A 72,089-nucleotide genomic window follows, 5' to 3' on the forward strand; every position below is an offset into this window, starting at 1 on the left:
ATGAGTGAATGAATGAATGAATGAATGAACAAAATTAGCTAGATGTAGTGAGGCCTGTTCCACCAAACCACAGCTGAAGGGTTTTGGAGAAAGCCTCATTCTGCAAGGAGGTCTAGATCTTTATTAGGCCTAGCCATTGGCGGGGCTTGAACCTCAGAGCCCACCACTCCTAGCACCTCTTCCCCTCTCTTCTGCTCTGCTTCAAATGGACCCAGATATGAATTAAGTCAGAGAAATTCCCAAGTCTCCTTTCTATCCACATCCAGGTCAACATTGCTGGAAAGTGTTTTGCCTACTGAGGACTTGTCCTTCCCAATATGATTCTTGGTATGTGCTCACATTGACTTCGTATTGAGGGCACTGCATTTTATTCAATGCGACAGCATAGCACAGTGGGTACACGCGTAGGCTGCAGAGTCTGACTACAGCTGTTCAAATCCAGCTTGAACCACTTCTCAGTTGCATGGCATCAAATGTGTTGTTCGACCTTGTGAAGGCTCAGCTTCCTTGTCTGGAAAATAAAAACACAGTAACAATGCAACCTCATAGGATTTTAGGAAAATCAGAGATAGTTCAGGGAATGTTCCTCGCATAATGAATGTTCACTGTGTATGATTTCTTAGGTTGTTTGAATCATGATCATTGCTGGGACTCCAGGCCTCAGCAGGTCGACATCCAGCCCTGTGAGCCCTGAGCAGAGGACCCCGCCATACCATGTGGGATTTCTGGCCTACCGAACACTGAGCTAATAAATGGGTGCTGTTTTGCGTTGCTACGTTTGTGGTGACTTGAGGGAGTTCTAGCAATCTGGAGTTGGAGATAGTCGAGGCCTTGGATGGGGGAGGCAGGGATGGGTCAGGGGAGGTGCACACATTTTTTTGCTTTTGGTTACAATGATTGCAAAGACAGCCCCAGAGATAGAGATAAGGGTGGAGACCACTGAAGGAGGCCAGCTCTCAGGGGGAGAGGCATAAGGTTAGAGGTGTAGCAAACACCCCACGGGGAGATTCTCTAATCAACACAAGCTCAGGGGGAACCCCAGAATGATTGTATTAATTAGGCTACCCCTCATGATTGGCAATTAAGTCTTGGAGAAGGAGCAGAACTAACATTTACTGTGTTCATCCTGCTTGACAAAGGGTTGTGTGTGTATTTACGTGCACATGTGTGTACACATGTTGGGGGAAGTGGTTGAAAGGGAGAGGGATGTATTAACCTTCTGTACTTACGGAAAATAAACGAATAATAGAAATTCTAACCTCATGTCTATATTGGTTTCTCATCTTGCTTCCTAGAAATTATTTATCTTTGGACTTAACTTTTCCGTCTGCAACATGGAATAGGTGAATGTTAGTTTCCAAGAGGTAGATCAAACATCATGGGTCAAGAACACAATGTGAAGAAAACCTCCAGCAGACCCAAGACACAGAGCCAGAGAGGTTCAAGGGTTCCAACTGCATTGATTTCCACCTCCTCATTTTCCCCAGAGGTGGGGCTGTTACTGACTCCACTTCAATTCTGTAAAATTCCCATTCAAGCCTCAATTATCCAAATATACAGAATTCACAGAATCAAAATCCACTCACATCTGGCCAGCTGCATTTGCTTATGTAGAATGATCATGGCTGTTAAAACATGACTTTGCGAAGACACCTCTGTTTGCTGCATTACCTGTTTTCATCACTAACTGAAGAATGGGAGGTGGGTTTGACCAAAGTTATGGGGATGAGCAAAACGGGCAGTGGGGAAGGGATACTAGAGCAAAGTCTGAAGTTAAATATTTTTTCAGAGGCTGATGAAGATGAGGAATAAAGAGTGTTCAGTGAGAGGCTGGGTGCAGTGGCTCATGCCTGTAATCCCAGCACTTTGGGAGGCAGAGGCAGGCGGATCACCAGAGGTCAATAGTTTGAGACCAGTCTGGCCAACATGGTGAAACCCTGTCTCTACTAAAATTACAAAAATTAGTAGGGTTACCTGCTAATCCCAGATAATCCCAGGATTACAGGATTACCTGTAATCCCAGCTACTCAGGAGGCTGAGGCAGGAGAATCGCTTGAACCTGGGAGGCAGAGGTTGCAGTGAGCTGAGATTGCACCACTGCACTCCAGCCTGGGTGACAGAGTGAGACTCCATCTCAAAATAAAAATAAGTAAATAAATAAAAAGAAGAGTGTTCAATGAAATGGGGACAGACAGTGAGTAGGACCATACTGTAGACATTTTAAACACCCAAGAAAGGTACTTTGCTGGCTGGAATTAGCAGTGGGGTGCCACAAAAGTTACTGTTCAGGAAACAGATCAGAGCAGAATGTTCAGTGGAGGAATTAGAATTGGTGTCCCTCCAGTGAGGCAGCCCTCCATAGGGGCTCCACCCCAGCAAATATCAAAGAGGAGCTTGCCTGTCTCATTCTTACTTCCAGAACAATGTCAACACTTTCTGCATACTGCCCTAGGCCCAGCCCTGGGCCAGAACAGAAGATGAAGAAGGAAACAGGGACAGGCCTCTGTCCTCACAATTGCCACACTTTAGTAGATTTTGGAGCTGTGCCCATTTGCAGTTCTAGCTAAAGACTTGAGCCTTGTAGCCCACAGTATCCTGGGTGCCCCTGACAGCCATGCCTGTGAAGTTATGTGAGTTAATTCGTGAAAACTTTTTGAATCAGGATTTGGTACCTAGTAACCTCTAAAACCTGGTATTAACATTGTTATTGTCCTTATCATTATGATTTCCTACCAACACACTCTACGCCTATCTCTGAGATTTGTGTGAACCATCAACTAGCTCCCGAGGCCATCTAGCCAGCCAGCCCAGTGGTCTAATCACTCTGAAGAAGGGGCCGCTGGAGATCACAATGCACTTCAGAGCATGTAAGGTTCTGAGAAGCCCTGATACACAGAACACTGTCTCAGCCACTGTGGTCCACACCTGCTTGACTTGACTATATATATGGTGACTTTTGGTCTTGAACAGAAATAGAGGTTCACATGTCTGAAAATTTTATTTCTCCTTATTCAATGAGCCTTTTCCTGAACTCTGCGTGCATTAAAAAAAAATCTCTCATTTGTCCTTTTATGGGAGACCAGGGGAACAGGATGGCTCATTTCATTAGCAAAAGCAACAATTATAGGGACCCTCTGGACAGCTTTTTGGATCTTGTAAACACTTTTGTACATGCTCGCAACAATCACATGAGGTTGACGTTGATAGTCCCACTTGCTATTGGTGGAATTGTGGCTCAGAGAGGCTGTGTGCCCTACTTAAAGTCACACAGCTAGAAAGTGACTAGAAGGTGCCTACATTTATGTTGTCTAAATTCACAACCCAAGCTGTTTCAAATATTTCAAAGTGCTTCTAAAATTAGAAATTCCAGGTGACTTACAAATTGTGAGTTGGGGTATTTATATATGTGGAGGTGAAAACAAATCCCTGTCGATGTGACGTGGAATTGAAATCAACCATAACTTGGCTCAGAGATGGGGCTCTGTGCAGGTGGTAATCCAAGCTGTCCTCGAAGGTGAGAGCTGTTACTACCATTCCCGATGTTAACAGTGGCCTGAGCTTATACACTAGAAGAGTCTCCATCAGAAAGAGAAGAAGATGCTGGAAGCTTCAGCAGATGGGCTGTTTGCCTCTCACTGAAAAGAACAGCATCTTATCAGGGTCTGCTGGGGTTTTACAAAGCCCAGATAGAGACAAGAGTTGCCGCACAACCCATAGGAGAAAAATTAAGCAAACTAAAACCTTTCTTGGAGAGCAGAGCTTCCATATAAAGATTGCCACTTGGTTGCTTGCTGGCATCTCTCCGCGATGGCAGATTTTCACCCGAAACCACCAGAGCCCGCCCCACCCCTTATCTCTGCGCTGGCCCTGGTGGAGACTCCAAAGGACAAAAGGCACACCGTCATGGTGCTTCCCGCCCACGGCCCCCTAAAAATAACTTCTCATTCTTTGAGTCTTGGGAAGAAGAAGAAAAACACCTGGTTTGTGTGAGACATTCAGGTTGCGTTGTTCTTTGTGGTTGTGTTGTTGTTTTTTTCCTTGCTGAAAGGAGAAAGTTAACATTTGTTCCTCAAAACAAGTCTCTTCTCCATCTGGAATCAATGGGGGGGGGCCCTCAGCGGATCACCCCTGAGGACTGGCTGATGTTTATAAGATCTTAATCCTGGGGGGAACGGGCTGGCTTAGGAGGCTGGTAATAGGATAAGAAACCTCTCCTCTCCAGGGCACCAGCTGGAACCCAGCCCAGGCTCTTAATGACGGGAAGTCTCCAGCTAGCGGATTGGGAGGCTCACTGTGAAATGAGCTGGCGGGCTGAGGCCAAGGTGGCTCCAGCTCCACCTCCCCCACCCCATTCCCTTTCAGGTTCAATGTCAAGGATTTCCACATTATGTCGAGGAGGTCCTGGGCCTCAGGGTTGAGCCAGCCATTACAGGGCTGGTGTGGTGGAAGGGCAGGAAAAATGGGAATGAGTTTCTTTACCGTTACAAGGGAACACATGTTGTTTGAGCACCTACTGTGTGCGCCTGGCATTGTGCTAGAACAAAGAACGTATTATTTCATTTCACCTTCACAGCAGCTCTGTAGCTGCTAATGTTGTCCTCACCGAGACAGATGAGGAAGCTGAGGAAAAGAGAGGTTGAGTAATGTGCTCAAGTTGCACAGGTAATAGGCCTTTGATTCCGATTCAAGGACCTGTAGTCTTTCCACTGCTGACAGATAATACTGAGCTCCCTCCAATGTGGAATGGTCCAGCCTGGAAGCTTCCTACCCATGGTGGACACACACACACACACACACACACACACACACACAGCCTTCATCAATAGCAGCACTCAAATCATGCCATAAAAATTTCTCACAAGTCACAGAATCGTTTTATGTTTATAGCTTATAGCAAAGATTAGCAATTTTTCTTTTCTGTAAAGAGACAGAAGCTTGTAAGTAGTTTCTTAGTTTCTGCTTTGCTGGCCACTTGATCTCTGTCTTGACTACATAGCTTCGTCACTGGCAGGAAAGCAGCTCTAGATAATACATGAGCCTGGCTATGTTCCAGAAACCTTTACTTAAAAACACATGTGATGATGGGTTGGACTTGGCCCATAGGCCATCATTTGCCAATGCCTGACTTAGAAGAATTATTCCTGCATTTAAATAAATCAGGAAAAGGCTTCTTGGAGGAGGTGCCGTTTAAGGTAGGCCTCAACGAACAGGTGGAATTTGGAATATGAAACTGAGGAAAGGGGTAGATATTATGAAAAAGAGACCAGAGTGAAAGAAGGCATGAGGCAGGAGAGTCCAGAGTGAATCTAGAGATGTAGAATGACTCAGTGTGGGAAGAGAACCACATGGGGCAAAAAGCAGAGGAGACACCACTCAAGAGGAAGGACCAGGCTGGCTGAAGAAGTGCCTGAATGCCTGCTGGGGAAACACAACCCGATGGTCTATGATCCCCACCACTCTTGCAAACATTCCAAATCCTTTGTCTGAAAAAATGTTAGAACATGAGTCTCTGATGGTTTAAATTTGGTGTAAAAATGGGGAAAAAAATAATGTTATGGAAGCACAGGGAAGTATGTGCTTGTGGAACCAGATGGAATGTAAAGCTGAGGACGGAGGTCCAGTGGAGAGAAATGCATAGGGCAGAAGGCTGAAAAATATGCAGAGTTGAGGATCAACTGACCTTGGTGAAAAACTTACCACTAGCTGTGTGGTTACTTAGCCTCTCTGAACTTGAGCTTTTTCCTGGAACATTGGGCCAATGATGTGTACCATACAATGATCTGCACATATGATGCAGATGACAGGAGATGGCACATATGACACATGTAGCCCATGTTGGGGACATATGAGAATTTTATTAGACAGGGTCCTCTAGAGGGACAGAACTAATAGGATATATGTATATACAAAAGAGAGTTTATTAAAGAGAATTGACTCACAGGATCACAAGGTGAAGTCCCACTACAGGTCATCTGCAAGTTGAGGATCAAGGAAGCCAGTAGTAGCTCAATTCAAGTCCCCAAACCTCAAAAGTAGGGAAGCCGACAGTGCAGACTTCAGTCTGTGGCCAACGCCAAAGACCCAAGAGGAGTCCCTGGCAAACCACTGGTCTAGGTCCAAGAGTCCAAAAGCTGAAGAACTTGCAATCTGATGTTGGGGGACAGGAAATATCCATCATAGGAGAAAGATGAAGGCTGGAAGACTCAGGAGGTGATCTAAGTCATCTTCTCCCATTTCTCCTGCCTGTTTTTACTTTATTCTTATTATTTATTTATTTATTTATTTTTTTGAGATGGAGTCTTGCTCTGTCACCCAAGCTGTATTGCAATGGCACTATCTCGGCTCACTGCAAGCTCCATCTCCAGGGTTCAAGCAATTCTCCCACCTCAGCCTCCTGAGTAGCTGGGATTACAGGCATCCACCATTATGCCTGGCTAACTTTTGTATTTTTGTAGAGATGAGGTTTCACCATGTTAGCCAAGCTGGTCTTGAACTCCTGACCTCCCAAAGTCCTGGGATTACAGGCATGAGCCACTGCGCCCAACCATGCCTGCTTTTACTAGCCACACTAGCATCCGACTGGATGGTGCCACCCATGCTGTGGGTGGGTTTTCCTGAGGGTGCGTCTTCTTCTCCCAGGCCACTGACTCAAATGTTCACCTCTTTTGGCAACACCCAGAAACACACAGATATGCCCAGAAATAATACTTTGCATACTTCAATCCAATCAAGTTGACACTTAATATTAACCATCACAAAGACTATTTAAAAGGGCAGGAAGACTTTTTCTTGCCAGTCTGATAAGTGTGCTTCTTGTACAACAGGTGCTTTGGAATAGCTCTCCTGATTCAAGGCCAGAACATTCTACTTTCAACTGGGGTATTTGGAGGTGGTGAGAGTTGGCATGAGGGCCTTTTTTTTTTCTTTTTTTCTCTTTTTTTTTTTTTTTTTTTTTTTTGAGACGGAGTCCCTCTGTCGGCCAGGCTGGAGTGTAGTGGCTGGATCTCTGCTCACTGCAAGCTACACCTCCCAGGTTCACGCCATTCTCCTGCCTCAGCCTCCCAAGTAGCTGGGACTACAGGCACCTGCCACCACTTCCGGCTAATTTTTTGTATTTTTAGTAGACACGGGATTTCACCATGTTAGCCAGGATGGTCTCGATCTCCTGACCTCGAGATCTGCCCGCCTCGGCCTCCCAAAGTGCTGGGATTACAGGAGTGAGCCACTGCGCCTGGCTGGCATGAGGGCCTTTTGATTTTACCTGGGAAACCAGCAGGAAAAGTGGCTGTGTGTGTCCACATCACTTACTTGCTACACACTAGCCCTGTCTTGAACATCTCAGGCTCTGCTCTTCCTCTCTGCCTTTGCATGAACTTTTCCCAGTGTAAGGAGAAACTTTTCCTTTCTTCCTCTCTTTGCAATCTTCCAAGGCCCAGGACAAAGTCTGCCTTCCTGGTGAAAAGTCTACTGGGCCTCACTCTGTCTACGTGTAACCTTTGATAAACTCCAAGTCTCTTAAGAGCAGGTTTTGTTACCTTTGTGACAATAGCCACCAACTTCATACTTCAAGTATATTTGGTAAAAATAATTGCACAGATCAGAGAACAAACAAAAGTGAAGAAAAAGTATCCACTTTTTCTTCATTGCCTTGTATGTAGTGCATCTTGCTAGGGGTTTTATGATATTGCCTACTATTTACAACACCCAGCTTAGTAGGGATCATTTTCCTCATCGACAAGGCAGGAAGCTGAAGCTCAAGGTGACAGAGCATCACGAATTGTGCCCTTACATTTGCCTTCTTTGGAACGGTAAGTCTTTAAGCAGACCGCCTTCTTTTACAGCACTTGGGTATAAAAACACACAAATACACATGCTCATTGGCACTGTTCCTGGTACAGAGCTGTGCCCAGTTGGAGGGGCCATTTTGAGCAGTGTCCTTGGAGTTCATTGTGTCAACCCTGACACATCAGGCTCCTTAAATGCACATAAGGGCTAAGAGACCTGGCAGAAGTGAATTTCTCTTGCACTTGAGAATTCATATTCCCTGACAATAAAGGATCTAGAAATGGAGACATCTTCCAAATGCACATGTTTGAGTGTGATGGGAACAATAGTGTCATCCTTGAACCAAGGGGCAGGCACGGTGTTTGCTGGGAGTGTGTGGTTTTTATCCTGCATTCAAATCATCATGCAGCAGCTCTTCGCACAAGGAGTAAGACGTCGTTCACTGTGTATTCCGTTCAGCTGTGCAATGAAGAGGAGAAAGGGAGGTGCTGGGCTTGGTGGCAGCAGCTGTGTGGGGAGCCACTAAGTCTCTGTGATGAGATATTGCAATAGGCAGAATCAAGGCACCCTAAAGATGCCCCACGTTAGTCCCCAGGACCCATGAATATGTCCCCTTATGTGGATAAAGGGACTGTGCAGATGTAATAAAGTTAAAAACCTTGAAATGGGAAGATGATCCTAGTACACCTGGGAGGACACTAAATATAGTCACAAGGGTCCTTGACATCCACGAACCATTCCTGGCTGAGTTCAGAGTCAGAGGGAGAGAGGACCATGAGGAAGGGTCAGAGAGGAGTGATGTTGCTGACTTTGAAGAAAGAGGAAGGGGCCCGTGAGCCAAGGGATGTGGGAGGCATCTGTGACTTTAAAAAGGGAACACATTTTTCCACCTAGAGCTTCCAGAAAGGAATGCAACCTGCTGGCATCTTGATGTGAGTCCAGCGAGACCCATGTCTGATGTCTGTCCTACAGAGCTGAAAGAAAATAAATTTGTATTGCTTTAAGCCACCCAGTTGGTGATAATTTATTACAAGAGAAGACTCATACAAACATTTCTTCTGAGGCTTATCCTGCAAACAAACCAACACACACATAAACCAACACACACATAAAACAGTACAAGGCCTACGTTAGCCGTGGTCACCTAGTGCCATATGGGATGTGGCCCACAATGCCCTTGACCTAGACGGAAACTTTCCAGAAGGGGGAGTGAAAAGGGGCCATCCAGGGGAAGAGATGTGAGCTGACCCTTTGTGGTTGGGTCTAGGGAACCCCTATCCCTATTATGCCACAGGTTTAACCTGCCAGCACTGGATTGCAAAAGGCAGTACGGGATAAGGAAACACTCATGGAACTTATAGTCAGACAAGCCTGAGGTAAAGTTCTGCTTTATCCACTCACTACCTGCATGGTCTCCTACAATCTTGCTCAGCTTAATTTGGGAATAACAGTATATAACTTCTGGTTGGTTTGAGAATTTCACAAGATAAGTAATCTATATATCTATGACCTAACCGTTGCCACTAGAACCTAGTAGATGTTCAATAAATTATATTATTTTTATTATTTTACCATTTCCCCTTAGATCATGGCTTCATTTTTTTGCAAGTATGGAAAACAAGCCATTTAAGTACCTCTTATAAGTTTCGAGTGACAATTAGCAAGGCTTTCAAACCACAATATTTCCTTTTATGAATTTTTAAAATATTTATTAAAATAACAGATGAATATAATTTTAAAACCAAATGATAATACAAAGATTAGGACATGAAATGAGAGTTTCCTCTTTAACCCAACCCATCTTCCAGATTCCTGCTTTGCAGAGGCAAGAGTATTAGCTAGTTTTTATAATACTTCCAATTTTCTAAACAATATCCTCACAAGACTGACATTTATTGATTTTGTTTTTAAAATATTATTTACTTCATGCTATGAGAGATGCTGATCTAACTCTCTTAAAATGCACACACACACACACACACACACCCCTCCCATGTAGTTTTAATTTAAATTTTTGATAAGTCAGAAGTGTTTGGGTAAGTTAAATATTGAATCACATAGTATACTGAGCCTCATAATACACTACAATTACACATTCTTGATGATGAAGCTATTTCCCCTGGAGTAAATCACTATTTATTATTCTTATTTGGTGTTTAATTTTATAGATAGTTATTACTTATCCAGTTTTTACCTTTAAAACTACTATAAGACAACTCACAATACAGACAAACACTGGTAATTTACTACTACTGTTTTTTTTTTTTTTTTTTTCCCTGAAATACCCATTCTTGATTCCTCTGCCCTGCTCCAATTGGACTGACTGTTTCCTAGGGTGGCTGCTTAAATTTAAGCTTGGACTTCTTTTTACTCTCATCTTTGATTTCTTTTTTCCCCTTTTCTTTGTTTCCTTCCCCTCTCATTAATTCTGTGTCTTCTTTATTACTGGCCTAATACCTTATTATATCAGAGAATATATTCTAGAATCTTCCTAAGAAGGCAATACATACTTTGATTGCTTATGATTTTTAAAATATCTTTATTTTATCTTTACCTTGATTAGAGTTTTGATGGGGTATAATTTAAGGTTGAAAGTCATTCTCTCTCACAATAAGGAAAGCATTGTTTGCTTTCTAATTTCCAGTGTCAGTCATTAGAAATCCAGTGGCCTACAGTTTTCTTATCATTTGAATATTTACTTTTGTTCTGTAAGTGTATATGATGTTGTGTTTATTCCGAAGCCCCATGCTGATGTGCCTTGATGTGGATGGTTTCATATTAACTCTGCTGGTCACTTGGGGAAGATGAAATATGTTTCAAATGAAAACCTGTGTGTTTCATTTCTAAGAAATTTTCTTGCATTATGTCTTGAAATTTTTTCTCCTTTTTTTTCCCCCTCTGTTCTCTTTTCCTGGAACCGATATGGGTCAAACATTTGGTTTGTTAGATTTATCCATTGATTTTTATTACCCCATTTTCTATATTCTTGACTTTTTTGTTCATTTTCCAAGGAGATTTTCCTAACTTCATCTCTTAATTCTCCTATTATAATTTTTTTCTGTTTTACTTGTTAGAAACCAAGAGTTATTTATTGAACTCTGAATATTCTTTTATTGCACTCTAACATTTCTTGAATGTAATATTCTTTCTTATTTCCCTAAGGATAGGGAAATAATTATAATTATTTGCAGTTTTCTTCTGGCCAGTACAGTCTCTATCTCCCTTAATTTTGTTTGTTTGTTTGTTTTAGTGACTATTTTATGCTCGGAGCTTTATTAAATGTCTGAAGATACTTGGTGTCAATTCCTATTAGGGAGTGAGGAAGTAAATATCTAAATAGAATTTTGTTCACGGGTGGGGCTTATCTACTGCTGAGCCTCATGGTTGCTTAAATGGAAGACCCTGAAGTATCAGTGCCTGTAGTCTTCTCTTCTGGTCTAGTCAGTTTCTCCCAAGAGGATGCCTAGATACTATGTGTGATGCCAGCGTGCTGGGAGTCCAGCAGCCGAGCAGGGCTGGAGGTCAATGTCCAGTGCCCCAGAAAGGCAGCTAACCACCCTAATTTCTTTCTACAGCACGACCTCTGGTTTCAGCTGGGCCTGGTTTCTCTAAGTGAGAGACACTTTGATAGTAACCCTGCATAAGGGGGGAATCTCTAGAGGTTTGAATATCCCTTACACAGAATTTAAGCCAGGCTTCCTATTTTCCATTCCATCTTGCACCCTGATTCTCAGAAATACCAGGTACCTCCAATTTTTGAGCCTTCTCCAGGTTCTTTGGCACCAATCCTCTTGCTTCTTACTAGAGACATCTATAGATCATTAGACTGAAGCTTTTTAGCAAAGCTACTTCAATTACCATTTGTCAATTCATTTTTCATCTTCCATAGCTTTGTGGTCATCTCTCACCTGGTGTTGTTTTCTCTGCTTCCAAAGAGCTTATGTTCTAGCAGGGAAGGCATATGCAAGCAAATAAAGTGCAGAATCATATGAGTTCACTAATAAAATTGTGAGTAAAGTGAATTACCATTAAAATAAAAGGTAATTAACATTCTTTATAGGGGTCAAGGGTGGCTTCCAGGAGAATACAGTTTCTATTAGGTTTTGAAGAGTAAACAGAAGTTTTCCAGATGGATAAATAGAGGAAGAACATCTAAGAGTGATGGCTACCTTGGGAAAAAAACAAAACAGCAGAAGAATCTGGTTGAATAACTAGAAGTAGGAAGGTATGACGTGAACAGGGGGACAGGCGGAGACCTGGAGCCATGATGGGGCCAGGACATGAGGGCTGGTTTGCCATGCTGAGAGGCTGATCTTTTTTGGAGGTTGAAGGCAGCCATGAGAGGTTTTAGAGTAGAGGAATCATATAGTCATGGCTACATTTTAGAATGACCATTTGTCTAGTGAACATGATATAATGAATGTTCGTATCTTGGGGTATCATCCATGTGGTAGGGAGTTGTGGCACACAATGCAGACTGATATTTTAGGAAAAATCAAATAAACATCTCTGTAAATGCTTGGCCACAAAAAAAAAATCACTGAGGTTATTTTTTAAAGATCTCCAATTTTTGAGGTTCCCGAGAGACTTAGAGAATTCATTCTGAGACATACAACCTAGTGACTTTATTTTTGACTTATTTTTTTTCCAAGAAAAGACTCCATTCTCAAAAGTTTAGTTTAGGGTACATGTATCATAATCAGCAGGCTTGGCATCAAACCTTCTCAAGAGTCTGAAAACACTAGTCATATTTCCTTGGCATCAATCTACTGCAAAGAGGAGGAGACGGGGCATTGAGGTCCTAATATGTACCAGCATGCACATTAGGCAACATGCTTGTATTTTTTATTTTCTGGTCCTTTCAACCACCTGTGGTGAATCTCCTCAACCCCACTAAACAGATGAGGAGGCCAAGGTTTGCAAGGTGAGCTTACCTGTTTGGGTTCCATGACTGTCCAGTGGCCAAAGCAAATGGCAGAGACATGTCTAGCTGCTTCTCTCCCACACCTTCTCACTATTCTATGCTCTGCCCTTGTTATTACAGGAGATTTCCTGAAGATGCATTTGCTGCTTGGCTATGTCAACACTTGGAGCTAGGAACCCTACTTAACGTCACCATTTGACAGCTGAGCAGCTGAGGAAAGCTTCATTCACACGGAGATATTATGACTTGATTAAGATCCCACCATTCAACGATGATAGAACTGGAATTTGAACCCAGAAAACCAGGCCTAGAAAGTGCATGTTTGCCCACTGGACTAGGCACCATCTTCTCTCTTTCTTCCTTAAAAGTCCGTGAGGGCATGTCATCTCTTCAAGAGTCAAGTTCAAGCTGCCTAGCAAGTGCACAGAGCATTTCATCTCTGGCCCCTGCTTATTCTGTCTCCCTTTCCTACATACTGCAAACCTGGCACCTTGCTTGCAAATCCAGAAATCTAGCACACTCTATTTTTTTATAAACTTTGCTTATGCTGGGGCCCTTAGAGCACCCTGCTCACCCTCACCTTCCAAACTGCCTGGGCATCAGCAATTGATTGTTCCACACAGAAAGAAAGTCAGCTCCTCTAGGAAACCCACTGCAGCCCTTCTACCCTCCACAGGCCCCACCCAAGACAAAATACAGGCTCTCATTGGACCCTGCAGGGACCTAATGTGTGCCTTTTCTGACCTGAACATGCCCTTTCATAGTCTCTCTTTGATGACCATGTATCACCCCGTGTTAGAAGGCCAAGGACTGTCTGATCAACCTCTATTTTTACCACTCCCAACACAGACTTTGGCATTTAGAAAGTACTTTAACATATTTGTAGACAGAAAGAAAGAGAGAAGAAAGAGGAAAGGCAAGAAGAAAAACAAAACAAAACAAAAACATAAAACAAAAACGTGAGCTGCAGTTGTCTGACTAATCTAAGCCCTTTTTATATTCATGTTAACAGACATATAAATACTGGGAATTCTCACTGCCAAACTCAAGTTTGCAAAGCTTTAGTCTTTCATAAAATTACGTCATTTAAGAGGAAATCACCATACTTTTTAAAAGACAAGCCAGACCAAATACTGAGAAGTGTATAACAGGAGAAAAAAATAATAAAATTCAGAAAGCAATGGCCACAAATGTAATATTCACCCTCATACACACACATGCACACCGAAAAAGAGTCTGCTTTTGCTGGATCTGTGGCGGCTGAAGTCATTACAATCATTTCTAAATCTACGTTGACCAGAGTGGTAAGGTTTGTAAGATTAACCATTCTAATTGGTCTGTTATATGAATTCTAAAAATAAGATAATAGTAATTTATATCAAGTGGAAAACAAAACATAGGTAGGAATACTCTTTTAACTTCTATTATTTAGACTAATAAATCAAAAAAAAGAAAAAGAATAGAAAGTAAACCTCTCAAGTGGTTGAACCAGTTTATTGTGGTCTGTTTAGAGAAACATTTTCATTCTCTTCGGTGTCAAAAAAGGAAGACCTTTCTTTGTATTCATTGACCAATATCACCTCATCCTCTTTCCCTCAACCCCTCCTCAGCTTCTGTTAACCATTATTCTCCTTTCTAACTCTATATGATCAACTTCTGTAGATTACAGACATGTGTAAAATGATGCAGTTATTTGTCTTTCTGTGCCTGGCTTATTTCACATAACATAATGCCCTCTAGTTCCATCCATGTTGCTGCAAATGGCAGAATCTCATTCTTTTTCATGGCTGAGTAGTATTCTATTGTGCATATGTACCATATTTTCTTGATCCATCCATCTATTTTTAAAAAGTCAAGAAACAAAGGAAGGCACTTGTAATGGAGGAAGGATTCTCTCCAAAATTTGCTATGTTGAAAAACATTTTCAGGCTTATGACATGGGGCCTCTTCTCCTCCTTCAAAGGTTGGCTATTTGCTGCAGGAATAAAGGCATACCAGGGCAGTTTGGTCTGACATGGTTCTTCCACTTTAAAGCCAAGCTGGAGGAAGCAAGTTGAAATCAAGATGGATAGGATGAGCAGCACAAAGAAAACTGTTCCACAAACTGAGAAACAAAACGTCATCCACAGATGAGCTTTCTCCCACTTACTGGTGTTGCCTTGCAGGTTAGGCCTTGTCACCTTGAAGTCTTAAGACTCTCACCATTGAGTACTCCCTTGCTTAACTTGCCCTCCGACTACGATTGGCTACTGATCCTCCACTGGCTCCTTTACAAACTCTTTCCTTGAGGGGAAATGGAAAATCCAGGCAGGGTTTCAAGTTTATGTAAAGTCCTGCTGGGAAAACCTTACATTAGATGCTTCTGGTTCCATGAAAAAGTGTTTGAAGTAGACTCCAGGTACTACACATTCAAAAATAAATACTTATTTTTTAAGTCTGACTTTTTTTTTGCATGGAAGAAGGGGAAGGAGACCATTGCCGGAGGCTGACTTTGTGTCCCAATGTCTAATATTATAAGAAACTTTATAGTTTTGATAGACTTAATCCCTACCGCAGGAATGTGTAAAATGGCAGAGTTCAACTGCCAACAAAAACCAGGACCACACTAGGAAAGTCATCAGCTTTCAAGGAGCTACCTGCCAGGTCCTGTCTGGCAAAATCCCAGCTAATGAAAAATTGCACAATGTCCCAACGTATCAAGCTGGACTTGGCTTTGCAGTGGGTCTATACAAAGTCTGGGGTGACCATCACTTCTAAGCACACTGCTTATCATGGCCAAGAAGCTTGATGTCCTTCAGAAGGGATGTGTATGAAGAGAAGCTTTCCCAGAAATCCATTTGTGTTTTTGCAAATCCCCTTATGGGTTCTTATCGGTTCTTCTGGCTATCTATGTGTGTGTGAGTGTGTATGTCAGTACCTTCTCCTACTAACATTTCTTTAATGGATTATGACAACTCACAGAACTTTCTTTGTCTTTCGTTAGTTGCTGCCGTTCAGACCGATTTTTGTCTTGCATATGATTTTAATACAAGCACTTGTAATATGATTACATTAACTGTTGAGCAATATCGCCTCAGCAGAACCAAACCACAGTGTTCTTTTTTTAACTGCACTGAAAATGCCTTAGCTCTATCCACAGTGTTAATTCTTTATTGTAGCCATTAAAGTACATTGGGCAAGTGGATCGTGTTTGAAGACATGTATGTAAATACATATTTGGAGGATTGGCAGAAATGGCTCAGGAGAAAGACGTGAAGGGGATATAAATGAGACGCATTTTTCTTGGAGTTGAAGAAAAGGTCTCCTTCCTCGCTTTAAAGATTCTGGCAATGTTTTAGAAATGTGCCGTCTTTCCAGTTTGGCCTTTGGTAGTATAAGTAGAAGTGGTTTCTTTTACTAGTTCTTCAGAAAAGGAAATCCAATCCAGGATATCCAGGAGTTGTGGCCAGTGAAATGAGGAAAGGAACCTCTTCCACTGTGGTCTCTGTGAAGAAATATCTCTCTATATGATTCTTAAGGTAAAATTATTATTCCAATTAGAAAAAGAAGAAGAGGAGAAAAAAGAGGAAGAAAAGGGATGATGTTGAGAAGGAGGACAAGAAAGAGAAGTAGCAAGAAGAAGAGGAAGGGAAAGAGAGGAAGATGATTTGACTTGATTCCATTCATTTAATACTTCTATGAGTGTTTCAGTCCACTTAGGCAGCCATAATAAATTACCATGGACTAGGTGGCTTGTAAACAACAGAAATTTGTTTCTTGCAGTTCTGGAGGCTGGGAAGTCCAAGATCAAGGCACCAGCAGACTCGGCATGTGATGAGGGCCTGCCCTCTGGTTCACAGATGGCACCATCTCCACATGTCCTTGCATGGTTGAAGGGACAAGGCAGCTCTTGGGTCTCTTTTGTAAGGGCACTAACCTCATTCATGAAGGTGAACTCCTAATATGGTCACTTCGGGGATCAGGATTTCAACATGTAAGTTTAGGAGGGACATAAACACTCCATAGCAATGAGTTCTAGAACTGTGTACATCTGTCCCAATTGTTTTATCTGCTTCCTTGTTTTCAGAATAGTTTGATGTCAGAATTTCTATCCATCTTAATAAAGCAAAAAATGTTCTACAACTCTGCTAACAACAGGATAAAAATTGTACCCCTTACACTGCCTCTTGACATGGAAATATTCTAAGAATTGTTTTCTTCAGACCACATAGCTAGAATTTTTCTTTTGGCCCAGAGAATGCAGTGATGTTTTCATTTAGAGAAAATGTGGGGAGTGTGTGTGTGTGTATGTGTGTGCATGCGCACACATAGAAGGAGTTCCCTACTGGAGGAGACAAACACATTCTAATTTATCTTCTGGTTCCTGCTTGTGATTCTTTTTAGAAGACACAGAAGCCACCTAAAATTTCTGGTCTATCCCCAAATTCTCAAACCCAAATGGCTGGGATTTGTTTATTTTTTATTGTTATTTCTTCTTAACATATCATGAGTATACCATATGTGAATATAGACTTTTTCTGTGAATTTTTGTTCCAGGTTCATGTTTGATGCTTTTTGCTTGACTTAGAGACTATAGATCTGATATGGACAACAAACGGTGACCCTATCCTTATATCTCCAGAGCAGCTGCTAATAATTTCAATGATTAAACAAATGTATTCCATGAATCTGCTATCAGCAACAATTCCATTATTTCCTATGTCTCCATCTTCTCATCCTTTGATTCCAAGGCAGAAGGGTCTTCTGCTATCAGCTGATGTGCCTGCAAAAGGTCATCTGGAAATAGTCTCTTTCTTTCCCTGCTATAGAGGATGTGGCCTGTTTCCAGCAAGGAACACACTCCTGAACACTCCTACTAACAATTTCTCTTGGCAGTGACACTTGCTAGCCCTATCCAAGGGGTCTTTAGTTCTCAGAATGTCAAGAACAGCCTATGCTGATGACAGGCAAGGTGTTGCTGCCCATGATCCTGAGTCAGGGCTGACTAAAGATACCCATCCTTTTGAAGTGCCTTGGGAGGTAAATCATTTTAAAAAGCTGAACCTACTTACTTGGCAATGCCTGCTCAAATTTAACAAAAGGGTCAAGAATACTTCCCTTTAAAGATCCAAACTATAACAGGGACATTCAGAAATCATATTTTATTTGAGAACACATGAAGACTAAAAGCAGAGGGGCAGTGATGTGCCAGTAATGTTTACCAACTGGCTTCTGGTGAAACACCGCCTTGAGCTGTGGCATTAGCCTCTGTCTGTGGTGTAAATTCCTTCTGCCACGGCCAATGCCAAACTGCCAGCATGACCTCTCTGAATTTGGCATTAGGAAGAGGTGCCTGCAATTGGTCCTCTCAAGCCAGGACTAGAAGCCCTAGCCAGGACTAGCACAGTCATGCTATAGACTGTGAAAGTGGAGGGAGCAAGCACAGAACTTGGGGACAGGAGATGTGGGTTGGATTTTCCAGATATGATCTTTCCCAGCTTATATAAGTTACTTTGGATCCTCTGTGAGCATGTCTAAAACATAGTGGAATGAGCACTTTCTAGTAGGGTTTTGATGAGGATCAAATGATAAAACAGTTGGGGTCATTTTCTCCAGCAAGAACAACTTTGTCTTCACCACCAACTAACATAATGCACTGTGCCATGAGCTTTTCAGCCTCATGCAGAGGATGGATCTCATTTCATCCTGTCACATCTTCTAATGTGGGTGGTGTCATTTCTATCTCACAGAAAGAAAAACTGAATCTTAGAGTGGTGAATAACCTCTCCTCCTCATCCCAGTGAATGATAGCAGCTCAAGTCAGCCTATCTGCAAAGCCTACTCAATTCAACCCCATGAGATCCTTAATGGTTTTAGCTTTTAAACTGGAAAAAATATTTATTATAGACAGAGTAAGATCCCCTTGAGTCCTAAAATTGTCATACACCTCCTCAAGAGAGGGAGGTTGCTAACACCCCCCAATGCTATGCCATCTGAATGCCATTTTTTTCTCCTCCCATCAATTAAAAAGTGCTAGGTTGTATGCAAGAGATGTTAAGTCATAACCTGCATTCTTTGAACATAAGGTCAATTTCATTCAGGGAACTATGAAGAACAGCTAGCCATATCTTTAATTGATTTATGTTTTATTCCTCAGGGAGGTCACGTACAGAGGTCACAAATATGAAATTATAGAATCCTAGCTTCTCCCCCCATCTCTTTTATCTACATGCCGGGTGGCCTTGGTTGAGTCACTTCTCTTCTCAGAGTATCAGAAAAGCCTCATCTATAAGCCAAGGGTATTCATAAATTCTTCATTCAATCATTGTGTCTCTGTGTGTGTGTCTGTGTGTGTGTGAGAGAGAGAGAAAGACAGAGAGGGAGAGAGAAACAGAGACAGATACATACAGAGAGAGAGAGAGAGAGACACGAGAGAGACAGAGACAGAGAAATGATTCAGATAATGATTGTAAGCTCCTTGAGAACAGAGCTTTTGTTTAATAGGCTCAAATCTTCAGGATTTATCAGCACTACTACTGTCCCTATTTGATGAATCAGCGAGTCAAGTACTTGGAACAAAAATTGCCACCCAGACAGTTAGTAGGTGACTGTAATATTTATTCTAGTTCCAACGATCCTGTAAAATCCCCCTTAGACTTTTGGAAAGTGACAGCTGTGGTTTTACAATTTCCAAATCAAGACTAGACATACATATATTTTTTAATGTGAGTTTACTTTCAATGTAAACAACCTTTCCAAAGCACACCAAACACCCAATACATTGGGAATAAACAATGCACTGCAAATTGCATCCCCAATAATCTATCATATGTACATCTCCTATGGATAATGCAACATAACAATAATCCTTTGGTTTAATCGGGCTTGTAAGCAGTAGCATATGCATCAAAATGGTCCCATTGACATTGTTTTGCACCCAAGGAATCAAATTAATGCTTACTAGCATACTAAGCACTGTGTGGTCCTCTCTCCCTTGAAAGTGCACATGTGTTGCTATTAGCATTAACAGGAGTCTGGCCTGGGCTTTGAGGAGTGTGAACACCCACGCTGGGGTGCAGTAGAGAGGCCAGGAAATATTCTGCTGATTTCAGTGGGACTGTGTGTTCTTTGAAAAGCCCTGTAATGGTTCCAGAGGATATCTCTCCAGGTCTGGCTGCAATGTTAATAGATGTGTCTAGTAATAACAGCCTAATTATATGTGTGAGCATGTAATATTGACCTATACAGTATATCTTCCCCATCTTTGCCTCCAAACCACAGGGATGCCCTTTGCTAGGAACAATAGGAGCGTCTCCATATCAGATGACCTCCCCCCACTTTAACGGTGCTCATAAATACTAATCTGGCCAATTCCATCTCCTTTGGCGCCAGAAGGGCAGTTTAATTCTAGATGCTTCAACCCTGGTTCTCGGAGAGCAGAGTATTAAGCAGTGCTGATATGACTATCAGATCTAATACATTTTGCACCATCTTTCCCTAGAATGGATTAAAGTGCTGGTCTCTCTCATCACAAGGCAGAGCAGGGAATGAAATCATTACATCATGCTGGCATCCCCAGGAAGAGGAAGTAAACAATGATGTGGATTTGCCTCCTCCTCCGGAGGGCAGATGGTCTGTGTCCGGCAGACCCACCTTGTGGAGAGCCCAAGGAACGCCCCTGCCCTGCCACCTGCATGATGCAAATCAACTTCTCAGACAAGCCCCCATTCATTGTCAGGCTGGAAACCCAGCCTTCCCAAGGCCTGGAGCCTGGAAGCTGAGCAGCACTAAGCAATTATCTGTTTTGAAGGAATACACTGATTTGACATTCTTAAGGAGTCACAGACGTCTGATTTCATAATATAATTTGTAGAAGTAAAAAAGGCAAGTTAAACATTTGCTTACACATATCATGTTTACATGTGTTCAAAGAACTTTCCAAAACTTTGCAGTCTCATCCAACTGCATCTTTTTTAAGCTCGCTTCGCTCTCGTAGGTTTGCAAACAAATTCCACAGCACATTCAACCGCAAATTGATTTACTTTTGGGGAAACTCCTTGAGTTTCACGACTTTCTTCTTGCTGTTTAACGTACACACAGATGCAAAAAAGAAAAAACAATCTCCTAACACAGGAACACAAATCTGGCATCCGGAGGAGTCGATTTTTTCATTTATTCTCAAAGTGAAGGGAAAGCAGTAATGGAAGTGATCCAGATTACCAAGGAGTGTGCAAATGACTTCTTGGGCCCCGCTGGCAGTGTGACTGACAGCCGACTCCTGGGGCAGAGCAGATGAAGGGGAGAGGAGCATCCTCACATGAAGGAAGGCCATGTTTCATTTGTGACATAACCTGGATATTCATCTTCCTATCACTCCCTGGATGGCACTGCCACCCTCTCTGCATTCAAGTCCAGGAGGCATCTTCAACTAGCTGTCTCTCTTACCTTTCACCATATCAGTCCCCAGGTGCCACTGATGGTGACTCTTTCATGTCTCTTGAGTGCTCTCCCCTTGCCCAGCCACATCCAGGCCACCCCATCACTGAGCACTTGGGCTCCTACAGCAGCTTCTCTGTGATCTTACTGCCCCCTGCCTCCTGCCATTCCATCCCCTGTTCCCCATTGCTGCCAGAGAGAGAATTTCTAACTTGAACATCTGATCCATGGGCCATCTCTTTAGCATGACTTCGAAGGTCTTTCATGGTCAAGCCCCTGCTTTCTTTCCCAGCTTCCTCTCCGTGAGCATACCTCACACTACATGCCCCAGCCAAGTTCTGCGTGTGTTTGTTCTGCCCACCCTCCATGACTTTGGCACATGCTATTCTCTTGACCAGGGATATCCTGCTGTCATTTTTCCACCTGGAAAACACCTATTTATTCTTCAAAACCAGCTCTGATTCCATTCCTGGAAACCATTCGTGAATCGCCAAGAGGGGGTTAGGACTTATTTCCCTATATCTTTAGCATCCTACACTTCCGTACCATAGCAACTGCCACTTTATGTGATTGTTTGCCTATTTAACTAGTGTCTGTCTCATTCAAATTGAGTTGTCATGAGAGGTGGGCTGTGTCTTTCATGGGTTTGCGAAACTATCTCCTTTAGAACCATGTTTTTGTTACCCCTCTCTATACAACATCAAACACAGTTCCCAGGATGTGTTAGATACTGCATAGGGATTTTCAAATGAACGAATGGACACACAAACGACTGAATCAGATCATGAAAATGGACAGGTGTGTACCCACTCATAAGGCTCTGGGTCAGACTATTCTACCTGCTGGAGACCCCTCACAAAGTGATCTAAACTTACTGCCAAACAGTTAGATCACAGAATGCTGCAGACTCCATGAGTGGTGAGAGGGGGATCTCCAGGGGTCTTCCTAAAGCAGCCTCATTGCATTGGTCCCTCATCCTCAGACTTTATCCTTCATTTCCACCTAGGCAGAGAAGCCTCTGCCACTGCACCTGGTGACCTCACCCTGAAGATGCTGGAGGGATCCTCAGAGGAAGTGAGTGTGTCATGAGAATGCTAACCCCTGGAAGGGGCTGGAGGGCCCAAGAAAGGGAGGGCAGGCTGCCCTTTCTTCCAGCAGAGCTGGCCAAGAGCTTACCTGGCCAAGGACCTCAGTGTACTGAGCTGACTTCTCCTTGGCTGCAGTTCCAGAACATTCCTCTGCCTTCCATCCTGCTCCATGAGACCGGGAGCAACCTCTCTGACCCACTCCCTCCAGGTGTGCATCTCATTACTTGCAGGGCATCTCCAGCAGCCTAGTGGCGATGCCAGTGATGAAGCTTCCAAAGAAAGGGCTTCACCGAATGCAACATCAACAGCATGGAGTTAGGGAGGCCGGCGTTTACCAACAAACACGTCTTCCAATCTGCCTGACTTCTGTCCCTGAAGAAAGGAGCATATGTCCAGCCTGGTGTCTTCCAAGGTTTTCAGTTTTGCTTTTGTTTATTTGTTTTCAAGAAGTTTATAAATAATCCAGTGTCCGGGCCATAAAGGGTGACTCCAAAAGATCCCGTTTGTGTGCGACCTGGTTGGCGGCCGGCAGCCCCAGGCAGCCCTCCTCTGAAGCCAGAGCTCTGCTATTAGGGCTTGGAAACCCACAGCATTAATAGGAACCAGGCAGGGAAAGTGAAGTTGAGACCAGGAATGTGTCGGGAGGCTTCCAGCTCTGCTCAGCTGTGTGAGGCCTGGGCAAGTCACGCATCGCGGCAGCTCGGCCCGGGGCGCTCCAGGCAGAGGGGTTGGCAAGGGGGTGGCAAGCACTCAGGCTCCAGTGCTTTCTGGGTGCCTTTGTCCAAGTGACTGACTGCCAGAAACCCAACCCCTCCCTGCTCTGGTTCCTGGGAGTTAACCTGGCGAAACCCTAGACCCTCGTGTGCCTCAGCTAGAATCTGGCCATGGATTGGAGGTCTCCGATCTGTTTTTCAGACCCATGCTTGCAGGTCCTGCTGTGCTGGGGGAGGGGGCCTGAATGGGGTAGAGCAGGCTCTGGGCAAATGCTTCCTGCACTGGGCTGTGTTACCATGCAGGGTGCTAAGGGCTGCAGACCTCCAGGCACGACTCATGGACCAGAAGGAAGCAGGCATAGACGCTGACCTCCAGGGTGGTCACCCAATTGAATCACCCACAGAAAGTTAATTGGATGCCATCAATCTGCTGCGGTAACTCAGAGAGCCTCAGAAGAGCGAAGGAACAGAGAGGATGGATTTTAGCAAGGCTGTGGCCCTGATGCCACCTCATTGGCTCCAACTTTGGCTAAGAGGCATGAGATACCATCAGGCTCCACTCTGCTCCATGCTACATCCCACATGCATGCCACCTTGGAGCTGCCACATCCCAAGGGGTTCAGGGTCCCTGCCATTGGGAAGCACAGTGTCCAGCCTCTCTTCCACCCACACAGTGATTACTGCTGATTGTGGTGCCACCATTGAAAAGCTGTGTTTCCCCAGCCAATGACACTGCTCTGGTCAAGGGATGTCAAAGTGGGCGGGGTGGGAGTGGGGGTCAAGAAGGAAACCCCAGTGATGTCCAAATCATAACTAGTTCTCAGGAGGTGAGGGGAGTGGAGGCTGAGCACGGTGGGAGTCTTCAGGGCCTGGCAATACATTTGACACTAAATACATGATAAGTGGATGGTTGACCAGCAGTTCACTTTTCTACTTTTCTATTTGTGTCTTTTACTTTGTTTTTACAATGCTGGCGTGATTCCTAAGGCAGGGTTGTCAAGTGAACTTCTGATAACATTCACAGTGTCTGCCACTGTGAATGTTAGCCAGTTTCTGTGCTTGCGCACAAGTCAAGAGTGGCCATAGTTAACAATAATACATCATATAGCTTCAGATAGCTAGAAGGAGGATATTGAGTGTTCCCAACACAAAGAAATGATGAATGTTTGAGATGATGGATATGCTAATTACCCTGATCTGATCACCATACATTATATATATCAAAACATCACTGGTGTACCACGAAAATATCTCTAATTATTACGTATCAATTAAAAAATTAAATAGTGGATACATATAATTCTTAAATCATAAAAGATTTAAGAATCATAAAAGATAGTTTAGAAAATTTGGCAAACACAGAATAGATAAGAAAATACAAATCATACATGATTGCATCACCCAGAAGTAAAAACTGTTAACATCTTGCTGTACTTCATTCTTCCAGCAAATATTATTTTACACATTTGAGATCACACTGAATAAACAATTTTGCATCCTGCTTTCTCCAATTAATTTGCAGTATAAGTAGTATTCCCCCTTCCTCGGGAAGGTAATTCTGTTTTAGGTTAGGTTTGATTTTGTCTAATCAAGATAAATTTTTATCTTATTTGATAGAGTGGCAGAGAACAGAATTCCTGAGTTAACTTTAGGTACTTCAGCTGTTGATATTTGCTTATTCCCTGGATTTCTACAGCCTACTGGTAGTTTGCATCAAAAAGGATAAAATCATCTGCTACCAATGCCCAAAATACTGGGCAACTCTGTGAAAGAAAATGAACCACCCTAAGCTAAGAGATAGTTGAATTCCCCCTTACAAAAGAGCTATGTAGCACTCAGAGAGACAACAGATTCCAGTGTCACAAAGTCACGAAAGCCAGCTCAGAGACTGAAGCAGGACAGAGAGTTTCTTCAAGACACTGCTCCTGACAACTCAGTGCCTAGGCTGCCTGGATGATTTACTTTTATTTTGTATTTTACTTTTGATTAGCAATTTTACTATTACATTTATTGATTTACTCCAGGAGAGGAAATCCTCAGGTAAGAGATAATGTTATCCAACTTTAAGTAAGCATGGTGTTTCTTAGCCAAATTAAAGACATTCAGACCAGACCTGGATGAAAAGTTTAGTGAGATTTCAACTGATCAGACCAAAAGGAGACAGGCATATTTTTCCCCTTTTTAGTTCAATAGGTGTGAGTTTTGGAATATGAGAGTATAGGAGGTGTGAAATAGTGGGGTAAGAAGCAAACTGAATCCTACTATAGCATCTGACCTTTATTTTATTTTGCAGGGATAAATTTAAAAAAAATGCTGAATTGGGCATTCAATTTGCCAATTTATAGATATGCCCATATTTGTGGAGATACACAACGGTTCATTTTATCCGTGAGTTCCTCCTCTGCATAACATACCATGCCAGATGAAGCAATTCTCAAATCCAAAGACAAGTTATGCCCCAGACCTGCATCCAGGAGCTCTGTAGCCATGAATCAGTGAAAAAAATGGGAGAAATTGCCATGATGTTAATAGATGTTACAAAATAAAAGTGACTATAAGTGACAGGCAACTAAAGCAGAACTATAAAGGGCAGAGGGTCCTTATTTCTATGTGGACATCAGAATAAAACCTCATCTATCCTAAAGAATGGTAATTAGATCAGAGAATGTTAGAGACAGGCATGGGTTTTGGAGTTGTTTCTTAGCTGGGTGGCCTTGGACAAAGCCTTTCCTCTCTCAACTCCTCCATGTTGTCATCTGTACAGTGGGGCCAATGTTGGCTCCAAGTCTCTGTGCCCGGTGAGGCTATTGTGAGAAATCAATGTCATCATGGACAAAAGCACTCTGCATTGTACTTGCGTACATTAGGTACTCACTGAAGAGCAACTGTAGAGAGGATAAAGTTATTATCATTCACTGTAATCAACAAAGGTTTCCATTTGATACTAACACATCTGATTCTAACCTAGGATTGGTTTTGGTGACTTCTCCCGTAGGTGGTGGCTATCACAGTCCAGGTGGGGTGCCAGAAAAGGAGAAAACATAGCCATACCTGCTTATGGAATACCTACTATGTGCCAGTGTAAATGCATCTCCTCTAACTCAACAACCCATTGGATAATGGCTGGGGTTTGAAGGAATGACCTGCCCTGGCTTACACACATGGCAGAGGAAGTGCTGTGCACACCTCTCCATGCTCATCCTTTCTCTCATGGGACTGGAGAGGATTCCAGGGGATGATGTGAGCCAGGATCAGATACTTCATGTATCTATCCATCATTACTTTATTCTTGCCTTTAAAGGTTACTGGACTCCTATGAGTCAGGACCTATGGTGGGTGCTGGGGTATTGAACTGAATTGACCTTTCCTTTCTTATTTCAAAGAATTTCATATCCAGAGGAGTGAAGGCCACATGGAAAGCAAATGCAGCCAGTATAATAAAGATTAGGAGAACAGTGCTGAATATGCAACCTCCCCTCCCCTTTCCCCTTTCTCTCCCTCTCCACCCCAACCACTTTTATTTTTCCTCCTGGTCTGGATTGTCTCTAATATCTCTGTTTGGACAAAGCCTTGAACTTCCATATCCACTTTGACCTTTTTCCCACAGCTTCTCTGCTTACTTATGACTGACTGAGGCCCCTCTGCTGGGGGTCTTTCTTCTCTCTGACATTCTAAGGAGGACCTATATAGCCCATTACTTGATGTACAAGTGCCACTTTGATCCTGTTGTTGTTTCTTATCTTAATCTTGGCTTATATTTATGGTTCTACCTCTAGCTGAAGATCTACAAGCTCACAATTTTCACTTTCCTCAGCTCCGTCATCAAAGTAGGCACACAGTAGGTGCACAGTAGGCACACAGTAGGTGCACTGTAGGCAGTTAGCAGAAATGCTATGATTTTCCAACTTTGAAATCTTCTCAGAGTAGAACAGGATGGAGATACACATAATCACAGAGAGACAGGGCTGGTGTGGAGTATTTCCTCCAGTCACAATGTGTAGTTCTTGAATGGCCTGTTTCCCTCAAGGGACCACGGAAATCTGATGGACAACGGAATCAGATCCAAGAGAGCCTCCAGGACTTTTGGTGAACCTTATTCCATCAGGAGAAATGTGAGAGAGGCAAAAGAAAGGTTGCAGCGTATTAGGAACAGAATATGTCTATTAGTGGGACCTTTCTATATTAGTAGATCAGCATAGGGAGCTGGGACAGTGCTGCCAAAACTGAGCCAGTCAGAAAGTTAGTTGTGATCTCCCCTGTCTAGATGGTCAAAATGATTGGATTTTCTTTGCCGATGTGGAGTGATTGAAGGCAGATCCACTTTGCCAGTTGTTGATTGATGTGTGTGTTTTGTCCATTCCCTCACTGCATGAGGCTTCGTGTACACTTGGTTTGGCCTCTTAGGGAACTTTCGACTGCCAATCTCAAGCAAAGGACCAGACAAGATTCTGTGTCAGTGAAACTGTCCCTTAAATCAAGTCAAAGAGTGAAACTGCTTCTATCAGTCATGACTTGGGCTTTTGTTTGTCTGCCTGCCTGCCTGCCCGCCCTCCCTCCCTCCCTCCCTCCTTTCTTTCTCTCTTTCTTTCTTTCTTTCTTTCTTTCTTTCTTTCTTTCTTTCTTTCTTTCTTTCTTTCTTTTTCTTTCTTTCTCTTTCTTCCTTCCTTCCTTCCTTCCTTCCTTCCTTCCTTCCTTCCTTCCTTCCTTCCTTTCCTTCTTTCTTCTTTTTTTTGAGACAGAGTCTTGCTCTGTTGCCCAGGCTGGAGTGCAGTGGTGTGATCTCGGCTCACTGCAACCTCTGCCTCCCGGGTTCAAGCAATTCTCCTGCCTCTGCCTCCTGAATAGCTGGGACTACAGGCACGTGCTGCCACGCCCAGCTAATTTTTTGTATTTTAGTAGAGATGAGGTTTCACTGTGTTGCCCAGGCTGGTCGCGAATTCCTGAGCTCAGGCAATTTGCCTGCCTAGGCCTCCCAAAGTGTTTTTATTTCTTTTGTGTTTACTTTTTGGGGTTGTTTGTTTCTTTGTTAGTTTTCGTTGAATTCAGACTTAATATTGTCATCCTCTAGGCATTGGCTCTTTGGAAAGGTAAGGTTTGCAGACTTCTTCATCAGCTTTAGGCTCTAGGGAGCACAGAGTTGCTATGCCAGTGAAGAGCCTCGGTGGGTTCTGTTTATGCTCCAGCTAGAAGCAGCCTAGGATATATTTGCTGCTTGCTGATTATGGTGGCCCTTTTGAAGTGTGAGCTTGAATATATGTACAGATCTAGTGGAAGGTGTCTATATATTCACCTTGAGATGTTCCTCTCGGCAAAAATGAAGCAAGATGGAAGAGTGGTTTTGTGTCCATTTCTTTAGCCAACTCTATTGCATGTTTACCGTGTGTCAGGGACCATAGGAAGGACTAATGAAGAATAGATTTATAGGGCAGAGCCTCTGTCCTCGAGATCCTTGAGGCTGGCTGGTCAACATGAGGATGATCAAGCAAGAGGCACCTTCTGTGGGTATGAAGTGGTCCAAACTAGAACCTGACTGAGCCTAAGTGGGATGTAGTAGTTATGAACACTGACTTTGAGGTCAGACAGAAAATGGGTCCCAACCTCAGCTCTGCCCTATTTTAACTATGTGTCCTTGGACTTAGTTTGGCTATGCAAATATTTCTGGGTTTGAATTTTCTTTTCTGCTATAAAATGTAAGATCAGGTAAAGTCTGAAAAGCACTTAGCTCCCAGCCCAGCACATAATTCCTGCTGAACACATGTGAGTTTTGTCATTATCATCACTATTATTGTTGTTATTACTATCATCATCATCATCATCTGTATTTACTGAATGAGAGAAGCCTTCACAATAAAAGGGATAATCAAAAAAGATTTTGAAAGACAGCTAGGGTGTGCCAAGGTACCTGAAGGCAGGAACTCGTCCCAGAGAAAAGAAAGAGTTTGTGCAAAGACTCAGAGCTATGAGAGTGAGTTGGGCTATTTTCTGGGATTGGCAATAGTAAAAATGACTGGATTTCTTGATTTTTCTGGGATAAAAGGTGTTGGTGTATGGGTCTTTTGAGGATCTAAGGTGTAAAATAATAGATGGTGGTCAAACCATAAGCGCTCTTGAGTGGTATGCTGTGAAGTATTATTATTACTCTGGAAATAAGTAGAAGTTATGGACAACATTGGATCAAAGTTTAGCATGGCTGCCAGAGTGAAATCTGGGTTAGAGAGGAGCTTGGAGACACGTATGTCTAGAGAGTTCAGGAAGGATAAAGTACTCAAAGAAAGGGGCTAGCACTAAAAGCAGCCAAGAAAAAGGAACTATAAGAAAGGTGACTAAGATTTTCCTCCAAGGGCCGTAAGATGGACTTTATCCCCCTCGTAACCCTGAAAAAGCCTTTGCCTTCTTTAGTTCATGAAACAAATTCACAAGAAATTATATAATTGCAGGACTGAGTCTCAGCTGACTGCAGATTTAAAATGGTGAATTCTCTCTTCTGATGTCTCAGTTTGTTGGCCATGAGTGGACTGAATCCTATACAGCCAGGAGAATCTGCTTCCAAGATTTACTCCCCCCTAGCAAATGGCATATGCAAGTCCAGATCTTTTAGAAGATCTGAAATAATTATTTGGAGAAAAGAAAGAAAAGGAAAGGAAAGGAAAGAAAAAAATAAATGTATGATTTCTTCCTTGAGTACTAAGTTTCCTGGTTCTATTTAGAAGAGATTATAATTTAAAAATGTACGCCCCCATCTTTTCAGGAAGATTTCTACTGTATAATGTGACAGACTCATTGCTTTTAGTTTATTCAGAGCTGGTGCTAAGAATATGAAGATGAACCAAATGTTCTTCCTGCCCTTAGGGAGCCTGGTGTCCAGCACAGGACACAGACATGGAAGTGATAGATTGAAGGTTTTGTGGTGACAGGAGTGGGCACAGAGAGGAGATGCATCCTTGTCTGCCTGGGAGAATAAGACAGAGCTTTGCAGGAGGATGAAGACAAGTCGTCTATGTCACAGTGGTGGAGATGCATTTGCCATATGGTGACCATATTTTCTGAATCAAAAATCGAGATACATGATCTGACACAAGGTTTGACGATGGGACAGAATTTTGAAATCAAGGCTGTCCGAGGAAACCCAGGACATATGGTCGCCATAACCAATCATTACTGTGCACACACGGGGCATGGTTTGATCCACAAACAACCAAAGCCAGGATTCAGGCAGACAATTTATATCAACGCTTGACTGCATATGTGGCAAACTGTATTTTCTGACCCTAGCTATCGGCCTGACCATGGCTGGACACTCATTCATTCAGAGCAATCCTAAACGAAGTTGGGCATGCCGGAATGTAACAGACTTTAGAAACTACCTGGTCCAAACTGCACCTTACCATGCCAGTGGAGAAACTGAGGCTCAGAAAGGGGAAGAGACTCTCTCAAAATCATGCAGCTCCTACGGAACAGAGCTGGGTCTGGGTGATTTTTCTTCCCCTCACCAGGGCTGGATTTGAGAGACACATCAGAAAAGCCCATGAATTGAGAGAAAACACAACATGCCAGCCTTGGTGTCACTAAGGCCACAGTCAGTAGATTCACTCCCGACTAAACAACCAAAGTGTCATATTTGATGGCCTTGAGCTCAGATCTCTCCAGAATATTGATGAGGCTGCCAAGCTGAATGTGAGAATGCCAGGCTGTTTAAGACGCAAAGGAGGTTGTTGTAACACGATTTGTCAATGCCAAAGAGTTCCAAGGACTCTGAGTCTTCAACATTATATTCTACTGATCTTTCTCCATTGGTGGTGAAGCGATAATGAAAAGAGAAAGCTCATGGAAATAGACGAGGTATTCACGTATGCGCATTCGGGAAAGAGAGCTGAGTCTCAGCTGGAAAAGTGGAAAATCAAAAGTCCTCCTGCCTTTCCCCAAGATGGCACTGGAGAGGGAACCCACCTGAAAGCTACACCCATTGATCTTGAATCTCTGGTCGTTCTGACTTGGGAAGAGGCTGAGTTCCAGACGTACATGCTGCCAAGAAACACTTAGTGCCTTCACAGCCAAAAAAAATGTAACACGCCTGCCCAGCATGTGAGAAGGGCAAAAAAAAAAAGTGGTTTTTCCTCTGGGGCTGACAAATACCAGCCCAGAACTCTGAGATTAAAATGCACGACAGACATGCTCTCCCTGATGCGGGCCTGGACTGGAGAAATAATTTAGAAGAACTGATGGAATGGCCTGTGCTTGGCTTGCATGCCTCTTCCTCTGGAATTCCAGCATAGTCCCAACTCTGGGATCCAGAGCTGGTTGTGGGCATGTGGTCTAAGCTGGGGACCACCCATGAGTTTTCCTTCCTTTCCTCTCCTCTCCTTTCCCCTCTTCCTTTTCTAGTCTTTATTTTTCTCTATTTATCTCATTGGTTGTCTTTTGTCTTTCTTCTCTTTTGCCTTCTTTTCTCTTCTCTTCCATTTCTTCCCATCCCTTCTCTTTTCCTTCCTTCCTTCTCTTCTCTCTTTTCATTTCCTTGTCTTTCTCCCCATCTGGGGTGACATACAATGGTGCAAATTAAATATAAATTGCTTTGTGCCTAGATGCTGTTGGGATCTGAGATGCTCTCCCAGCTTACTGATCGTTCTTAGCCATCCATTCATATTTTCATCCATCCACCCATCTACCCATTACCATCTCCTGCCATCCTCCCAACCAAGCATTTGTCTATCCTTCTCTTCAATTCACATCGGCAAGCATTTCCCAAATCACATATAAGCACCAGGGACCCAACAATACCCTATGACAGCAGAAATGAATATGACCTCAACCTGGAATTTGAGAAGTCACCCAGTGTAGGAGGCAAACTTATAATTATTACTTAGTAAATATTTGATAAGGGCAGAGCCTTCAGTCCATCAGTCTATTCTGTGCAGCCTTTTTTTCTTTTTTTTATTTTTAGAGACAGGGCCTCGTTTTGTTGCCTCAGCTGCAGTACAGTGGCACTATCATAGCTCACTGCAGCCTTGAATCCCGGGCTCAGGGGATCCTTCCTCCTTAGCCTGCCAAGTAGCTGGGACTACAGGCATGTGCCACCATGCCCAACTAATCTTTTAAAAAATTTGTAGAGAAAGGATCTCACTATGTTGCCCTGAATGGTCTCAAACTCCTGGGCTCAAGTGAACCTCCTGCCTCAGTGTCCCAAATGCACTGAGATTACAGGCCTAAGCCACTACACCCAGCCTCTGTGTACTCTTTAGGTGAAAAGGAGTTAGACCTTTGAAGAGGAGAGAAAACACCAACTCTCTAAGTTGAAGGAGCACATAGGAGGTGCACATAGGGTGACAACGAATTGTCCTGAATTGCCTGGGACTGAGGCGATTCCTGGGATGCAGAACTTTCAGCTTTAAAGCCAATATAGTCTCAGACAAATCATGATGGATTGGTCACATTGTGTATGCATTGGTCTGTGTGGCAGGCATAATAACAGCCACCCAAAGACGTCCAAATTCTAATTTCTGGAATCTGCAAGTATGTCACCTTATAGGCCAAGACGGACTTTGCAGATGTGATTAAGTAAAGGATTTTGAAATGGGGAGATTATCCTGGACTACAATCGTCCTTATAAGGGAAAGAAAGAAGAGGGTGAGAGTCAGAAAAGGGAGACGTGCTATGGTTGCAGAGGTTAGAGTGATGCAGTTGCTGGAAGTGCCCCACAGCCAAAGCAAGCAGGTGACTTCCAGGAACTGGAGAAGGCATGGAACAGATTCTCCCCAAGGGCCTTCCAAAGGAACACAGCCCTTCTGACATCTTGATTTGAGCTCCATGAGACCCATTTTGGGCTCTGACCTCCAGAACTTTAAGACAACAAATGTGTGTTGTTTTAAGCCACTAAATACATGGTAATTTGTTACAGCAGCAATAGCAGACTAATACACTCTGCTTTCCAAAAAATCCCCCAAAGACTTGAATGCAGGTTGCTTTGCTGCCTTTCTATTGCCCCAGGGCAGATTCTGGTTTCTCCCAAAATACCATTCCTTTATCAATGAAGGAGGCAGCGTGGGAAGTGTTGAGAGCACATTGAAAAGCAACCATTTACTGATCATCCAGGTTAAGCTGGAGCACTAGAGTGGGAATTCAGATGCTTCAGCTGCATGTCTGGCTCTGCCTTTCCTTGCTCTGTCAGCTTGGTCTACCTCTCTGGAATCTCTGGTTCTTACTTATCTCTAAAATGAACTAAATAACATAGAATTATCATCTCAAATTTATAAACTTTGGTAACATTCTTAAGTGATCATGCATTCGTAATGTGTTTGTGACTGACTCCAGAGCATATGCATTTTTGGGGGGTGACATCACACCCAAGAGGATTAAAATGGATTCTTGGATGGGGGGCTCTTACTGTTTCTGTGTTTTAGAAACAGGTGTACAGATGATACATAACCGAATACACAGTATACCTGTGGTATGGAAGGTTCATGGGGTGGTGACAAGGAAAACGTGTCCAACACGTCTCCTTCCAGGAGTGCTAATGGCAAAGAAAAAGGCTGAGAATCATTTGTCTAGTTATTGCACCACCTGTTGCTATTTGATAACGTGTTTTAAAGGGCATGGGAAAGATGATGAAGCAGAGGAATCTCAGGAACTTTCTGGAGTCAGATGAATATAAATCCAATTCTTCACGTGGTTGTAGATCTGTACCACTCTGAGATCAGTCTCTTTATCTGTGACGGAAGACAGAACTGTTCTCAGGTTGTTGTTGGTATTTCATTAGATAAGACAGAGAGAGATACAGATATATAGGCAAATATAAATTGTCACAGGGCCTGGCCTTCAAAGATGTGTCTCCCCTTTTCTTCCTCATCTTTTTGCTCCTTACGAAACGTCATTGTGGAACCATTTCTTCACTGCTCACCCCTTACTGTTGTGCCCCCTACCTGACACTTACATTTGCTTGTAAATTGAATCAACATATGGAAACATCTAGCTTTATTTCATTCCCTGATTAGTGGAGCGCCAAACATGTGTGTTTGATTACTCTGGAGGCCAGGGAGCAGACAGCACTGGAATAGTCTGACCCCTTTGGCCAGGGAGAAAAATTAGGCCCAAGGGGTGGCCTGGCCAAGCTGCCCCTGTGCTGTAACGTGGTCACAGGGTTTCTCGCACCTTCCATCAGGCCATGGTCCAAATGCAGGGGGAGCTGAGGGTTCAGCATGGAGGTCGTTCCACCGGGTCTGCTTGTGTTACGATCAATTTGTCTTCAGAGACAGCACCCGTGCTTCCAGAGACAGACTTTGTTCTTACCATCCCATCTTCCCACACTACGGAGTAATAGAAGAAAAGAATAATGTTCTATGGCCTGTTGTTGTTAGGATAAGGATTCCATGTCATGCCGTAGTGTTCCTTTAATGAACACCCATGGGGGGAAAAATAAATCTCCAGGCTCAATAGAGGGGACAGAAAGGCTTCTTGAGGACATTTTCCCTTTTTAATCTGGCGAGTATCATGCATTGGAATTCATCATGTTTCCTTCTGCGCTTGGGCTGCCGGGAAACTCAGAGCCAAATTTGTGTTATATTTCTAACATCTGTACAAAACCTTTCTGATTTTTTTTATGTTTTTATGTTTGATTCGTTCTTTGTAACTTTATCTTGTCTGCTGCTCCTGGTTCCTTCCCAGAACCCTAGTGGGCTGACTTGCTCTCTGGGTAACTAACACCAGTGAGTATTCCCAGAAGACGACTACTGCTATTCTCCCCAATTCCCCCTTTCTGAACCCATTAAGGCTTCATAGTCCTGCCTTTTTTCACCAAATGTTAATATCACACTTAAATTGTGATCCAGAAGTCACAACCCACAAAGGACCACTTGGACCTTGCTTCTTATTTGATACCTAACTCCAGGAATTGCCTCTTTAAAGGCACTGGGTAAAAAATGATGGACCTGGCTCAAGGAAAGAAAACCCAGTCAAAGCTTAGGTGAACAAATATGTTTGACCACTTAATATAGGTATTGTGGAAGCCAAGATGCATGGACTCTCATTCCAGAGCCCACAGTCTCACTGGGGTGACACACAGGGAACAGTTAGTGTAGTACAGTCCCCTAAGTGCTATGGCGGAACAGGTGCATTGGAGTACTGGAAACAGGAGGGAGATCAATGTTGCAGACCCCAGGGAATCAGGCAATGCTTCCTGGAGGAAGTGGCACTTGAGCTTAATTGTAAAAGGCAGGCAGTTGAAAACTCATGTCCACATAGAAAGTTGCACACAAATATTCATGGAAGGTTTTATTGATAATTGCTAAAATTTAGAAGCAATCAAGATGTTCTTCAATAGGTAAAGGAATGAACAAACTGTGGTACATCTGTACCATGGAATATTATTCAGCAATAATATTGATATGGAGGAGACTTACATGCATATTATTAAGTAAAAGGTGGTTAAAAATCTATATGCTTTCTGATTCTAATCATAAGACATTCTGGAAAAGGCTAAAATATCAAGAAAGTAAAAAAAACATTAGTGGTTCTTAGGGGTTTGGTGGCAAGGAGGAAGGGATAGAAAAAGAGCTCATGAAAGAGAGAGGGAAGACCAGTGTGCAGAGTACAAAGGTGGTCAGTGAGAAAGGACATTCCAGTTGGTGGCAATAATAGAAGCCAAGGCATAATAATTGAAAATGCAGAACCTGATTCAATCAGCACAGGTCAGGCTGTGTTGCAGAAACTAAAATACAAGAGAGGAATAAGGGGGATGAGGCCAGTAAGCAAGTGGACCAGATCACAGAAACCTGAATTTTGTCCTTATGACAATGGGGAATGTTTAAAATAACTTAAGCACAAGCATGCGATGGTCACATTTATTGGTCACTGCCACCAAGAAGCTGTGGACTTAAACCCTCATCTTTGCCTCCTTCCCTTACTCCTCTTCCAAGCCCAGTCAGTGGGGAGTAACATGATCAAGTGCACTTTTTAATGTCTAGTCTGTGAATATAGTTCATCAACAGTGTCCAGGAATGATGGGGCAGCCTTGAGCCAGACGGTATGACAGTCAATAAAGACAGACCAAAAGTATAGCTCAGTGAATACAGAAGCATTTACTGGACATTTACAAAGTGCTAGAAAACTGCACATTCTCTCGTTGTCTCTCTCTCTCTCTCTCCCTCCTTTCTCTCTCCTACCCTCTCACTCTTCTTTCTGCCCCCCCCCGTAACAATGTTTTAAGTTTGGTTTATTATTACATGCATTGACAAAACTGAGGCTGATTGCCATGAAGCAATTTTGCCTAATGTCAGAAGAAAGTGAGCCCAGGTCATTGGGCCCCAAATCCAATGCTTTCTATTTGAACTGCTTTCAAACTTGCTATCCACCTCTATTCATCACATCTGAACTCTTCCAGCCTCTGCCAAAGAGGTCATTTCTTGGCACACTGAATCCCATTGTGGAGAGGGATAGAATAGGTGTGCCCTGGCCATCAGGTCACTACAATTATTATATATAGACTTCTGACTTGTGCATCCATGATCTCACAGCAGCACCGATTATTGTTACCCATATGTGTTATTAACAGCCTCCTAAGGCTGCTATAACAAAGTACCAAAGCACGGTGGCTTAAAACAATAGAAACCTGCTCTGTCATAGTATGAAGGCAGAACTCTGAAATCAAAGTGGCAGCAGGGTTACTTCCTTTGGGGGCTGTGAAGGAGAATCCCACGCATGCCTCCCTCCTAGCTTTGGGTGTCTGCCGGCAGTCCTTGGTATTCCTTGGCTTGCGGCTGCCACACTCCCATTTCTGCCTCCATCCTCACATGGCCTTCTTGTTTGTGGTCTCTTCTATGTCTGCGTATGTCCAATCTTCCTTTCCTCTCTCTTACAAGGACACCAGTTGTTGGACTTAGGGTCCCATCCTAAATCCAGATGACCGCAATTACTTCTGCAAAGACCCTATTTCCAAATAAAGTCACATTCACAGGCGTGGAGATCAGGACTTGGCCTGGTTTCTTTGGGGGACATAATTTCACCTGCTACTGCATAGATGAGCAAGAGGAGTTTTTGCGAGGCTCAGTGACTCATCCCAGCACACAGCTAGGAAGTAAGGGAACATTAAGACAGAAGACCAGCTCCTTCTATCACAAATCCAGGCCCCTCCTGTCTCTAGATCTCAAAGTCATTATCTCTGAATGCAACCTTTGGTTTAGAGACGTACATACAGCATTCAGAGCCAAGGAGAATCAAGGATGCGGTCCTTGGAAAAAGAAACACCTTGGAACTTGAAAAAAGAAACACCTTTCCTTTTCTATGGGAGTGTGCTTATTATATCTTGCTGCATAACAACTACCCCAAGACTTTTTGGACTAAAACAACAAGCATGTTTTATCCCCGAGGTTTTGTGGGTCAGCAATTCCAGGTTGCTTAGCTGGGACTTCTGCATCCAGGTTACCCCCAGGCTACCATCAAGGTATCAGCTAAACCTGCAGCCATCCCAAGGCTTGGCCAGGAAAGGGTCTGCTTCCAGGCCCACTCATGGGGCTGTTGGAGGGCTTGGTTCTTCCTGGGCTGTTAGACTGAAGGTTTCAGTTACTTGCTTGTTATTGGGTAGAGACTGTTCTCAGTGTCTGGTCACCTGAGCCCTCCACAGGGCAGCTTGCTCACTCAGTCAGAGAAGGGATGGAAAAACAAAAGCATGTCACCATCTACCATCACCTAATCTGGGACCTGACATCTCAATCATTAAGCCACCAAGCCTGTCCCACACTCAAAAGGAAGAGATTACACAAGGGTGTGAATACCAAGAAGCAAGGATCACTGGGCATCACCTTAGAGACTGGTCACCAGACAGAGCCACAAAAGTAGACCCTCCTTGTCTATGGGTGGAGTGATAGAAAGATGTGAGGAACAGAGCTATGGCAATCATTCTGCTGCAGTGAAAGGAGAGCTGGGGATTTTGAGGAAGGCATGGCATGGAGCCTGAGGACAGGGCCAACACCAAGGGATACAGAAAGAACAGACTTAGAAGAACCAGGTCCTTGATGACATGATTAAGCCTCTTGATCAGCCTCCTCTGTAGCCAGAAACCTCGGAAATGTTCAGATATAACGTGAGATAATAAATGCCACGGACAGAAAGTCCTAACAGATGCATGACCCCACATATAAATATGGGCAAGGTAGTGAAAATAACCTCCTGAGGTTGTTTGCCTCTGCATACAAGCCTTTTTTGTCATTCATTATCATTTGCTCACAGATGATTCACATCGGTACTGTGAGCTGGCCTGGGGTGACCATCCACAAGCTCAGGGCTGGGTTTCTAGCTGCATCCATATTCCCCTTATATTGAAGAACACCTCATATTTTATCAAGAGCCCCGAAGTCAAGCAGCTGATGAGGTTAAGGTCTGTCTACACCTGAGCACACAGCCAAAACCCCCAAGTCCCAGGGACTATTCATTTCACTGTGTTCGCAGGTGGGTTTTTAACAAAATTAGTAATGAGAACTTGCCTCCAAATCCCTTTTCCCTGGTGAATTCACTGGGGGAAGATCAGCTGGTCTGGGGGGAGCCTGCGTGGCCTGTTTTTTTCAACTGATGTTGAAATCCTACCATCTCCCAGCTCTGCCCTTCCACCCGCACCCACCCACATGGAGACAACTAACCATTCACTTGTCTTTTCCCATTTCACTGAAGAATTTGCCAGCACAGGCTCAGCACCCACCCTCTCTCTCTGACTTCCTCAGACTCCAAACAGCACATATAGAAAGTCAAAGTGTAATTGTGGAGATGTATTTGTGCTCTGGCCTTTTCAACATTTTGAGAATCACACACTGTGGGCTCCCCCCGAGCCCTGCCCTTCTCCCTACCCCATAAACAATGTCTGACCTATAGCCTTTGAGGTAGGTTTCTGATGGGAATTGCAGATGATGGAGCCACCTTCTGCTTTAGGGACCTCCCCCATTCCCGGGTGGACACCGCCGCCCCCGCAACCTGCTCTGCTTCATGCATAGAGGGAAGAAATAACTATTCCCTGGAGATGCCGCATCTGATTCATAAGGAAAAAAAAGGGATTTGAGGGGAAGATAATAGGAAGGATTTTGTTTTGTTTCATTTTTTTCTCATTTCACATTTTATTTGTAGAAGTTTAATGACTAGATATCAATGTTCTCTTTTATTTATCTACTTTCAAATTTTAATGAATACTTCTGGCTATAATTACCTAATTTTTATACTTAAAATGACTAGACACCTGTAGTTCAGAGCACATTGTATTCCAGCATGATGGCTTATGGTATTAAGTGCTGCATATATATGGATTAATCAATAAGCAAATTCAATTCTTATGAGGTGCAGTTCATTCTTTAAATTGAAGAGGCATTGACAACAGGAGGGAGAGGGTTTAGTGCTACTCTCTTAGGATGAGAATCTACCATGAATGTGTTCACTTCTCTGTTGTTCCTTTATTATCCAGGGAAGTGGCTTAATATTTTCTAAGAGTGGCCATTGCAAGCAGGACTCACCTATCCTTTTTTAGATGGATTTCTTTATTTTCAACACAGTGTATGAGTAACCTGAAGAGGGGGTGGGTCTCAGTGCCCCCTCAAACCATTCAATTCTATAAAATGCCCAAGAGGTAAACATTGGAGGACTCCACTTCTAATAGGTATGGAAAATACAATTCTACCCTCTCTAGATGTGGGTCCTGATAAGGCTAGAAACCTCAGCTTTTAAAGTCATTGGTACTCTTTGGTATAATGACAACCACCATTGGACTAGGTACCAATTTTAGGGCCTGTGTCTGAGGCACTATGCCAGGTGCATCACATACAAATTCCAGTCTCACAGCAGAGTGTGAACTGGTATCTTCATTCTACAGATAAGGAGGCTCAAGGTGTGACAGACCGTATCACATGTGAAAGTCATGTAGTTAAACCAGGAATATCTCATATCTAAGCATTTTTTTCTGCCCACTCTATTACATTAATTTATTGTTTCTCTCCTTTAATTTCTTTCCTTCTGGAGTACTCACACTAACCCTTCTCATGTTCTGTTAGAAGCAAGGCTCATTAGAATAAGAAAGGCAATTGCTTGAACCTCACCATCTTTTGCTGGAGCTTACAGAGAGGCAGTCATGGACCTCTTGAGACCAGGAGGCCCAGGTACAGGTGATAAGAGCCCAGCTGAGACCAGAAAGGGCAGAAGGTGAGTGACTAATGGACTCCCACCGCCCGCCCACTGGAACCCTGGGGGCTTGGAGGCGAGGAATTGTGAGCTAGACTAAAAGAGCATTTTCAATTATCCCAGGAGAGAAGTATTTAGACAGGACAATTAGGTCATTTAAAGTGACCATATTTTCTGTTAGAACCAAGGGAATTCCTAGTTCAGCCTGCCCTGGCTTTCTTAACCTCACTGGGTAAAGACATTGATGAGGGAAGAGAGGAGTCTCCCCACAGCCTGGTGGCTCACAAGGTGTCATCCGAGACCTCTGTGGAGGGTTTACAATCAGAGGAGGCTTGTGGGACAAGGTGCACAGAGTAGGTGAGGATTCATTGAATGCAAACTGATGAGAGTTTTCATAATGTTAAATAGGGAAAGAAGAGGAGGGTCACAAGGGTAGGAAGAAATTGTAAGCCACAGGATGTGTAAAGGCTGTTTTGATGAGGGAAGTTTGGACCACTCTGGGTGACCCACCTCTGTGAGAAGGAGAGATGTTTGGGTGGGGCTGGTGGAGAAAACGGCACCTTGTTAAGGCCAGAAAGATGGCCAGGAATTAGCAGGGAAGAGACACGGGGAGGGCTTTCTCGGAAAAGGGGCCATAAGTATTGGTATAGTAACAGTTTTACATTTAAATTTAAAGAATGTCTTGATGGATTTTCAAGGTGAGCTTTTTAGGCCTTTCCACCTTCCAATGTCCCCTACTCCCCATTTTCCCTACAGATCAAATGATCAAATTCAAGCTGCTATGGCATTTGACTTTCAAAGCCCAATAAATTTCATTCCTTGTTAATCTGTTTATTCATCTCTTATAAATACTCTTTCCACCCCCACCCCAGTTTCACCTGGAGGTCTCACACAGGAGTGCCTTCTCTCTGCTATGCTCTCTGACTGCTGTGACCCCTGTGCACTCAGGTGGGGCCACAGTCACTCCAGGAAGTCTTCTGTGCTGGCCCCACATCTTTCTCTTCTTCCTCTTTCAGCCTTCTCTGGATGCTAACAAAGCTGTTGATAGCTGTTGATGGTTTGGCTGTGTCCCCACCCAAATCTCATAATGAACTATAGTTCCCATAATCTCCACATATTGTGTCATGGGAGGGACCTGGTTGGAGGTAATTGAATCATGGGGGCAGTTACCCCCATGCTGTTCTCATGATAGTGATTCTCACAAGATCTGATTTTTTTTTAGGGGCTTTTCCCCCACTTCACTCATACTTCTCCTTGCTGCCACTATGTGAAGAAGGATGTGTTTCCTTCTCCTACTGCCATGATTGTAAGTTTCCTGAGGCTTCCCCAGCCCTGCAGAACTGTGAGTCACTTAAACCTCTTCTTTATAAATTACCTAGTCTCAGGTATGTCCTTATTGCAGTGTGAGAATGGACTAATACAGCTGTGTTCTGAGTCCGATTTTATCTGTTTTATGGGATTGCGACAGCCCCAGCTCTGCTGTGTACTCTTGGAGCACAATGCTCTTGCTGTAGAATTCCTCAAATTCCCCAACAGACCCTAGACACCATGGATCTTTCCATAACACTCTGCAATTAAGGGCTGGTTCCCAATGACTGACTTTTGAAAAATACTAGACCTTCTTCCATTAGCAAAATGAAACAAACAATACCATTTAAACTTGACCATAATGTGTTTGAAATCTCATTTTCTCTTAACCAAATGTCTTCTACTTTTTTAGTTGAACAACTTAAACTAGAAATTTACTATACAAGTTATAAGTCTGAGGTATTAGGCTTTCCTTTTTTGATGACTGGTGGCAGTCTGATTTGTTTATATAGTGCTTCCGAGTTGACAGGAAACTTCTGGAGCCATTATCACTTTTTCCTACACAAAGGACTGAAAGAGTATTTTCTATCCATTTGACAGATGAAGAAGCTAAGGCATGAGGGAATGAGCAAAAGTAAGCCCAATATGCTGCAGGAGAGGAAGGGGATCCAAGGATACCTGACAGAAAATTTTCTGCTCATTTTAATGCACTGGCCATTGTCTTCTTCTTCTTTTTTTTTTTTTTTTGAGACAGAGTCTGACTCTTTCACCAAGGCTGGAGTGCAGTGGTGCAATCCTGGCTCACTGCAACCTCCGCCTCCTGGGTTCAAGCGATTCTCCTGTCTTAGCCTTCCGAGTAGCTGGGATTACAGGCTTATGCCACCATGCCCGGCTAATTTTTGTATTTTTAATATAGACGTGGTTTTGCCATTTTGGGCTGGTCTCAAACCCCTGACTTTAGGTGATCTGCCTGCCTCAGCCTCCTAAAGTGCTAGGATTACAGGCATGAGCCACTGCACCCAGCATGGCCCTTGTCTTATAAATTCTAAAAAGCAGATACTACTGCATTTACCTAAGACCATTGACAGGGAGTCTGAAAACTCATAGACATTCATTGGAGTGGAGTGAGAGGTGGGAAAGTGTGTTGTTTTGGTGGAGTGAGGCTCAGATGCATTTCTCATTCTTCCTCTTCACGTAATCGCAGCACTGTGGGAGGCCGAGGTGGGTGGATCGCCTGAGGTCAGGAGTTCGAGACCAGCCTGGCCAACACAGGCAAACCCCGTCTCTACTAAAAATACAAAAATTAGCTGGATGTGGTGGTGCGTTTCTGTAGTCCTGGCTACTCGGGAGGCTGAGGCAGGAGAATCGCTTGAATCTGGGAGACGGAGGTTGCCGCGAGCCGAGATTGCACCACTGCACTCCAGCCTGTGCAACAGAGTGAGACTCATCTGAAAAAAAAAAAAAAAAAAAAAAAAAAAGAAGTAAAATTGTGTAGGAAAATATTGTATTTCCTTCAAGCCCAGATTAAGGGTTTTGCAAAAATCAGTTTAGGAAGAAAAAGGGATGGAACAGAGCCTTCTGTAATATTTTAAATCAAAGGGGTTAGCTATAAAATATGGAGACCAAAATAACTGCTGAGAACACAATGCTTTCACATAAAATAAAAACTTGGGAAGAAGACTGCAGATAAGAAAGACTAACAGTTGGCACTTACATTTCAGTGTTATTTACCAGCAGGAAAAGGCGATTTTGACTGATTGAGTTGAATGTGCTGAGTTGATGGTGAGTTCAATATGGCTGCAAAGCTCGGTACTGTCCTGGTCATTGTGCCTTCCGGGAGAGGGAGAACGACTGTGAGTTCCTGAGCCCAAAGGTGATCTTTTCTTGCTTTGTAGTTCTGAGGAGACTGCACCTGGACAAGTTGTAGAAATTTGGGCTGTGCGGTATGAGATGCATGTATGCAGACTAAAAGGCATTCAGCCAACGGATCTAAAAATAATTAAAAGAAGAGTGAGATTACCTTTCATGGATGGACACAAAGACCAAATATATGTATTTACCCTAAATGACAACAGAAGGAAACCAGAAAGATAATTGAAGGATTGTGAAGATCAAAGGGCTAGAGGATTTGCTCTTTCTGACACAAGGGTCTAGAATTGCAAAAACAAACAAAAAAAAGACAAACAACAACAACAAAAAAACAGAACAAATGTATGATGCTAACATGTAGTTTGCCTGACAGAAAACCTTAAACAAAAACATAGTGGAGTTACTTCCCTTGGAAGAACTCAGATCTGGGGGGTGATTCAAAATCTACTCTCATAAACTGTCAAAAGTACATTGGGAAGAGAGGAATCATGTGCAATCAGTGAAAGAATAGTTTAGAGGATCTGCTAGGATAGTTCATCATTGCCTACTATGGCAACGTGACATCAAATAGGAAGCCCCAATTGTGTTGCTCAATTACATGTATATTCAACAAGCAGAGCCTTGGGCATAGAACAGGACTCCTAAGTTTCTTACAGCCATGATAGAATATAGAGTATCTCTTTGAAACAAGCCCCTACATAAGCCTCAAAAAGAAACAAGTACAATTCAGAAGATGTGAACTCAGGGAAATCCAAGAAAAGAGGATGAAAAATCAGATTGATGGGGAAAGAGACTGATATAACATTTTTTGAAGCCAAGTACTGCTAAGTTAATCCTGTAGTTCATCTCAATAAAAAGGAGGACATTAATAATCTGTCCAAAAATACACATTTCAGTGTATTTGGTGGAAGGTAAAGACTTAGAGAGAGAAGAGCCCAGTGCAAAGACTAAGAATAGTCCAATATGGCTGCAAGGCTCAGAGGTGCAAGGCTCAGAGACTACAGGCTATTTAGAAACCAGACCAAAATCTCTATGATTCAGGCAGAGGTTTCTGAGAATTACCTCAAGTCAGCAAGGGGGGCCACTGGGAAATCGCACATATAAAAATGAAACAATAAAGTTTGTGTTTTGATCATCCTGTAAAGATCTGTAAAGATTGTCCTGGCCCTGAAATAGAGAATAGACAGGAAGGGTGAAATAATAGAGGTAGGAGATAAATCAGGAGTTTGTTGTAGAAGTCCAGAAAAAAAGATAATGAGGCCTGGACTGAGAGAATGGTGGAAAATGGTAGTGGGTTGGAGAGATTGAAAAAAAAAATGAAAACTATTGAAAAGATAGAATCCATAGGCCTCGTTTTTTAATGAGATGGGTGGGTTGGTGTTGAGGAAAGATAGGTAAAGACATCTAAATTTCTCAGTTGGGCATCAAGTATGTGGTAATGCCATTAATCAGGGGACACTGACAATGGAGTAAAGATTTGGGGACGAAGATGTTATAGGGGAACTAAAGTAAAGTCAACTTGAACATATTGGGGTTTTTTTGTTTGTTTCTTTGTTTTGAGATGGAGCCTTGCTCTGTCACCCAGACTGGAGTGTAGTGGCAAGATCTCGGCTCACTGCAACCTCTGCCTCCTGGGTTCAAGCCATTCTCCTGCCTCAGCCTCCCGAGTAGCTGGGATTACAGACACCTGCCACCACACCCGGCTAATTTTTGTATTTTCAGTAGAGATGCGGTTTCACCATGTTGGCCAGGCTGGTCTTGAACTCCTGACCTCAAGTGATCCGCCCTCCTCAGCCTCCCAAAGTGCTGGGATTACAGGCATGAGTCACCACGCCCAACCAAAGATATTAGTTTGAAGGCTCTGTGATATGGCCAAGTCTAAAGACAGTCATCACATATATGAATGCAAAGGTCTGGAGTCTATGGAGAATCAGGGCTGAGAATGAAGCTCCAGAGTCATCACCATGAGTGGTTAATGCAGTCTGGGAAGCAGAGGGATCCCAGGAGATAATGTAAATGAGATAATATAAAAATTATTTATGATATGTTAAATGGCCTATGGCAAACCTTGAGGAACATCAACATCTAATGGCTAGGAGAGAAAGACAATCCTGGAAAGGAGAATAAGAAGAACACTGAAAGAGGCAAAAAAGAAACCCAGATCTAGGGGCTATTAAGGAAGTCCCAGGCAGGACCCAGGAATATTCTTCAAGATAATGGGATAGGTCAGGGCACAAGTACTAAGAGTCTATTATGGGTTCAGCTTTTTTGATACAGAGATGAATAAGAGAAACATACCTGACCTAACTGCCCAGAGAAGCCAGGAGGATTTAGAAAAAGAAACACTAGGGTTATGTCTTGAAGGCTGAAAAGGAATTTTCTGGGAAAGAAGTCATGCCAAGCATGAGAACCTGAATATGTGAAGTCCAAGTCATGGCCCAACATGATGTGTTTGAAGAACAAGAAGAAATTCCATTTCACAGGTTCAATGGGTTTGTGGTGGAGGGGTGTCTGGGAGGATATGGGCACATGGGGATTTGGAATGGAGTGGAAGTCTGTGCTAAGAAGCCTGAGTCTTGTCTTATCAAATGATGCTTTAGATATTAATGCAGGGGATTCAGGGGGTGGGTATTCTGGGGCTTGTCTTGGGCAACAGGGAGGACAATTCTGTTTTTCCAGGAAGACAAGAGGAGGACAGTTTTAGAGTCCAGCAAGGGATAGTTGAATTAAAATGAACCTAGTCCTGATCATTGTTGCCTATTATTTCCATAAAAAAACAAAAAACCAGAAGCAGTGGGTAGAGGCATTGGCCAGATATTAGGAATTTGAGAGGAGATGAAGGGCTAACCAAATCTTGGCGATGGATTCGATTTGACTTTCTGGAGTTGAATCAGAGACCATGATCATAGACCACGGCACAACCTCTGACAGCATCATGTCTTTCAGAGTCTTTGGTAGGGAGGGCAGCTGCCTTCTGCCGAACATCTCCTCTGTTCTAAGACCTTAACCCACGTGATATAATCAACACTAATGCCGACACTATGAAGTCACCTTTAGGAAGCTTGCCTTGCCGTGGGTCAGATTTTAAAAGTTGCTGAGTTCAATTTCTAGCCCAACTCATTCTGGTTGCCAAGGGGCTTTTTTCTTCTTTATATTCACATTCCCTTTATCCATTGATCACACTGTCTGGTATTATCTGGCATCACCCTGGTGAAACAGTTGGCTGACCTTACTACTTCCAGACTCCTTAGCTTGCTAAATTGCTATGGACCAAAAGTGAGACTAAAAGGGAGTGTAATGGAGCAGAGGGAATCAAGATTTGCATTATCAGTATGGTGGTTCTTCTTGATATTGCTGAAAACTCCATCACGTGAGGGGCAGAGGAGGCTGTGTCTAATTATGTTTTATTTTTATCAATGAATAAGTGCTTCTCTTTCTAGAAACCCCCATTAAAAGCCAGTGAAAAAGGATCAGTTGGGACAGCGTCCCCAGACATTCTTCACTTCCCATCCCCCACAGGCACTGAGTGCTTCCTGAGTGAAACATGGCATGTGATATTCTTCTCTCAATTGTCCAGGTGACAAGGCAGTTATGTCCCTCGCAGGGTCATGACCAGGACAGAGTACCATACATGGATCTCCCGAATCCTCTCTGCTTGGGGTTGGCAGCCTCCTTTTCACTGCTGTGATGGAAACAGATGAATAAATGAGCTAGAAACCATGGACCATCAAAGAAGCTGTCATGACTTAATGATGACTGAGTCATTTCTCAGATAAAGAAAATGAGGCATAAGAGTTAAAAGTTAATGCGTTACAGGTCACGTCTCAATCTTGGTCTCCATAGAAGTGTATGTATATTTCTGGGTAACTGTTTACACATTCCTCTCCTCCATGTGCTGTGAACAATTGGCAGAAATGGTCTGTCTTCCAACTCTGGATCCCAATGCTTCATAGTGTTGGCACACATAGACTGACTACGATCTCATAGCTACACATGCTGCTGAATGAGAGGCTATTGTTTGTCAGGCATTTTACTGGTCCTGGCATTTGAGTAATGATGTTAATCACTTTTATCTAGTTCCATCTCCAATTTCACATTGCATTTGTTGTTCATTTTAATCCTCTCTTCCTTGTGAAGAAGACAGTATTATCATCACCATTTTTGCAAATGTCGTAACTAGGAACGTAAGAGTTTAAAACCTGCCTTAGTTCACGAGGCTGCTAAGTGATAGATAAGAACTTGAACCCCAAACTACTGATTCTGAATCTTAAATGGATGTGCACAGCTACCAAGATGAAGAGGACCCCATCTGCACCCTCAGGAAGGTTCTAGTCTCAGAGAAGTGGCCTCAGAAAATAAACTGAGGGATGTGCACTCCACTCCTTTATTCACTGGGGTCTGCCCGTGGGTTCCAGTCTAAGGGTTTGCTCTTCTGAATGAGAACGATGTCCTGCTTGGGGGAGGAAAAGCAAATAGACAGGCCTGAGAAGTGGTTCAGTCATCGTCAATGTCATGACTGCTTCTTTGATGGTCCATAGTTCCTAGCTTGTTTATTCATCTCTTTCCATCACTGTACTAAAAATGAGTCTGCCAACCCCAACCAGAGAGGGTTCAGGAGATCTGTGCACAGTATTCTGTCCTGTCCATGACCCACCAGGGAGCAGGCAGGAATTAAGTGATGCAAAATGCTGGTATGAAATATTGCCATAATTGCTTTCTGGAAAATAACAAGCTTAATTCCCAGTAAAATGGCATTAGAATTTTCCAGGCCCTCAGACGGGGAAAATAAAATGCCCTTCCTAGAAATTTCTCATGCTCTGTGTTTTCTACGAGATGATGAAGACTCTGTAGAGGATAATGTGGAAGGTTTTGGAATCTATGCTCATTGCCCTGTTTCATCAAATGTATGTGGGACTCTTCTTAAACAGACAAAAAAACTCCAAAGCCCAGGCTGATACATATTTTAAAAATTTCTGTGAGAATAAAAAATGGCCCTAGAGTCTCTCAGCCTGAGTTCCATCCTGTCACTTAATAGCTAGGCATCGTTGAGTGCCTTACTTAAGGTAGAAAGCTCTGATTTTGTTGTCTGTAAAAATGAGACTAATACTAGAATTTTCCTCATAGATCTGTCAGTACCTTTTAATAAGTTATTCCAGATTAAACACTTAGCCTTGTGCCTGATACAATACATGTTGGCAATGATCTTAACACTTTTACTGTTTCTCTTCTTCTCTTAGCTGATATGTTGAGACTGAGCTGTTTTACTTCAATGACCCTTTCTTCTGTGCCATCACTTCCTTTCTGAATTCATTGAATTATTCTAAGTAGAGAATGTCCTCACAAGGTGGTTTTGTGGATCCACAAAACCCTACGGTGGTTCCAGAGTAATGTCTAGTGCTGGATAAATGTCTATGGCCCTGAACTTTGCGGGGAGAGGATTGGTGAGTTGAGTCAATACGTGTTGAACTGTACAACAAGAAAACTCAATTCCTTTCTTGTGATAATTGAAATCATTTCAATTCATTTCCTTCTTGGTTGGACAGAAACATGTTTTCAGTAGTGAGCAAATCCTGAGGGAATCCATTGACCTGAACACTCATATAATGCATGAAGTTAATGGACAAAAAATGATATTCATCTTCAGTTAATAATAGCATTTTCTTCTGCAGCACCTAAACTTAGGGGTGGTGAGGGATACTATTGGTGCAGTCACTGTGCCACCGGCAGATGCATGACCTTTGTTGTATCTAACTATAATTGGATCTACGGTGAAATAAAATAAAAACCAACACAAGTTTTGACACTAAGATAATAAATTATAAATTATGGAAGTCTACGCCACCAAGGATCTTGTAAACAACAGGCTGGTCTCTTAGCAACAGACCAAGGAGAGCAGGTTGTTGATAGGAATGGAGCAGACAGGATTGTTTTGCAGTGATTACTACCAAACACCAGGAACTACATTTCAACACCTGCCCGAGGCCCCATCCCTGCCCAGCCTTTCTTTGTCCAATGGCCAGTGACCCTTTCCCACTGACCCAGATGACCAGACCCCATGGAAGGGACAATAAAGATATGGACTGAAGGATAGAGGTGGGCTGAGGATACCCTGTGGGAACAGGAGGGAACTACAGAGGGGGCGGGAGAAATAAATACATTCTTATTTGATACTGTTTAAAATTAGGACTCTAAACGGGGAACTCCTCTTTTCCCTGCCCCCAACTCCCTTTGGTTTTAAAAATCTCACTGAGAGTGGTTGTCATGAAGGAATTTAGACAAGACTTTGACAAGGTGCCAAAATGGTTTATTTTAAAATGTTCCCGAAAGCACCGGAATATTAAGTTGGAGAAAACGTTGCTTGGAAGAGCGAAGGGGTTGTGGTCACACATTCTTGGAAGAAGGGTGATGGAGATTAAGGTGTTTGTAACCTGGAATTAACAAAGGCAGATGGACCGAAGGACTCAGTCACCAGGGAGTTTTTTTTACAAATACATGTGTAAGAGTGTGTGTGAGTGTAGGTGAGTGTGGGTGAGAGTGTGTGTGAGTGTGGGTGAGTGTGTGTGTGAGAGTGTGGGTGAGTGTGTGAGTGTATGTGTGTGTGTGAGTGTGGGTGCGTGTGTGTGAAAGTGTGGGTGAGTGAGTGATGAGTATGTGTGAGTGTATGTGTCAGTATGTGTGAGTGTGTGTGAGTGTGGGTACATGTGTGTGGGTGAGTGTGTGTGTGAGTGTGGGTGAGTGTGTGGGTGAGTGTGTGTGAGTGTGGGTGAGTGTGTGTCAGTGTTTCTCAACTGCGGGGCATTTTTGGAGTTGGGGTGCAGAAGGAGATTTTCTTTAATTAATTAGATGTTTACCTCCAGCATCATCCCTCAGTGGTTTAGACAATCATCTGCCCACATGTTAGGAATGAGATTCAAGAAAGCCTCTTGGAGTGAAATTTTCCTGGATATATCCTGATTCTTAGCGGCACACACCCTCTCCCTCTTTCTGTGATAGAAACAGCCAGTTCTGCATTATTCCAAACCACAAAGCAAGCGACATGCCATCCCAACTTAGGATATGAAGGAAGTATCAGCCCCCTAATTGCACAGGGGCCACACAGCCTGCATCTCCCTCCATCGTCCCGACTGCATGCTTTTTATTGTTTCATAATAAAAGTGGCCGGCTAAATTATGACTACTTGTGATTTATTTGCCATGTCATTTAGACTTTTCATATGTATAAATTTGCCATTTGAAAAGAAAGAGAAAATTCACTGCTATTCCCCAAGGCCTCGTTTTTGGGGAGCTCCTCTAACATCATGAACAGAGGCTTTGTGACTTCTAAAGTGATTAGCTCCTATCCGGAGGTTTTGGAACATATCTGTGCTCAGAAGCAGTCTGCCGGGGTGAAATTCTATCTGGAATAGTGTCCTAACCCCATCGGAGAGAGACTCTGAATTTTTCAAACGCCTGTTAAGGACCCCTGGGTATGAGCCCCGCACAAACATGTCTGCGGCACCCACAGCTGTGCCGCAATGAAGGCCTCATTTCTCCATTGCACAGATGAAATTGCAAAGGCCCAGCAATGTTAGCCAACTTCCCCAAGCTTAATGCCAGAGCCTGCTTCCACTCCAGGACAAAGTGGTTTCAAAGTCCATACTTTCCCCACCCTGGTGGCCTGCCCTGGGGAAGGTCACTGCCAAGAAGGCTCCTGGGCCGTCTTGCAGCTGCTGCCTCTTCTTTTAATTATGAAAGAAATGCATCATCATGAAAAATCAACAATACACAAGATATAAAGTTAAAAGGCAAAGTCCTCCCTCATCCTCTCTCTCAGCCCCTCAAGTATATTAGAAGATCTTTTTAGGGTTGAATTTTCACTCTGCAGGAGGGTGTTCTGTATACAAAGAATACGACCCTTTCTTCCTCTTTAATTTGCTTATAGCTGGTACATTTCGAAAAAATAAAAAGTGACCCATGCCTTTGATGTTTTTTTTCCCCCTTATTTTTGTCAACATATTGTGGAGAATGCTGAGTTCTTTGAATTGTTTTTCCCTCTGACAGCAAATCATCAAGATGTACTTTTCCAGAGCCTAACATCCTTGAATTCACAAAAGTTCCAGTCTGGAGTCATAATGTGGAACGTAAGCAGTTCTAGTCAGTTCTGATCTTGGCAACATGAATTCTCCCCTTTCCCCGGGGAGACTCAGAAACCTGCATTTTCACAAGATTTCCCAAGTGGCATGTGTGCACGACAGGGTTTGAGAAACCCTGTGCTGGACTCAGCTGCTTCAGAGAGAAGACACAGAACAATTGCCAAGCTATCAAGGAAAGCTCAGACTGACAGCAGAGAACTCAATAGAAATGCCCCATCCGACTGTTGAAACTCAGGCCCAAACTACTGCAAGAGAGTGGAGAACTGTTTCTCCTCTGAAAAGGCCCGATTTCGACTAAATGAAAGCAAAACTGTAGGGACAATTTCCCACCTAGTAGCTTGAAGCCCTACCCGGTCACCAAATTGGCCTAGCTGGTCCTACCTGCATTTGGTAAGAGCCGGGGATTGGGACGAGGCAGAGAGCAAGACCAAGCTGGCTTCCTCTCCGGTTTCCTCCGGGGTGGCTGGGTCCCAGGTCCTGCCCCCGCCTCGCCCTGTGCAAGCTCGGTGCAGTGCAGCCCCTCCGGCTGTCGCCCCACAATGCCGTGCGCAGGCTGGCAGCAGTTCAGCTGAGGACTAAACGCTTGGCTCAAGTTCAACACGGCTGCCAAGATTTGGCAACCAGAGAGTTGCAGGGAAGCAGCAGGCTGCTAAACCCTTTCACATTTTTAATTAGATCCACACACCCATGTCTTTGAGCTATCATAAATATACAGATGACATAGAGAGTATTATTCGGGGTTAAAAAAAAAAAAAAAGGAAGCAAACTCTACTAAGGTACAGCTTACCTTATTGAAATAATTTCCCTATCACTAGTTTGAGGGCTGAGGAGGAAAAACAGAAGGTAGTGATATTTGCTTAAGTAGAACCACGTCTGACAAGGGAATCTACCCAGGATCTGGAAAACACAGGTCTCGGCTGCCTTGCTATCTTCCTGGGCTTCGAGAATATCACCAGAAGAGGGCATTCTTGGCGCCGGCTCAGCCCTGTGCAGCCCGGAGCTGGCAGGGAGCAGTGCTGGAGGAGTCATCCCTCAGGCCACTCCCACCTCCCGTTCTTGGGGATAGCTTTAATATCGCCACGGAGCAGAGAGGTTCTCTCCTTCGCCCTAAATGCAGCAACTTTTATACTCCATGTTGCCTTACTATTCTTCTCGTTTTATTTCCTTCTCTGGATTGTTTTTGGGTATCTTCCCCTGGAAAACAATTGCAGATGCTTCTAAATTTTTCTAAGTCCTGTGCCGCAACATGCTCAGCTTCTTCCCCTCAGAACCAGCCTTTCCCCTTGCACTCAGCCCCTGGGCGATTGTCCCTCCGGGGAGGAAAGAAGATTCAACTCTTGATTCAAATGCTCCGGGTTTCACTCTGGTTTCGCTGTGTGGCTTTGGACATAGGATTTCAAAGCCTTCACGTTGGTTCCCTCATCTGAAAGATCCCAAAGCAATTCTGGCCTCACAGAGTGGCTCTGGGGTTTAAATCCTATGTACAAGGCTCGTAACACAGTCAGCACCCAACACTGAATATTCGATAGAACATGTGCCTTGTAGACAGTCAGCTAACAAACAACTCCACCAAAACAACAGTGCTAGCCCTTAGTCTTCTTCTTCCCTGACCTGCTTCTCCTCTTGTTTGTGACAAAGGCCACCCATGCTTCTCAGACAACTAACCCTAGTCTGATCAACTTGCCGTAAGATGAGAGTGAGCCCATGCATTGGTGTGCATGCCCTTAATATGAAAGACATGTTAAAAAGGAAATGAAACACTTGAAATGCAGGAAAGAAGTGCCTCTGGTTGTCCCATCTGAGAGCACAAAGTTTATAAATTGAACCATCACGAGCATCAAACACGAGCTGTGCTAAGACATCAAACACACACACACACACGCACACACATGTTTGTGTCCTTGGCGTATGGTGAACAATTTGTACACCTTTCAGTGGCCCCCACAGAAAGCCAGAGCTTGTAGTGGACACTTGGCAGCATTTGGTCTTTTCCCCATCCTTCCTTCATTTATTTTTTCTTCACATATGACTTGAAAATAGAGCATGTTTTACTGTGGCAAAATTCCCTCTATACTTGACCTGCAAACAGGACAGTCAGGCTAACTGGGATGACCTGGTCCAATGAAGTGGGCTGGAGACAATTCTACGCCCAATAGGCACCTTTCAGCAGATGGAAAGGGTGAGGACAAACAGGTTGGTGGGCCTCAGCACCTCATCTTTTCCTGTAGTCTCTCTTGCTCCCCAACACCTCACTATCTCCCCCAGTCCCCAGGTACAGGGAATTTCCTTTCACTAGAAGAAGAAAGGATACAAGCTTCTTATGCACGTGTGCACACACGCACACCCATTCATGCTCACAGACACTGAAACAGGACCCTTACACCAGGACTGTTCCACTTGGAATGCAGAGAGCAGTAATGGCTCCCACAGCCATGAAGACCCAGGCTGAGTCCCACTTGCCTCTATGGTCCTGATCAGGCTCTGACAGGGAGCACACTGCTGCTCATGATTAGTTATTTATACGGGAGGAAGCAGCAAATTTCTATGAGAGTAAAGTAAGATATGATCCACATCATGCTTTCCTGGAGCAAAAAGGGTCAAGCTGAAGCCGGTCTCATTCTCTGAGCTATCATGGACTGCCCCTACACGTCCTTTCCACAGACGCATTGAAGGAAACAGGCCCTGTGACACCCTGACCCTTTCTGCACTTTATGTAGGGTGAAGGAGGTGGGCTGGGAATTAATACATGCACTTCATGTATTTAAGGGCCATTCCCTAATAGTACTCTGAGACTTCCTGGGAAATATTAACTCAGGACTGACATGTATTAGTCTGCTTGAGCTGCTATAACAAAATACCACAGACTGGGTGACTTAAATCCCAGAAATGTATTTTCTCAGTGTTCTGGAGGCTGACAAGTCCAAGATCATTTCTGGCTGGCTTGGTTTCTGCTGAGGGCTCACCTCTTGTCTTGTAGACAGCCACATGGCCCTCCCTTGGTGTGTGTGCCTGGGGAAATAGCATTCTGGTGTCTCTTATAAAGACACTCATTATATCATATCAGGACTCTACTTTTATGACCTCAGTAAGTCTTACTTCCTTCGAGCCCCCATCTCCAAATATGGCCATACTGGGGTTTAGAGCCTCAGGATATATATTTGGAGGGATAGAAATTTTCAATCCATAATAAAAGCATTTTCGTACTTTTGTGCCTTTTGTACTTTTGGAAGGAGATGGAGTCAGATGGAAATTCTACTCACTCCGCCACCCACTAGCTGTGTGGCCTTGTATAAATCTACTAACCACTCTGAGTCTTATTTTCCACTTTTGAAAAACAGGGGTTAAAAATGCTTTCCCTAGAGTGTGATTGTGAGTAATAGGTTAGGTAATATATACACAGTTCCCGGCCAAGGGAGACACTCAAAAAATGCAACAGCCATCGTGGTAGTTGATACCATTATTTATTATTTGATATTATTATTTGTTAAAACCACCCAGAGAGTGTTGCCTGAAACACTGGCTTAGAGCTTTGCATCCCAAATGTTCTCTGTACTGCTGTTTGCATCTCTTTATCACCAATGCTGACATGAGTCAATGAAGCTCATAAGGAGTGTGACTGTCTGTAATAATATCTTCCATGGGGTCCAGAGGAAACAAACATGTGCACTTCCAGAAAAGTGAGTATAAATATTCATATCACTTTACGTTTAGGGCATTTTGCACTAGTTGTTGATACCATTATGCATTTAGCATGGTCATGACAATCAGGTTTGAAACTCTTGGTTAAAGCGAAAGTCTTGCAAGAAAACATAAATGTAGCTGCATTACACTTGGGGAGCCTAAACTTGAGGGAGCCAAAGATTGGAATTATGCAGTTTCAAAGGCCATACCCTGAGCTTCACAATCCTGCCTGAGTCAGCAATTGCAACAATAATGCTGTATAACAAATCATCCCAGCTCAGATGCTTGAAAGACTAAGTATTTCTTCTCACGCTCATTGGTTTCTAGGTTTACTGTGGTTCTGTTGAGCTAGACTTGGCTCAGCTGATCAGCTCTGCTGCAGATTGCATGTCTCCTGAGCATGGTTTTAAGCTATAGATTGGGTTCTCATTCACTCAATGTGTATTTGTTCTGGGATCCCAGCTTAAGGGGTGACAGCTACCTCAGGCACGTTATAGCCTAAATGCAGAGAAAAGCAAGCACATCTAAGGTCTCTGATTGCATCGTGTCCACAGGCACTCCAGTGGTTAGGTGAAGCCACATGGCCAAGCCCAACCTCAGGAAGTAGGGAAGGAAATTCTGCACGGTAGTATTGGGGAAGAGGGGAATGAGTTTTAGCTGAAAAATAATCCAAACTATTGAGTACCCTGCAAACAACAGCATACAGAAAACTAGAATAGCAGCAACCACCATACCTTCTTTATCAGCAGAATGCTAATTCCCTTTAAGGCATCTCTAATGGTTGACAGCCAGCATCCATTCTGACTGGTCAAGTGTCAGTTTTGCTTGGTAGTGCCCTAAACTTAATAGCTTTAAAATAGCTTGACTATCACCCTCGATTGTCAGTATCTACAATGATACCAGCAAACACCAACTTCCTAGGGCCTGCGATATCAGCACCAATGAATTCCACTCAGAACCCCCAAAATTGTCAAGACAGGATCCTAGCACTGCTGAAATTGTGATGTGGATACAGGTTTCAGAGTGAAGGAGCTAGGAGTTTAAATGATATCTCTGATGCTTCCCAAAAGTGTGGCCCTGGGCAACGACGTGATCTCCTGAATCTCAGGTCTTTAGTGGGGTTGCTTGTGGTGCTGCCGTGAACAGTAAACTACTGGATGCGTGGAAATCAGCCAACACAGGGCCTATAATTTACAGTCTGCACCCACTAAATGATTACTCTCTTCTTGCTTTACTATTAGCTTGAATCTTATGGAACTGTCAGAAATAATCAAGGGTTGGCAATTCCATACAGTTCAACCTAACAGGTAATAAAACCCTTATGGGCAAATATAATATTTTGTTTAACTCTATTCCTTGCAATCCTGGTTCATTCCTCATCTGTGGAAATGAAAGCCAAGGATGGGAAATGTCCAATGAAGATATGGCCAAATGTTGAATGTTGTAGCAGAACGGACACCCCTTGTGTTAGTATCACTCCAGTGATGAAGATGGAATGGTGGGGTTGTAAAGAGGTATAGACAGATAGAGTATAGACAAGTGAATCTACTGTTTATCTGCTTTCCTACCACCAAGGTGGGACGTGTCAAGTAAGAGCAATGGTATAAGGAAGGGTGGGTGTTCTGCAGAAGTGCAAGGGGCTGGGAGGCCACAGGAGAAAATATGTGCCCATTTTATGGTGTGCAGAGAAGATCGTGTAATTTGGAATTAAGCAGATATGGGGGTTTTAATGCCAGCTCTTCCAAAAACATGCATAAAATCTTGGGCAAGTCACTAATTTCTCTGAACTTTTCACCTATGAAAATGACATAGTTCTCACAGGAACATTGCAGGCCTCATAGCGATGGTCTAGCTATCAATATCTAACAGAGAGCTTGTTTTCTGGCAGGGGGTGGGAGGGCTCAGCCATCTTGGTGACACATCACTATCCCATTTTCTTTTCTCCAGGCTGGTCTTGAAGTTGGGGCTAAATGAATGCCGAGCAACAAAATTCTAGGGTGTGTAGGTCTTCTTAGTGCAGACTTTAAAACTGTACCAAAGGGATTTGCCAAGAAACTCGCTGGCATTTCCAGAGCAAGCTATTTTCATTTCCCCCACTGGTGCTATAGCAGCCAGAAACTTTGCTGCAGTCCTGCCCTCTGGACACCATCTAAAAGCACAAGCAAGCTGTAGACATGGGCAGTGACTGGGTATCCAAGGAAGACAGTCATATATACAATAATGACTGAAATTAATTTGTCTTATCCCTTCTAGGCCAAGGGATAAAACAAGAGAAAAGCAGGGGGAAAGAAAAAAAAATAACAAGGGAAAGGCCCTAAATGAACTTCAGGATCAAAAATAGATCCTCTCTAACATTAGTAGAAGACAGTAATGTTATCTATTGTGTGCACCTTTAGCCAGAATAAAGCATTTAACAAACAACATTTATTGAGTTCCTACTCTGCACCAGGCACTAAACCAGCCACAGGAACCAACACTGAAACAAGCAAGATGCCTGCATCCCAAAAGCCTCATTCTTTTTGCCCAAACAGAGGGGCAGGAAGATCGATTCTATGGGGGTCTTGTTTCCATCTGTGAAATGAGGGTCAAGGATGGGAAATACCCACTGGAAATACACCGAAAGCATCCTGCCATCAAGACGTCTGTTAAATGAGCAGTAATTAGTAATACCACGTTCTTTTTGTTCCTTCTACATGCTCAGCATTATCCTAGAAAATGCAGGGAGAAGGAATAAAATATAATGTCTCGCTGCTCCTCTCCAGAATTTAAACTCTAGCTCAAGAGATTGGATTACCACCTGTGCAGAAATTGCAAAGAAGACAAGAAAATACTGACTTTATTTATTTTCATTTTAAACAGAGTTCATCTCCTTGGACTTCCTTTTGGGACACTGTTTAAGGAACTCACATACAATACATTTAAACAGCTAATGGCCAGGAATAGAAGTTCAATACATAAACAGGAGAGCATGTAGCATCAGCTAACCACCAGGTTTTTTGTACTTACTCTATCTGTGCCCCAATTTGCTCTTGAGCTCCCTGGCAGCCAAAGCAAAGGAAAAATATGGTCAATTGCAAATGTTTGCTTTTATTTTTGTTTTGTTTTTAAGAAAGAGGACACAAAACAAATCCTCTGGGAGATCTAGTTAGCATCATGGATAAAGTCCAAAACACTCGCTTTTAGAATAAATGCATACCTAATTTCATAGGATTGTTTTCCATAATGACTCTCAATAAAACTCAAAGATGTAACAAAACATTACTTCCAAGTAGGTGATTTGTCAAGGGGCTACATAAAATGGTCGAAGTCTATATCTTTCCAGGGATCTAATTTGATAAAAGAACTTAACTCAGCATAGCAACTTATATGAGTGGATAAATAACAGGTGCCTCCCGCAGTCTTATCATTTCTCTAAAGATGGGTTTTGTTGGAAAGTAGAAGATCTGAGATTATGCTTTCTTGTGGGCACCTAGATAAATGGTAAGCTGTGTTGCTAACTGATGGAAAACCTACACAGTTTGTAAAGCAGACAAGTGGATGATATGTATAAAAATATATTATACAAAAATTGACTGGGCAATCAATCCATTAATGAATCCAATGGCTTTCCATAGACCACCATCTTAGTCATTCAAATATCTGAGGCATAGCCAGTGGTATTCAGTAGATGCTCAGTAAATGCTTTTGAATTGAATTCCTAGGAAATGAGAAGCTTAGGTGGCAAAACCCTGAAGGGCTTCACCCATCCTTGAAGATGTCTGGTGACTATCAACATTTCCAGCATCACCTCTGCCGTTTTTGGCCTTTGTGAGCCAGAGCATGTGGTGGCCCCATGATTTGCCAAGGTTAGCTGACCCCAAAAGATTGTGCAAAAACTCCTACTACATCCTGTCAAAGAAACAAAAATGATCATGTCCTTGGGACAATTACTGTCTTTGGAGCATCAGGTTTGATTCTATAATTCATGTATACTTAGCTCAAGCTCTGTCTGACACAAGCTGTTTTGCCAGGCTCACTGCCTATCTCATACCCCTGGGTCTTGCTTTTAACTTTTTTTGTGAGTCTGCTCTTGACGACCAGTTCTACTATTATCCCACCTCAAGGGGATGATTCGCCGTCTAAGGAACAGTGTATGTCTGTCTGGTTGCCCATCATCCTCCCCCTTTCCTGTTCAGAGATCCACATGGCCTTCCTGGACTATTGAAACACAATCCTTTCTCCATCTTCCAGGCAGCTACTCCAGCCCTGCTGTCAACATTCAAAACCAACCATGGAACACCACTAATGGGCATCCAGTCAACTCCAGGACCAACACCCTTTGTGATCTGCTCCACTGACCACTCCTTTCTTCTCCCTCTGTCTTTCAGCAACTGGTGTTTGCTGTATATTGTTATTTTGGAGTTAGAATTCATATATAACAATTCACCTCTCTGAAGAGGCCATTTATTTCTGGCCATTTATCTAAAACAGCAGACCACACTCTGCCCCATCACATACTTTAGTTTTCTCCTCAACAGTTATTTGTACTTGAAATTATGCCATTTGTTTGTTGGCTGTCTTCTTTACTAGGATATGAGCTCACAGAGATCAGGAACTTCACAGTGCCCCCAGAGCCTGGGACCAGGCCTGGCTCACTGTGATCTCCAATGAATGAGTGAAGGAATGAAGGAATGAATGAACACCTCCTCACATAGACTATGCTGTATTTTATCTCTTTACCTTTGTGTTTTGTTGTTGTTGGTTCCTTGCTTTGCATTTGTTCAAATCATTACCCTCTGCCAAAAAAATAAAAAAAGTTTATTCTTCTATGTGTCCCTTATTTTAAACTTTGGGTTAGATATCAGATGCTGCCTTATTCAGAAGCTCTCCTAGCCACTTCTGCGGTTGTCTCTTCTCTGAGGGTCCACAGTCCCCTCTGTTTGTTTATTTGTTGGTGCATTTGCTCCTTGGAACTGTAATTGTCCATCTGTGTCACTATTCCCCTTAGGAGACATTTTCTCCTTGAGGTCCCTGACTAGAGCTCACTCATCTCCATGGTCCTTGTGTAGAGAATAGTGCTCACTGTTCTAGCTTATCAAATTTTTCATAGCTTATGTAGTTAATACTCTATGTTGCTCATGTTAATGTATTAGACACCATCTACTCAAACCATCATCATTACCACCGTTTCATATGTGCTGAAACTGAGGCTTGGAGGAGGGAATGGCTTGCCCAAAGTCACAGTGCTCTACGCTGGTGGCTGTACTCTGGATCCCAGACCACTGGCCTCCAGTCAAATAGTCACCTTCAAGACATATGACCATCTGGTGGATCCCTAATTTTTTTGGCAATTAAATCTGACCTTTCTATCAGTGCGGTAAGCTTCCTGAGGACAGAGAGTGTCTTCCACCTTCCTTGTATGCATATAGGGAATGGAGCTGCGCTTTAAACATAATAAGCAGTTAATAAATATGTGTGGGCTGAACTATTCATTTGATAACAAACTGCTAGAGAGTTTTCTGCTTGGATGCATAAACATAAACATACACAAGGGGATATATTTAGCCATTTTCTTGCTGTTTTAATTTTATACATGTTGCATATGTATTTCTACCAGCTATATTGGCTTCCTCTTAGAAGTAGAAAAGATAAGAATCCATTAGTCTCTCAATTAATCAATCATGTTTTTATCATTTACTGTCCTTTACAGTAGAAAATCTTGCTGAGTTGTTTGTTTTGTTTTTATTTTTATAGTTTAGCAAAATGGATGTTACTTTACCTCTGTTTAACAATTAAGAAAGAGAGAGACCCCTGAAATGTTGCCCCAAAGGCATGGCCAACTGGGGAAGACTGAGGAAGTGCATGAGTAATGGGTCCCCGACATGGATGCCAACAAATAGTGTTGGATTCTATATTTTGAAGCTGAAACAAGATTCAGAATGATTTTGGCCAGATGTCAACAACTTTTTCCTCTTTTCTTTTTTGTAATGGGGCAGATAGTGAGTATTTCAGGCTTTGTGGGCCTTAAACAGTCTTCATCATAACTACTAAATCTTTCTGCTGTAGAGCATCAATAGTCATAGACAATATGCAAATGAATGACCATGCCTGTGTTCCAATAAAACTTAATTTATGGACAATGAAATTTGAGTTTCACATAGTTTCTGCCATGTGTCATGAAATATTATTCTTCCTTTGCTTTTTTTTTTTTTTTTTTTAGTTTATTCTTAGCTCCAGGGCCATACAAAAAGAGGAGATGGCTGAATTTGCCACACAGGCTGTAGTTTGCTGAGCCCTGATCTAAGAGCACCTCCTTTTCACCTTGAAAAGGAAAATGGAAGAGGAAATTCGGATGGCGAAATCATGGCCAGGCTCCATCAATAGCCCACTCCTTCTGGTCCTCCATGTTTCTGTCCAGCGCATGGGATCTCCTTCAGTTCTCTATCTCCTTATTGTAAATAGCTGGGCATTTAGTAAATAGAAAACAAATTTCTGGATTAACTGATAACAAAAATACCTTTGCAAGCCAGTGCCGGCAACTGCCAGATTGTTCTTTGAGGCAAGCAAGGCCCCCAGAGGATTCTGGGTACACACCTTCCACATCTCATCAACAGACCAAATGGAAAAACCTCCTTCCTACGTGGAGGTGAGACCCCCACACTGGAAGGGTGGTGGAACTCAAGCCAGAGCCCCAAGGATCTGATTGGCAGACGTCTCTGATCCACAAAGTTCTTTTAACTGACGCAGCAAATGACCTTGAGCTCGAGTAGAAAAACAACGGGCTTCTAGTACATCCCAATTTGCTCCTCTGAGTAAAGTCACATGAAAAGACATATCTAGCAGATGGGGACTCAGGAGATGTACCCTCCAAAGAAGCAGGATATAAGGGGTGACAAAAGACTCCTTAGCCAAACTCAATGCATTTTAATACAATATTTAAAAAATCAAAATTAATAATGAACATCTAGACAAAGGAAACATCAAAATTTTAAATAAAGTCAAGATTGAGTACTGTACATGCTTGTCTCCCTGGCTTCATAATAATATTCCCTGTAGTTCCTGCCTTTATTGAAAATTTTTGGTTTTTTTAGCATAGATTTTTTTACAATCATTTTGAATTTTGGAAATACGGAATTGTTCAGAAAACACTGTACAGAATGTAAAGGAGGCAAAGGGAGACTTATATAGTTTTATCTTTAAAGAAGACACCAAAAACACACTTACTTGCCCGAACACAAAGAATCCAACTGTGACCCATGAGCGTTCATATCTGTTTTGCTGCCATCTCAAGTTGCTGAGCATCTTTCAGGGAAAAAAAAATCATTGAATGTGTCCACTTGAATGTAATCCCAGGCTAGTGGTCTCTCTAAATTATAAAATGTTTGACTGTCACTATCTCATGAAGACTCAGCACTTACATCTGTCCAGTGCCTTGGAATAATTCACGCTGAGGAAAAGCCAACACTACACTAAGTGGAGTGGTCACATACCCTATGGTAAGTCTCAATACTCTGTCCGGTAAGGTGCTGAGTCCTCCTTGACACAGGCACTGAGACTAGAATGGAGTAATTGATGATTTTTCACCAACAGCAATGTTTATTACCTATTCTGCAAAAATAGAGCTTCTTAAAATATTACAGAACAAATTTTTCCTTAGAATCTCCAAAATTTACACTCAAAAATAACACTGATGCTTTCCTCCCCTTTCACTAATAGAAATATCAGTTATTTCTCAGAGTCCCCCACACAAGCGGCTAGAGTAGAGAAATTCCTAAAGAATTTCATTCTGATCTTGACTCCTAAGAGTCATCAAGCATGAATCCTTGAGGCTACCTATGTCCTTCTCTCTCTGGGTACCCTCTTCACACGTCCTTGGCTAAATATCTCTGCCATTACTGATGCCTTAGCCTGAACCAAATAAGACATCTGAAATAACAAGCCAGTCTTCTTTCCATATCAATCGTTGACAGCCATAAGCATCTCTTTGATGTTTGTAGACAGAAGAAGATGGAAGAAGGCATAATTAGGTGGTGTTTTAATGTGTGTGGTATTTTCCACTTTTTCTAATTCCTTTTTTAGCTAAAGTTCAAATTGTACAGTCAAAGAAGGCACTGGCAGAAGGAGTGATTATATGTTTCAGAGGTCAGAAGCCTGACACTTTGCTGTGAAAGTGCCTGGAGGTGAAATTGAGCCAAGTTCAAAGGGAAGTCTAATTGGCTTTCTTGAGAACTGGTGCTCTTGTAATATTGAACTGCTGCTATAGGCTGTCCAGAATGGCCCTCAAGAGGTGGTCTTTAAAATGCCACTGGATAGCATCACCCCCTTGCAATAAGTTGGCTTCTAGGGTCCTCCCTGAGCCTAGATCATTTATTCATTCAACAGGAAATATATATATATATACATCTATATATATGTACTTATATATATACATCTATATATATATACTTAAATATATACATCTATATATATATGTATTTTTTTTTTTTTGAGATGGAGTCTTGCTCTGTTGCCCAGGCTGGAGTGCGGTGGTGTGATCTTGACTCCCTGCAACCTCCTTCTACCAGGTTCATGCGATTCTTCTGCCTCAGCCTCCCGAGTAGCTGGGACTACAGGCGTGTGCCACCACACCCGGCTAATTTTTTTTTAATTTTTAGTAGAGACGGGGTTTCACCGTGTTAGTCAGGATGATCTTGATCTCCCGATCCCGTGATCCACCCGCCTTGGCCTCCCGAAGTGCTGGGATTACAGGCATAAGCCACTCTGCCCAGCCCAGCAACAAATATTTTTTAAGCATTGTGTGTGCCAAGCACACTGTTCTTCCACGGGAGCTGTGTTCAAAACCCTTTATTCAAGGGATCAATGCTGCCTAATGCTAGAAAAGACCATTTATTCTTCCTGCCATGGCCGTGCCATCCAAAGAATCTGTCTTTGCTGAAACAGTGGCCGATCAGTCATATAATTCATTATCAAAGCCTACCAACTAATGAAATCTCCCCTATATCCTACTCCATTGAGCTTCACTAAATTCCTCCCCCACCCCTACAAATGCCCAAAAGTTTCTTTCTTCCTTTGTCCTCTCCCTTGCTTATGTTACTATGGTGAACATTCTGCCCTGCCAGCATCCTCATGAGGGCTAGTCTCAGGTCAGACCAGATTCCCAGGACAGGGTATAGGATGTTTATTTCATCTTCCCTTGGAAAAGTCCTAAAAGCATATCACAGAAAGCCACTAAATGCTAAGACTCACACTTCTCATTGTAATTCCAACACTTTTCTCTCATTATATAGATGCTCAGAGATCTGGAGAAAAAAAGCTTAATTAGGTTTTGTCTATTTGACTAATAAAGGTGAAGGGGTTATGGTTACAAGATGGGAAGGGCCTTGTGAGTCTATAGGATTCAACCCTCTGTCTCAGGTAGATCTACATACAAACTCCACTGAACAGGAAGGGAAGATGGTTAGTAAAACTGACTGTTACTGTTGTTGTTCTTTGAAACACCTCTAAGAAATTGAAAAATCTCTTGGGATATAGGGCCTGTGAACCCTCTTTGAAGGCATTTGTAAGACCTGTTAAAGTCAACTTCCTCCATATGATAGCTAAATGGACAATTAGTGACCAATATATGGAATTATTGTTGCTGCAATTTACCTGTTACTTGCTCCCAGTCACCACATCCAGGCTGGCCTCAACATGGCTAATAAAATTATCTTCCTGAAACACAGGCCAAATCAGTGTCACCCTTTTCCCCAACCTCGGAAGGCTTCAGTAGATTTCCACTGCACATTAAGTGAAGTACACAATAATTACCATGGTATGGAAGACCCTCAGTCATCCATCTGAATGCCTGGACAACAAAGACACATGGGCTTTGGAGCCTGGAAGACTGAGGTTCAAATTTTATTTCTGCAATTTGCTAATTATTTTGCTTTAGGACTGAGCCTCAGTTTCCTCATCTCTACACAAAATGGCAATTAGAACCTCTGTCTCCTAGTGCTGTTGTTTGGATTAAATAAAGTGAGACTTTTAAAATACTGAGGACGATGCCTAGCACAAAGCAGGCCCTCAATAAACTTTGTTACCTTAAGTGTAAACTGCACTAAAAATTATTATCTTCTCTGTCAGCTCTCTGATCTCCAAACTTATTTCCTATCATAATCTTCCTCGCATTGAGTGCTCCATTTGAGACGTTTCTCTCTCCATTCCCAGGACACACTCTGCTAAATAGAGTCTTCCCCCCAAAATCCCTGCCATGCCTACTCCCAGAAGTTTACCTGTTCCATTCTAACCTTGCTCATTCTCTCAGTATCTGCTCTTTAAGGAAGTAATTTTCTTTTTAGGTATATATTTTTTCTTGCATCTGGACTTGATTCCCATGATACTTTTTGAGAATCTAAGGTGGCACTTACAGCCTTCAGCCTATTTTTAAACATGTAGTTTACTCTACTAAATTGCAGGTTTGCAGAGGGTAAGAATTGTGTCTTTTATATCTCTCTATCACCCCAAGGCACTGATAAAGCTGCATCCGTCATGATAAAGCAGTATGATGAGCTCTTTTACCAGGTCATGCTGAAGTAACAAACAATCCTCAAATCTCAGGTGCTGACTACAACAAAGGTTTCTTGTTTGCTTGCATATATGTCAATCGTGGGTCAATGGGAGCTCTCCTCCTTGTGTCTCCTTTGTACTGAGATCTGGGCTGAAAATGTACAGCTCCTCTCTGGCACTTGACCTTCTTGAGGCAGAAGGAAATGAGTTCATGGCAGAATGATGCAGTGGTCCTTAGATTCTCTTCTGGGGAGTGGCGTGTGTCACATAATGTGGTCAAACTTGGTACCACTGGGTTGGGGAGAGCAGATGCTTTCCTGGGATGTTGCACCACACACCCCATAGCAACAGGCAGTGGTGTAGCATCATCCAGAGAAGGGCGGCAAAATATTTGAACACATTATTGCAGTTTACCACCCTTGTACATCAGAGACGGTCAAGGAATGCTATGAAAATCAAGTCAATTTGCATCATTTTAAATAACCTTCTGAAACCCATAGTCAATGGCAGTCAGAATATTACTAAAAACATTATTTACTTAATTAGAAAATGTGCCCTTTGTGAAGAACTACCAGTGTGATTTCCCTTAGCTCTATGTATCAGAAGTAAGTGTTCTTTTACCCATTACCTATGAAACACTGTTCGTTATTTTACTGGCTACTAGGAAGCTCCTGCCTAAATAATGGCTCCCATTGGTGAATTACACAGGAATTTATGGAAACTTTTTCAGAATTGACCTTATGCCTGGCATTATTGTATTTTACTCCTACCCCTATTCACCCAGATGTAAGTTTACCACCTGTATTTTTCATAAACTATTAAAAAATACATGGATTATAAACAAATGAGCTTATCTTAGACATACTCTTTGAGACTGTTTGAAGCTTGTCTGCCCACTGGACTTTATTGTATTCTTGCTTAATGCTTTAGCTCTGCCTTTGAGGAATAAATGAAAACACATGTGGAAGACAAATCACTCCTTGTCCTTCCAAATATGCCATGAACTGCCTGATCAAAGGGAAATGAGAAAAGCCACTTTTCAAACAGGGCCCCAGGGGTCCCTGAACCAAACCAGTCTCTCTGGGGCCAGGAAGGACAGATCCCCAAATCTGCTCCAGTTCCCCAAGGCGCCTGCTGGACCCAGCACCTTTGCCCTCATCATCAATGAGAGGAAGCATCGATGTAATCCTTTATGCTTGGTGGGACTGTGGGAAATAATATCACAGACAAACACTGGACCCCCAGGAGGGGCCTTCTTCAGATGACAGGAAGGCAGACACAATTGCAAATACCTTTTGCCTGTGTCTTCTAAGACAAAACAGTTGGACTCTTTGGACACATGGCTGATCTTCTCTCCACACATAGGGTAAGAACAATTCTATTCCTTATCCCATGGCTACCAAAGTGATGGATTCCTAATGCTGGGCTGACTGTTTCATGCATCTTTATGAGTACCACGTGGGACTTCTCACTGAGTTTACGATGAAACGTGAATCCCTAAACTCGGATTTTGGGGCCTTCAGGAGCAGCTTCCTCATTCTCCATCTCTTGTGTTTCTAATTCCCTAAATTTTACATGGTCTTCCTTAAGTACATTCCTTTGCAGTTAACTTTAAAATAATGATGATGATAGCAAAAATAACAATAATGATACTAATAATACAGTAAGCCCTAGCTGAGCTATAGTCGTCCTTTCCACTCAACTGAACACATCTTTAGAGAGTCTTCTCTTTCATCATGAGATGTGTTAGGCAACCTACTTTGTGACCTCAGCTGATGCCTCTATGTATTGTAATACTGTGTTTTATCAACTTGTCTATGATTCCTTGAGGCCAACCAAAGGCCATGTTCAAGCTCTTCTTTCCATCCCTAGCCACTAGCTCAGTATCAGGTGTTTAGGAGATGCAGAATGAATGTTTGCCAAATGAATATTCACATAAGTTAAATAGGACCCCAGTCGGTTATATGGGTTTAGTGAGTCACAAAGAAGAAAGTGGTGTGGGGACGGTTGGAGGGAACAGAACAGGAAGAAATAATACCTCCTTGAATCAACAGTGTCTACATCACCTCAGGTGAAAGGTGAGAGAGAGATGCAGGCACTTCCTTCTTTAGAAGGATCAGAGGGAGCAGGAGGCTGAGAATGTGACCATTCACCCCACTGAATTAGACCTAGGGATGGTGACATGCCCGGCAGAAACTCCTGTGTGGGGCCAAGTCATCTTGGCCATGCAGGCAAAGACATGGTGAAGCAAGAATCTCTGTGGGAACATTTTGTAAAGAAGAGACCATCGAGGATGTGGGGTTTTACAAACAACCTTCATCATTATGAGAACCGTTACCACTGTTACTACAGGAAACTGTGCACAGAGTAAAAATGAGATGGCAAGCACAGGCTCTGTTGCAGAAGAAGAAATGGAGTACATTTCCTCATAGTAGAGTAAGAAAGAAAAAAAAAATTCTGAGCCACTATGACGCTGCCTAGTAAAACATAGTGAGGGACTCATGTGTAAGTTTAAATGTTCTGTTAGCCACATTTAAAAAAAATGTAAAATTAAACAGGTGAAGTGAAGTTTAATGATGTATTTGACTTAACCCAATTCATTCAAAATATTATTTCAATCAGCAAACCATACAAAATTATCAACGAGACATTTTACTTTTTTATGGTATGCTGAGTATGAGAACTTGAGTTTGTTTTCCACCCACGGCGTATCTCAATTCAGGCTGGCCACAGTTCCAGTGCTCCACAGCATAGTGTGTTGGTCACTCTGTCCTGGAGGGCATAGGATGCTGAGCACTGTCTTTACATGGTCCCTGTGTCTAGTGTGTAACTGACTTTGAGGAAATATGGACAAGGGCTTTTAATGAGAAGAGGCAGACCTTGAGGTGGGCCACATGTCACAGCCAAAAGACTTCTACTTTGGTGGTCCCAAGGCCAGCATAAGAGGTGCTGTGCGATCATAGAGGAGCCCCTTCCCTTCTTGATGAATGGTCTGCATCAACACCTACAAAATAATAGTTCGGGCCAGATGATGATAGTCTCTTAAAAGTATCTGCGTGCATCATCTCCAACCCGCACCACCACTCCAGAGCTAGAAGTCAGACTCAAAAGTCACACTGGCCCTCATAGGTTGGGTATGACATTGAAGGTCACATTCACAACAAGCCACGGAGCCAAGGTGGGAGCCTACACCTGTGAGTCAATTCACTGGCTTGTGGCAAATAGTTAAGGGCACTTTGCTTGTTATTCTAGGAAAAGATATTGGAACTCTGAACTGTGCCTATGCATAACAGATTTGATTTGCTGAATTGATATGAATGACTACATCACCAGGTAGATGACCTCTGTTCTGTGGTACCTCCTGCCTTCTCAATTAAAAACTTTGCAGGCTGCCTTTCATCTTACTTAGGTTGAAACAGAAGCACATTTCAAACATAGCTTATTTCTTCCACCTCTTTCTTATACTCAGGTTGGTTTGAGCTCTTGAGCATTCATAGAGACAGCTCCCTGTCATTTTCTTCACATTTTCCAAAAAGAGGAAATGGGGAAAAATATCAAAACACCAGACAGGTTGTTATTGCAGCATCAGAAATCTCAGTGGGAGCTTTGTTAAGTCACTGTCCTCCACCAGGAAGCAGGAGTACACCTCTAAGGCATTCTGAAGCTACCCAGACATTCAGCCCATCCTCCCTCTCTCTACTCCACCCCAGGCAGATCATAAACACTTCTCCTGCCAGCCTTGGCCTGCTGATGTCAAGAAAAGCCCATGCACCAGGTCCTGTCCCAGTGCAGGACTGGGAAGAATAGCTTCAAGCATGGGCTCGCCTCCCACACTGACCTGGTTCAAGTCCCAGTTTCTCATGTAGCATGTGGCTCTGGGAACATCTCTTATCCTATCTTCCTGTCACGTTCCTCACCATAAAAGTATATTACTAATAATACCTCTTCCCAGGGGCTACTGCCCCTGAAACAGTGCAAGTTAGTGTCTAGCATGTGCTGGCACATGGGAAATGCTCATGAAAGCTCGCTAAAGACCATGGCCATTGTCATAACAACAATAGGGATTCCAGTGAGCACCCTGAGGTAGATCTTGAAGCCATATGAAAATACTTATCACATCCTCCCCGGAAGAGCCAACTTATACATTTTTAAAGAAGTGCTTATTTTACTGAAAATGCCATCAGAAGATACAGAAATGTTTTTCATTAAACACCGTGTAGCAAAAGGCTATAAAACCTTCCTTTGAACCTGTTCTCCTCACCCCATGTTTCCTGCCCTGGTGTTAACTTCTCTTCAGCATTCTTTCCTTTTCCAATGGCCTCTGCAAGCTCCCCATCTGCTCAGGCTGACAGCTTGGTCCCCACTCAGAATCACACAATTCCAGCCAATGTCACCCCACCTTCAGGAAGCTGTGGACACCCTCCAGGCCTATGCTAACACGACACGCCAAGCATCTTATTGTGATTATGAATATATAATTCCTGACCTCAAAAAATTGAGTGTCTAGAGGAGAAGACAGACACGTAAAGAGGTGAGTACCTGGGAGAGAGGAAAAGGTTTTTGGAAGCATGCATCATAAACCCGAATAAGGCATGGCTTTTGGAGCCCAAAGGTATCAAAGAGAGCTTGATAGAGCTGTCCCAACCATCGACTGAGAGATGTGAAGAAGTATTCCCTGGGTGGAAAGAAATTCAAAGTGAAATTCTAAAGGACATTCTAAATGTAATAGAATATGCCAAGGTATAGGCTTGTGGAATGTTTGGGAAAATGCAAATCATTCCATACTGTTTATAAGTACCCTGTCCTCCCTGGGAGAAAAGGAGTAGAGATGATGGGGGTGGGAAATGAAACTTAGAGAAAGGCTTAGTTGGGCCTGTTAACGAATTTGAACTTGATCTTGAAGATAATGGGAAGCTACTGAAGGATTTCAGGCTGAGAGATGGCATCAAAATCTCTATTTTAAAAATGTAAACCTGGCCATTATGTTGGGGAAGAAATAGTGACAAGAAAGAAAGAGACATGGGTTTGTAAGCTATTTTGGTGATGCAGGTGGAGAATAATGAGACACTTTCACATCCAAAGCCTGGCAAGTAAGATGTGTGAGCTTGGGCAATTGGAAGACAATGCACATATTTCACTTGTAAGCAGGAGAGTGGGACTCAGCCGCAAGAAGTTTCTGTCACAGCTATCATAACTGTGAGATACCAAGTATATTAGTAAGGATTATGACAAGATGTTATGCACCAGACATGGGTTTTTCTGATGGCTTGCATGTGGTAATCCCAAGTGAATATTTTGGGGGATAACCAAGTGAAATTTAGAGTTCCTTTTAGTCACCAAACTCATCTTTCTGTCCCACGTTTCCCTGACTCCCAGTTAGGTCTCAGAATGCTCAACACACTCTGCTGATGGTGCCAGTCATCCTTTTTCTGAATTTGCTACTACCTTTCTCCTGCTGTGTTTCCTCTCTCCACTAAGAGGGGACATGCTGGACTTGGCTTCCTTTGTGATTAGCACCACTGGATTCAAATTTATTAGTCCCAGGAGCAGGAGGCTAATGAGTTAAATGCCCTGATTTAATTAAGCCACCTAATGGTTTCAGCTTACATAAATTCTCACCTGATCAGTCCGGCATCTCTTAAATACATTATCTCTGGCACTCTGCAGGAAGACAGCAAGCTAGATCCCTGAAACATGAGGCAGGTCCCAGTCCCTAAGCACTCAGCTCACATATAATAAAGAACAAATCTGTCTTCTCTCAATGCCTGAATCTTTGATCACCTCAAATGCAACAGTCTGCCAAAGGTAGTCAATGTCCCGAGGAGCTGGCTTCTTTCTGGGACAGATAGAGTTATATTTGGATGATCCCTTACTTTGAGCTCTGCAAACCTGTCTTATTCCCAGAGAGGAAGTTCAGTGCAGTGAATTGGTTCATGGTTTGGGTGTCAGAAGCATGTGATTGAGTCTCTTACTATCTATGTAACCTCAGCAAGTTATTTAACCTTCTGGTTCTGGTGCTCTTAACTGCAAAACAAGCACTGCAATGCCAACATTGCTACATCCCTGTGAGGGTTAAAGAATGTAATGAATATAGCATACATAGCTTCGGTAACACTCCCCTATTATTATTATCATCATGGTGTGGACAGCAGGAGATGAACCTAGGCATCCAAGGCAGGGGCTACCATAGGCAAGGGAGGAATGATCCTGGGTACTCCAACAGAGGCAGCATTGTGGCCGCTGGTCCAGGGTTTTGCAAACAGCATAGCTAATCTTTCCAACCATGCTAAAAGATGGGTTTGATGAATTTCCCAATTTAAAGTGATCTTCCCAATGAAGATCAGAGATGTGAGATTATGTGCCCAGTCTCATAACTAGTAAGTCTTCCAATAAGGATGCCAGTTCTATTCCATCAGTGTTTTTGACTACCATCTTCCCTACATGGTTTTCTAAATCTCAAGCCTATGGAAAAAAATAGAAAAATAGAAAAAGTATTATGGGTAGACAAG

At 42.9% G+C, this 72,089-nt stretch overlaps 1 long non-coding RNA gene across 2 annotated transcripts; it reads right to left on the bottom strand.

Moving 5' to 3' along the window:
- Positions 1–27,502: 27,502 nt before the first annotated feature.
- LOC100615368 (uncharacterized) lies at positions 27,503–51,921 on the bottom strand. 2 transcript variants are annotated; one of them, XR_674241.5, is made up of 5 exons: positions 51,757–51,921; positions 46,296–46,926; positions 43,090–43,364; positions 34,071–34,225; positions 27,503–33,628 (listed from the first exon to the last, which is right to left on the bottom strand). It is a non-coding gene; the product is annotated as an uncharacterized LOC100615368 (long non-coding RNA). The 2 variants fall into 2 exon arrangements; XR_128743.7 differs by lacking the exon at positions 46,296–46,926 and having other exon boundaries at positions 51,757–51,919.
- Between the last annotated feature and the right edge of the window lie 20,168 nt (positions 51,922–72,089).

The sequence above is a fragment of the Pan troglodytes genome, chromosome 15, assembly GCF_028858775.2.
Source record: "Pan troglodytes isolate AG18354 chromosome 15, NHGRI_mPanTro3-v2.0_pri, whole genome shotgun sequence".
Lineage (NCBI taxonomy): Eukaryota > Metazoa > Chordata > Mammalia > Primates > Hominidae > Pan > Pan troglodytes.